General features: G+C 41.4%; 1 long non-coding RNA gene across 2 annotated transcripts; it reads left to right on the top strand.

Annotated features, from left to right (window-relative positions):
• The first annotated feature begins 9,962 nt into the window (after positions 1-9,962).
• On the top strand, positions 9,963-29,490 carry LOC311583034. Of its 2 annotated transcripts, none has more exons than XR_014774366.1 (3): positions 9,963-10,016; positions 25,511-25,639; positions 29,412-29,490. It is a non-coding gene; the product is annotated as an uncharacterized lncRNA (long non-coding RNA). The 2 variants fall into 2 exon arrangements; XR_014774367.1 differs by lacking the exon at positions 9,963-10,016 and adding an exon at positions 24,333-24,477.
• Positions 29,491-72,089: the final 42,599 nt, after the last annotated feature.

The raw sequence follows: 72,089 nt of genomic DNA on the forward strand, positions 1-72,089 counted from the left end.
CCGACGTTGAATCTGCGGCTCCACCTGTCTCCACAAGTGTACAGACCCCTCCGCTTGGCTTCCTCGTTCATCTCCCACTGTGCACTCTACCTTTCCAATCTCTCCGTCACATATTGGTCCATCACAGTGGCGCCCACCGATGGCAGGCAGCTGCTTGGTGTCTTCCTCCTGGCCTCCCTGGCCGCCCGAGTGTCTTTGGGCTGTCCAGGCAGCCGCTTGTCTGTCTTCTCAATTTAATTTCAGTAGACCATATGTGCTTAGAGTGGAAAGACGGTGCTACCTTCAAAAGAGGAGCCGTACTGGAAGAAGCGGGCCATTGTCCCCAGGCCTTCATGGCTTATAGCTGAGTTCCACTTTCTGGCTCCCTTCTCTTCTTCGAGTGTGGGCTCAGCATGACTAGCCATCTTCCTGCTTCTGTGACAACCTGCTCTATGCCACACTGCCTCTTCCTGCTGCCCTTCCACCCATGGAGGCCATTCCCCCAGGAACTGTGAGTCAAAACAAACCCTTTCCTATTAATTTGCTTATGACAAGATTTTTTTTAAATTTTACTTATTATGTATACAGTATGCATCAGATCACATTATAGATGGTTGTGAGCCACCATGTGGTTGCTGGGAATCGAACTCAGGACCTCTGCAAGAGCAGTCAGTGCTCTTAACCACTGAGCCATCTCTCCAGCCTCCATGTCAAGATTTTTTTTTATCACACTGAGAAAAGAGGAGCTAATACTCATTTCACATTCAAATCACAACACACACTTAGTTAAAAGTTAAAATAAAGTAGCCTTTAAAATCCCACAATATTCAGATTTTATAATAATTTTGAATTACTATATTATACTGTATTAATTGTATATTACATTACATTATTGTGTGAGGCAGAACTGGACTTGAATAAAATTTAAATTTTTGCCACATAATTATTTGCTTAGACTTAGTACAATTTATTTCTACACAGGATGTTTAGAATATGCGGAATATAAACTGTTTGTAAGTACTTTCAACAACTTTAAGTACTTCACAAGTAGAGAATTTAAATACAATTGATATACTAATTATGATTAATTTATGAATAATTATTATCTATCCATTAAATTATTCCTCTAAGGGCTTGTATTCATTAGTATGTTGTTTGTTAGCTATAAGAGTTTAAGTTGCTCAAGTCTTAAATGATCAAGCTGAAATTATGAACTATTTTCTGCCTTTTATCTTTGTCAGATGAAGTAGGGCATCTTTCTTTTTCCCTCTCAGTGACTGGTAGAGTTTGGATCTAGAGTACCTCTTAAAGGTCCGTGGTCTCTGGTGACTCATATTTGACCACGTCCCCTGGATGGGGAGACTGGGTGGCACTCAGAGGAAGGATAGCAGGTTACCAAGAAGAGACTTGATACCCTATAAGCATATAAAGGGGGAGGAAGTCCCCCTTAGTCACAGTCATAGGAGAGGGGAGTAAGGGGAGAATGGGAGGGAGGGAAGAATGGGAGGATACAAGGGAGGGGATAACCATTGAGATGTAATATGAATAAATTAATTTTAAAAAAGGAGCATAAAAAAAAAGGTCCGTGCTTTGGAAGCCTGACCTCCAGAGTGCCACTAGTGGGAGGTGGCTGAAATCTTAGAAGGAAGGGTCTCCTGAAAGAAGTTCAGTCACTGTGGGTGTGCCCTTTGTGGGACAAGAGGACAGGTTCCTTTCTTTCTCCTCTCCTTTTTAGCCATGAGTAAAATATTTTCGTATCACCGCATGATCCTTAACATTGCAGCAGAATCAAGCAACCACACATCAAAGCAAGCATTGCCTCTAGGTAATTCATTTGCTTTGGGTACTTTATCAGAGTAAGAGAAATTTGAATCACTCAGTGACTACCTTAACCTATTCAGTTAACCTCCTCCTCCTCCACTCAATGCCACTAAGTGTGCTGATAACATCTATCTACAAATATAAGGACTAAGTCTTGAATTGCTCCCCAAAGCATAGTTTTTCTCTGTATCACCTTCCCCCATACATTCCCAGATCCAAAGAACTGACACATATTTTTCCCCCTCTAGCAACAGCTTAGAACTGTTTCCTTACAAAGGAAATATATGGCGGCCCTGCTTTGTTGATATCCCAAGCACACATTTAGCTTAATTACTGCTTAGGCCAGCACTAGCTATGATAGTGACAAACTCAATGAGCCTTTTCCATACAATGTCCTGGACCCACCAGCAGAGCCCTGAGAGCCAGCATGTGCCTGTAAGGCCAGATGGCTGCATCTGTGGACAGAGGTTTGTGTTGAGGATGGCTTTTGTTTGTTTGTTTGTTTTTAACTAGCCCACTCCCAGCAATCTATAGTGTCTCTGAATATGAACCACTTGCTTCTGGTCACACAGTTTCTCTCAGAAAATGTTCATGTATATCACAGTGCTCTGATGTTTGAAAATGTCATGCCCTTGTTATATGGAAATGACAGTACTGAGCTGCGCTTCGTGTTGTTTATTTAGAAGCAATGAAAGGTCAGAGAGCCAGTCAGCTTTCTTTTCAGTGTCTCTTAGGAAAGGTAGCAGATGCCCTTTGAGAAGGATGACTCAAAAACGGCGTCTATCTAGTGAGTGCTGCCTAAGGGTAGAAGGCCTGTGCTGCAAGGTCAGGAGAGACAGAGTGGAATCTCTGAACTGGGAGCCTCTGGAAAGCTGTAGAGTGGCATGGCATCATCGGAATGTTGAGGTAAACAATAAGAGAAGAATCAGTACTGGGCCTGCAGGCTCAGATCCATGGGATCAACCCTGCCTTCTTGTGTCTGTCTCCTGCATCTTTACACTTTGCCCTCAAGTTCAGTCCCTTATCTATTTACATGAATAAAAATAAATTAATGAGACTGCCCACAGTTTATGTGTGTTCGTGCGCATGCACGTGTGTGTGTGTGTGTATGTGTGTGTGTGTGTGTGTGTGTGTGTGTGTGTGTGTGCCTTGCTCACATACACATACAAGGAGACCAGAGGAGGAGGATGTTGGGTGTCCTGTCTTGTCACTACCTCCCTTGTCTTTCTTAGACAGGACTTCTCCCTGGTCCTGGAGCTTGCTGATTTTTCAGCGAGGCTGCCTGGCCATGGAGTCCTGGTATCTGTCCTCCAGTGCTAGATGTGAGAAAGCATGGCGTGTTTTAGGTGAGTAACAGGGAGCTGAATTCAGGTCATGCTTGCACTGTTGATGCTCATTTTTAAACTCTATTTTATTTAGGGTATTGAAGCCTCAACTTTCCTTCCGCCAGCCACTTCACCCTGAGTATGAGAAAGAATGGTAGTGGGGAGATGGGGCACAGACCCCTTTACTTCTTCTGGCTATATATAGCCAATTGGTTCTTTCAGGAAAACACCAATCTCTGCCAACAGCAAATGCAGCAAGCAGTCTCCTCCAAGCCCCTGTGTTGAAGTGTTTCTCTCCTTCTGCCATACTTTTTGTCTCTGGTCTCTCCAAACATGTCATATGCCGCATGCCACCACTGCACACCACATTTTCTCTCTTCAGGCTCTCCTATTTATTTTCCTCAGAGTCCTAGACCACCCCCTCTCTGTGCTAGAGGAAGCAGGCAGCTCATTACCACCTGACAAAGACCATGCCCCTCAGCAGGCAATTATCAGCTGTGGACATACTAAAGCTCAAACTAAAATCCCACACGTGGGATTAAAACAAAAACGTGTTTATATAAGAACTGAGTTTACAGAGAACTAAAACTTCCATTACATTTCACTGCAAGCATTGTTGCTCACAGAGGCACCTCTCCTGCACCCTGTCCTCACATCCTTAAGGATGATTATGAAGAGGTATCCTGAGCAATGTTAAACATCTGCCATCTCTTTTTCTCCCTTTGTCTCCCTGATTATATGCCCTCTCCTCTCTCTGTTGAACAAAACACATTTTCTCACGTTTCTCTTGCAAATCATTTTAGTGAGACATGGCTTTTTGGGAGCCTTTAGAATCAACTCCAAGAACTAATTCTTTGAAATAACACCCCACCTTGTTTTTCTCATGAGGAGCTCTCATGGTACCATCCCCTTCCACTACAGGGATATTACAGACAATCTTTTCTTCTTTTTAGTTTTATTCACCTTTATTTTATTGGTGCATTGGTGTTCTGCCTGAATGCATGTCTATGTGAGAGTGTCAGAGAGTCGTGAGCTGCCAGACGCATGTTAAAATTTGAACCCAGGTCCTCTGGAAGTGCAGTCAGTGCCGTTAACTGTTGAGCCATCAGTTCAGCCCCAAGCTTTTTTTCTTTAAATAGTGTTTTCTTTCTTTCCTGGTATGAGGAAAATGTTGGTCTTGATAACCCAATGAAGCTTTTTCCTGCTGCTCAGAGAAGCCCTGCCCTCTCATCTCTATCAGGACCAAACCCAGCCACACTTCCATTAGTAGTCTTTCTCCCTACACTTGGACAATTGTGTGCCACTAGAGGAAAGTTTCCCAGCCTTTTGGCTCATGCACCAGAGCATCATATTTCCAAACCTCCAACTAGACAATAGCATCTACACTAATAGCTGCTCTTATTGACCCTTTGATCTATACCGAGACCACTACCCTAAACCTGCTTACATATTAGCAACACATGCACTCCCATGCACACTGTTTTGAGTAAAAAAATCAGAACCATAAAATAAATCTTTCTCAGCTAGCAGATCTCATGCTGATCAATACACACAAACATTTTGCATTCCTTTGTTCTAATCTTGAGGATGAAGAACGTATGTTTCAGGTCCTTTATGATGTGCCATCTATGCTATTTTCTCACTCCATCAATAACCCTCTCCCTCAGGTAGGGTGGTGGTGGCACATACCTTCAATCCCAGCACTAGGGAGGCAGAGGCAGGCGGATCACTGTGAGATCAAGGCCAGCCTGGTCTACAAAAGTGAATCCAAGACAGCCAAGATAACACAAAGAAACTCTGTCTCGAAAAACAAAAACAAAAAACAAAAACAAAAAAAAAAAAAAAGAAAGAAAGAAAGAAAAGAAAAAAAAAACCCAAACAACAACAACAACAACAAAAAGCAAATTAAAAATTGGCTGGGCGTAGTGGTGCATGCCTTTAATCCCAGCACTCGGGAGGCAGAGGCAGGTGGATTGCTGTGAGTTTGAGGCCAGGCCGGTCTACAGAGCGACTCCAGGAAAGCCAAGGATACACAGAGAAACCCTGTCTCAAAAAATCTAAAAAAAAATAAAAGTTAAAAAAACCCTCCCCCCCAACACACACACACACACACACACACACACACACACACACACACACACTGCCCATTGTTGAGGGGCATTATCACCTCTTCATTTAATCGCTATAGTGACTTTTGGATTGTTATAGTTACCATTGTCCAAACTAACTCCACATTCCACCCTATGTAAAATATAGCTCTCTTCATGGAATAAATCCTTTGGAATCCTTTGATGACTCTCCCCGTCCCCCGACACCGCCGTTAGATGAAGTCTGGTCTTGTTAGCATGGGATGATAATGTCATAGTGCTAAACCTCATTCCCAGGTATTCCCACTTTACGGTTCACATAAAACACCAATACCAGCACCTGCCACACCATTTCTTGCTTTAATGCCCCTATTTAACATCTTCCCAGCTTTCCCATGCTCACCCATGCCACTTTATGCCATAGTACCCTTCACCTAATTAGTGTCTGCCTACTTCAATGGAGTCAGTGCATCACTACTACACAAAAGTCTTTCCCTTTATATTGTAGTAGTGTCCCTTGGCTTTCCATCACCCATTCTCATCTGTGGTATTCTAATTACCCCCTTAAGTCTGTTTTTCATGTACTTCACCAACACACACTTTGTAGTACCTTGAGGCCAGAAACTGCTGCACTCACCGTGATAAGCCAGTCTCTTTACTTGTACTGTAATGCTGAAATATGTTTAATCAAGTTACACATAGCAACAATTCATCATCCCCTCTGGATACTTTATCTTTAAATCTGATGATGCATTGGAAAAAAAGATTCTTATCTTCCTCACCCGCACGCCCTGTGTTTGCTTCTTGCGTTCTGGTAACAAGGTACTTATAGGAATATTCAATTCAAAAAAATTAAAATGCAAATTATGGAATTTTTAATTATAAAGTTTATCTCACCATAAGCAAAACTTTGAACTTCTTATTGTGAAAGATTTCATAGACACAGCATGTATTTCAAATACATAAATAGTTTCAAAATATTAATTAACGTGCATCAATTGGGCGAAGAAATGATGGCCAAGATCCTGTGGGAGTCTCTCATGGCACTAAGGCTCACCACAGTCTGGGCATCTGGCCTAATTGGAATGGGGACAAGGCCATTGTGCCACAGTGATGATGGCCACAGGGATCAGTCCCCTCTTCCTCTCTTTCTCCCTCTCTCCCCACCCAACATTATTGTCTTCAATTTGTAACTCTCAAACCGAACACGTTCTCATGGGTCAGGGTCTACTTTCTTATCATCTAACCCCCAATCCAGCTTCACTGGCTTGAAAAGGAAAACATAACCTTAACTAGTAAATCAAACAAATTGACTATGGTAAAAAAAAAAAAAAAAAAAAAAAAAGATCCGAGAGAGTTGCTGTCTGTGAGTGATTGGTTACCTTTACTGTACAACGCCACCTCTCTGAGACATATCATCCTAGTGCCACATGGCTTTGAGAGCCAATAGCATCAACTCTAAGAAGTAATGCTTTCAAATAACACTGCACTTCTCAGGGGGGTGCTGGTAGACACTGTTCCCTTCCTCTATAACAATATCACAGAGGAGTTTAAAAAATAGTATTTTTTTTCCGTCAAAGAATAACTAGTATCCGATTCTTTTGCACACATTGAGATTGAAAAACTCAAACAGTGGGGACTTGGCAAAATGTGAAGAAACAGTGTTTTCATATATATGACAAATGATGCAGAAGCAAAAGCGGGGGGGGGGTGATGCGTCAAACCCTAGGAGCCCTTTAGCCTCACATCTGAAGGCATTTGGGGGACTATCATGAGGAGAGACTTAGGCAGAACAGAAACAGGATGGCAGAGTCCAGATTCGAGTGAAACTAAAGCACTTAAGTATGAAACACTGAGGACTTGAAGGGGAAGGAAGTAGAAAGGAGCTCCAGACATCAGCAAGAGTGACCTTGGATTGATTTTATTGGTGCCCAGTAAGCTGTTCCTGTACAGGAGGAAACATTATAAAGCCAGTAGATAGGAACAATTACAGAGACCCCCCAGCAAGACATTATACACAGAGAGATCTTGGACAACACAGCTCTAAGTGGGATATTGTCATCAAATATCTCTCCTTGGAGCTCAGGGAACTTTGAAGAAGAGAAGGTGGAAAGACTACAAGAGCCCAAGGGGATGGAGGACACCAGGAAAACAAGGCCTGCAGTCCGTCAATCAATCAATCAATCAAAGCTCATCTGAACTCAAGAAACTCAAGAGAACAGAAATTGAAGCACCAAACTCAGGGCCAACATTGGTCAGCACCATTGTACTGGCTGGTTTTAATGTGCCAACTTGACACAGCTGGAGTCATCAGAGAGGAAAGAGCCTCACTTGAGGAAGTGCCTCCGTGAGATCCAGCTGTAAGGCATTGTCTCAGTTAGTGATCAATGCAGGAGGGCCCATTGGTGAGCCCATCCCAGGGCTGTTGGTCCTGGGGTCTCTAAGAAAGCAGGCTGAGCAAGCCCTGTGTAGCAAGCCAGTAGGCAACGTCCTCGCCATGGCCTCTGCATCAGTTCCTGCTTCCAGGTCCCAGCCCTGCTTGAGTTCCTGTCCTGACTTCCTTTGGCAATGAACAGCATGTGGGAGTGTAAGCCAAATAAACCCTTTCCTCCCCAACTTGACTTTGGTTATGGTGTTTCATCAGAGGAATTGAAACTCTAACTAAGACAACCAGGCTTTCTGCATATGTAACTTTCAGCTTAGTGTTTTTATGGGACTCGTAAGTTTGTGAACAAGTGGGCCTCTGATTCTTAGGCTCTTTTTTCTTGTTAGTTTGCTTTGTCCAACATCGATTTGGTGGTTTTTGTTTTATCTTATTGTCTTAGAGTTCCCATTGCTGTGAAAAAGACACCATGACCAAGGCAACTCTTTTATAAAGGACACTATTTAATTCGGTCTGACTTACAGTTTCAGAGGTTTACTCCATTATCATCATGGTGGGAAGTATGGCAGCGTCTAGGCAGACAAGCTGAGAGGTCTGTATCTTGACCTGAATGCAGCCAGGAGCAGACTCCATTTATTTATATGAGACTTCAAAGCCCCGCCTCCACAGTGACATACTCTCTCCAGCAAGGCCACACCTACTCCAACAAGGCCATACTTCCTAATAGCACCACTCCCTATGGGCCAAGCATTTACAGACATGAGTCTATGGAGGCCAGCCATACTTATTCAAACCACCACACATACTTTGGGTTTTTTGTTTTGTTTTGTTTTGTTTTTGTTTTTGGTGTGTGTGTGTGTGGCTGCTCTTTTCTAATGAGAAACAGAAACGAAATGGACCCAGATGGGATGGAAGTAGGGAGAAACTGGGAGGAGTTGAGGGAGGAGACCTATAGTCAAGATATCGTGTATGAGGCAAGAATCTATTATCAATAAAAAGGAGGGGGGGCATGACCAGTAAAAGTGACTGAGGAGGTGTCATCTGGGGCACTCCATTGCCACATAAGGCTGGGAGAGACTGGGATCCCTGCAAGGCAGAGATTGACAGGCAATGCCCATCTCCAAGGGTATTTAGTAGAGACACATGAAAGGCCAAATATGAGCTATGAGCCTGAATTAGTGCTAAGATTCTTCACCGTCATCCCTAACCAAGCTATAAAAAGAATCTTGAAAGATTCAAACTCATCCAAAAAGACCTGAAATGTCTGCCAAACAAATGTCAACGTTCTCTAAAATCAAGAGAGCGGGCGGTGTGGCTCATGGCAGAGCAAGTGCTTAGCATAGATGGGGCCCTTGACTGATGCCTCAGCACTGAGAAAAGAGGCGGGAAGAGGGATGGAAGAGGAGAGAGAGAGGAAAGAGAGAAAGAGAGAGAGAGAGAGAGAGAGAGAGAGAGAGAGAGAGAGAGGAGTACAACCCTAGAAACAATATAAAAATTGTCATGCCCAGAACTCAGGATAAAAGTGAAGGATATTCAAACAAGCAGAAAATGAGATTCGTATCAGAGAGATATCAACAATATAATTATACACATCAACCATAGAGATGTTGGCGATTGTTTTATTTTTGAAGCAGGGTCTTATATTCCAAACTGGCCTCAAACTCATTGTGGAGCCAAGGATGACCATGAGCTTCCGATTCTCTTGCCTCCATGTTTCCAGTATTGACATTATAGGCTTAGACCCCCCTAGAGCCAGGTATATGCAGCTGAATCAAGGATTCTGTGAAAGCCAGGCAAGCACTCTCCTAACTGAGCTATCCTCCAAGCCAGAGATGATGGAGCTTAGCAGATGTTTTAGATATTATAATATGCTCAAAAATTTAAAAGAAAAGCATAAAGATAATGAAGAGTAAAAAACCGTGAGACTGGGAATAGAAAACACGCAGCATTATTAGAGGGATGGAGATGTAGTGCAGTGGGAGGGCTTTTGCCTAGAATGCATGAAGCCTTGGATTTGAGACCTGCCATGGTGAAAAAAAAAAAAAAGAAAGATAACTTTTTATACTATATTATTACATTAAATCAAATGTACAGTTGGCTTTGCTTTTTTAAAAATAGCATGGAACTTCCAGCGGTTGGAAAGACACCTCTGAATTTTGAAAGTTGCTAGAAGGGCTAATTGGACTGTAGAAGGGTTAAAAATAATGTGGAAGATGGTCTGGAGAGATGACTCAGTCTGAGAGTAGGCGGGACTGAGTCTGGGTATTCAGCACCTGTGTAAATGCCACCCAAGGCTGTGTGCGCCTGTGACCCCAGCACTGGGGGAAGGAAACAGACATAGCCCGAGTCAGGGTTAACCAGCAGAACCAACTATGCTGCCCGCTAGAAACATCCCTTAAATACGACAGAAGTAGAAGAAAGGTAAGCCGCTGTTTGAAATGGCAGCCAAATGAGAATGCCTTGTTTATTTGTTTATTTTGTGACACAGGATTCAGTTCAGGGGCCTTGCACACTCTTGACAGGTGCTCTACCATGTAGCATGCCTCTAGACATTGAAATGATAGTGCTACCTTAAAAAAAATCTATTTTATTTTTCAAGATAAATGAAACTCTATAAAGCACCAACAGTAAAAAGTCACAGTTCAATTACCTTCTCATTTGTAAGCAAATTATTACTCAGAAAAATGAGAATTTTTTCCCATTTTTCGAGAATTAAAGTGATAGTAAATATTCCCATATGTCACTGTTAATTTTAATAATACAAGATGCAGTTATGACCCTTCCTTTGACTGTTAAAATACACAGGTCTATTTTTAACCTGCAATTTTCAAGAGATGTGTTTGCCTGGTATCCTAATCTTCAATTCATTGTTATTCAATGTCTTTCAAAGCTCTGGCCGGAGGAAGGGTGTTTTAAAGAATTGACAGAAAGCAATCTCATCTATTTCCTTGCATGCTGTAAAATCTATCCTTGTTCTGTGACATGTAAGGGCACACATCTAACAACCATATTGTGTTGACCTTCCATTGTACTGTTGTGGGTACACTGGTGCACCGGTGGGTTATTCATAGAGTGACTATACACACTGGTTTGTCTGGCACAGTTCTAACTCCCAGACAAATGCAATTGTCCTTAGTGTTCTCTCTCTCAATTATATGCCTAAATTATCTGGCCAACCTAGTTATAAATGAGCTCTCTCTTTCCTACATGGCTTTCTTCTTTCCTACATTGTCAACTCTTTCTTGTGTTAACCTGTTGAGGTTTTTGTGTTAAAATACCACAGGTTCAATCTCTTAGGAACAGCAGACATCCACGTTTCACAGTCTAGAGGCTGGAAGACCAAGCTGCTGCTCTCAGTGTGTGAGGACTTGCCTCCAAGTTCACAAACATTGACCTCCAATTGTGTCTTCACATGGAAGCAAGAGTGTAGGCACTTAGACATTTCCACTGAAGAGCACCTTATTCTCTACTGGAATGTTCCTACTGGGAAGGAGATGGGGAATCCTAAAATTCAGGAAAGAAGCAAAGTATCAGATGTTTGGCAAAGGAGAAACCTGGAAGGTTCTCCAGGGCTCTTTCCCAGATTCAGCAGAGGAAACAGCTGGTTGGGAGAACACCGACCATCCAACTGGCAGAAAGGAGATCTTGGGACCCATGGTTCTGTCTACAAGCCATGGAGAGTACTCCAGGGTTGTAGCCTTCATCAGTCCTAGCCCTTGTTGAGGTGGACCTTTCAGTTATACAGCTAATTTTGAGCCATCGGTGTTCCTGTAGGTCCTCATTTATACTCCTGTAAGTCATGCCCATAAAACTCATTGTTTTACCAAGTTGTACTTTGGCTTGGCATGGATTCTCTCTCTCTCTCCTCGCTCTCTCTCTCTCTCTCTCTCTCTCTCTCTCTCTCTCTCTCTCTCTCTCTCTGTGTGTGTGTGTGTGTCCATGTGTGTCCAGGAAAGGTCTCTCTCACCCAAAGTTTCTAAAGGTAATAATCTGATTCAGAAAGGCTTCACATGTGTGACTTTCTTCCTTGCCACAAGCCAACACTTTGACTACTATCATGATGGGCATTAAGAGCAACACAGAAATCCAAGAGGGATGTATTCAATAGAGTGTGTTCACTACTTATAAGTCAGAAAAAGTTGCTATAAATGTTACTTTAAAAAAGAAAACAGAAACTTTCATCCCATCTGCACAGCCTTGCAAAATATCAAACTTCCTACATAATGTACTAAACTTTTTAGCAAAAACTACTAGATAATTTGAAATGATTTTAAGAGTAGGAAGACTCTTTGGCAGTCTACTTTGTCTTAAAGGCAAAAACCTGAGACCAAAGGTTCATATGCTTAACCATAGTCATTCTGCTTAAAAGGGACAGCAGAGGGATTTTCAGTTCAGAGCTATGCTATCTTATAGGTTACCTATTAGTCATATGTCAGTAAGTTTAAGGTGAATATTATCACTTGCAGTATATGTGCAGCCTGACCATTGCCCAGGACTGAATGGCCATAGGTAACTAGAGGCTGCCTTTATGCAAGCCTCATACAGTTCTTCAACTGTAATGGTTAAAGCAGTCCAGTTTCTAAGCACTGGCCAACAGTAGCATTGAAGGAGATATGTGTGTATATGATCCTCATCTTGCAGGAGATGAAAGTCTGGCTGCAAAAGTCAGTCAGTCTAGCATTGGGACTGTGGGGGGGCACACGAGGTAGGAAAGCACACTTAAGCCCCACAACAGAGAACTTGTTAGTTCATAGAAACAAGACATCTGAGGGGACAGGTCAGTTTAGGCCCATGATGTAGCACATTCTGTGGTTTTTTTTTTCCTGTATCCATACCTTTGGTGGTGTGACCTTACAGTGCCTTCTTTCAGGACTCCAAGTCCATTTCATTCTCACTTGTATCTAGGTTTTCGTGGTGATTGCTTTGCTTGCCTGTGCATTCCTGAGACCATTGCTGACACCCTACCATTGTCATGGAAACAGGTATAATCCAGTCAGCTAGACAGAGACAGACCACAGGTCAAACAGGAGGAATGCTAGATGACATTAGAACAGACTCCAAGTGCAGTATCCGGGAAGACATCACGGCTGCAGAGGCTCTTCAACGTATTCTCACTTTGCCTGTCTGGGTGGAGTCCTCTCAGTGATTTTTTATACTGATGTTGGCACACTGATCAGTTTTAACGTCATATACTCATCCTCTAAAAAAAAATCAGGGTGGCTGAGGCATACCATGTGCTTCCACAGTGGGCAGGAACAGTGTGAGGTTCTGATCACATGTGTCAGTGCACAGAGTGAAACTCTGCATTAGTTGCTGTGCAGAAGAACAACAGTGCTGATGAAAGTTAACAGCCACAATACCTCAAGAATTAAAGTTATTTTCACAACGAGATGCTTTATTCATAATTACTATGTGTTTCCAAATGTGCCATTTACTTTAAAGCTTGCTGTGTGTTATGAGGCAGACTCTAATTTGCACATGATGGAAGATACCCACTATTTTGCCAATAGAAAGGGTATACATTGGCTAACGAACTAGAGGCACATAGGAAAGGTTGGGGAGACATGGATGCAAAAATGTAAATCTGTTGTGGGGGGCGGGGCATCAGTTATTGTTTACCTGCCAGCCCTTTTCTCCTCTGTTTTGGCCTTGGTCAGTTCTGAGGTACAGTGCCTTAATTCAGCAACTCTAGACAAAAGGACTCTCTCCTTCTCCACAAGCTCCAAGAAGAACCCAGGATATGATTCTGATCTGGCCAACCTTGCACCACATTGCCGCTCTTGAGCTAATTGCTGGTAGGGAGGAGCTGCAATGGCCTGCCCAGCAACAAGTGACAGGCATACCCAGTTATTACTTCTGGAAGAAAAAGGAACTCGAATCAAGAAATGAAACAAAGAATGGATTCCATTGGTCTAACCTAGCTTCTCTATTCATCTTAATGATAGATATTGGAGAATCCACAGTAGGCCTGCATTTGTTATTGAGAGAAATATGAAGGAACACAGACAGACCTCATGCAGTACACAGGCAGCCTGATAGCATCCAAGAGGGGTGAATGTCCTGACAGTCAAGGTGAGGGGCCCCTAACACAGCAACAAAGGAGACTTCCGAATACCTCTGTGCATTTGCAAGTGGGGAAAAAAGAGAAAAAGAAAACAAAGCGCCATTATCTCCGTCTGATCTCTCAGATTTATCACTTTGCCCTTTGAAGTCCAAATCTGAATTACTTGATATTTACATTGAATAGTTCCTTAGCAACCGTCTCAGGTATATAGAGAATGGTACAAAACTGATTTAATAGAGCTGGAAATTAAATATCTCAGCCATTTCAAAATATTATCATATAAACATATTCCAAGAGAGGTTTTTTTTTTTTGGTACACTTTGTTACATGTACGATTATCAAACATCCTTCAGATGACCAGCAATGCTTCAGTGACTGCATGTGTTCTAAAATAAAGAATTCCAACCCTCTCAGCAAATCTCAACATATTGATGTGTAGTGACTCCGTGGCAATGGCCAACTCTACCAGCAGAGCTGGGAAGGACGCTTCAGCTGGGATCAATGGTCAGACAAGGTGTTAGGCATACAGGAAGCTCAATAAAGCTAGAAAACTAATGATTTGGAAGGTTCATTCATGGCTACGTCCAGAAACTGAAATGTGACAGTACTTGGAGACTACAAGGGTAGGGGCTTTTGAACAACTCTTTGGCAAGTAGTTCTGCCAATGGCCCCTTTAGCTTTTTAGAGGAGATGGAAAACTGTTAGCTTGCAGAAAGCCAGCAAGCCAGAGCTGTGGCCTGCAGAGTGCTAGGGTCAGATAAAACTAGAAAGCCTATAGGAGGATTTCAGGGACTCCTTAAGTTAGCATCTAATGAGATGCTGCAATAAAAACACATAGTCACATTACAGAGGAATGAAATTCTGATGTGTGATACAATGTGGGGAATTTTGGAAACATTAGACTAAATGAAATCCTAAACCACAAAATCATATATTGTGTAATTTTACTTATATGGGTATTCTGAATAAGCCAAGTGATTAAAAAAGAAAAAAAAATAACAATAGCAATTATCACAGACTAGCAGAACAAAATGGAAAGCTATTTTTAAAAGATAAAGAGTTCAGTTTTATTTATTTTTATTTTTCTTCTTCTCAAGCACATGTGTGCATGTGTGTGCATGTGCAGTGTGTGTGTATGTGTGTGCGTGTTGTGCGTACATGTGCACACGTAGTTAGTGGCAGAATCTTTTGTGATCATCATTCCATCTTTTCTTTTAGATAGTCTCTCAATCAAACTCAACTTGGTCTGGGGACTTCCCACTTTTTATTTGTAGGCTGGAATAACAGGCAGGACTGCACTCACCCAACATTTATGTGAGTTCTAGGGATCTGAACTTCAGTTCTCTTGCTTGCACAGAAAACACTTGTAGTGTAAGCATGTGTAGGAGGGGCTTCAGGACCTCAGTGTAGTCAGGAAAAAGGAGGGAGACAAAGAGTCATTAAGGACCCACCTCCAATGACTACTCCCAGTAGGTACCAATTCCTGAAGTTTCCAGAATATCCCAGACTCACAGCTGGGGCCAAGCACTTAACATTCCAACTTATGGGAGATATTTCATATTTGAACTGTAACAAATAGGGAGATGCCTCGTTAACATTAAGAAAAAAAAACTGTATGAATTTTAGTTTCCAAGGCTTAGTGTTGTTATATATTATGGCTATGGTACACTTTAAAACCATTTATTAAATATTTATTTATTTTTATTTTATGTATACAAGTGTTTCACCTAAATGGACGTATATACACACCAAGTAAGTCCTGGTGCCCATAGAGGTCAGAGGAGGGCCTCAGATCCTCTGCACTACAGAGACAGACAGTTGTGAGCAGCCATGTGGGTGCCTGGAGTAGAACCCAGGTTCATTAGAAGAGTAACAAATGCTCCTAATTGGTGAACCATTGCTTCATTCCTACTGAAGTGCAAACTTTAAACATCCTATTTGAAAGAATATAATCAAGAGGAATGTTTTTAAGCCTAATTTTTAAAAAAATTATGTTTCTTTTTTAACATATACATTTATATTATTACACATAAATAAAATAAACTATGTGCAGCAGGAAGAACCCTGAGACAATCAGGAATTATATAAATGTTACATTCATAATGATTTGGCTACTTGTATTTGACAAACTTGAAACAAACATCTTTCTTATCTTGTTGGGTCTAAATTTCTGAATAAAGATCATTATCTATCACATCTCATCTCTATTAACTTAAAACATCTATCTTGATCTAAAAACTTCTTAACCCCAAATCAACTAAGCTTAATTGTAAAACTAAACTATCTGGTCTTCAACTCCATCGGAGACTTGAGAAGGAATAAAGTTTAAATACCTGAGTGAACCAGAAGTGCAGATTAGCAGCTTCCAAAATGAAAAAATGACTGAGACAGTTTACTGCCTGAACAGTTACCCAACAGTCTCTATAACATTGGAACATCATCTTTGGCCTTCTAGCCCAATATATCTGACAGACATATCCTCAAGGCAGGGATTATTAAGGACTTGCTTACTCTGTCTTGGCCGAGTCCAGACATTGACTCTGCCTACATCTAAGCTTGTCTACTTTTAGGCAGAATTCTGTCTGTGGCAAAAAATTAAGACCTTTTGCCCACTGGCAGGTTTGCCACATTTGAAACCATCTCCATAAGGAGGTTCTTTGATGTTCATCATCTTCTTGAGGCAGGCTGGGTGTTGCCAGGAGCTAACGTGACTTGTTGTCAATGAATCTTTAGAATAATAAAAATATCTTTAAATGCCATATTCTGTAGGTCTCTGAGGCTTTTGAAGACCTTATTTAACTATTTTACCTTATTTATTTATAGAATCATATCTATCTATTAGTCCTATGATATATATTCTTGGGATAAAATTAGACTAGTAATTGACATGACCATGATTTGCATCATTATACAAAATTCAATACCAATGAATTAAAAGTAACCTTATTTGTGAATAATAATTAAGGCTTTGAGTTGAGGAGTAGATTCAATAATCTACCTTTTGTTCTATCCTCTCTCTTTATTTCTATATCCCTCTTTCTTTTCAGCTATCTCCTTACCTACAAAAGAAAGATAAAGGAAAAGAGAGACATCCCTGAGTCCAACCTGGTTTTCTCTCTGTAAAAAAAACCAATAATAACTTATAACCAACTCCTGATGAAGATAAGCATCTGTAGACCGAGAGAGCAAACAGAAACCTACCCAACCCCCCTTAGAGGAAATGAGACGTCATTCTCTTAAGGTTTCTTCAGGCTGATTTAGGGTGAATAATACCTTTGAAGGGGCCCGGCCAAAATTGGGGAAAATGGTTAAATAAGTCAGGGATAGCATTTGCGGTCCACTTTCTAAATGTTGCAAAATTCCAGGCTTAATAGGAATCCTGTGTGGGAGAGTCTGAAGTACTGGGCCAATTGGGATCAGAAGCTTTCTACAATGTTGTCCTGGAAGCTGTCCTGTTGTGATGTGTAACAGCAACTGAGGAGCCTGGGGCTGGAACATGGAGGATGCAGGATGTCAGTGTCCGGCATGCTGAGAGGAATGAATCCTGTCAGGTCTGATCCAGCATCATTATCTGGTTCTTTGGTTCTGAAAACATTATTTCTCACAAGCATTATACAGTTCTAACATGATGATTGTATGAGGTGTGCAGGATGCACAGAGCAATTAACGCTGGTTCTCTGCTCATTGTATGAGCAGAAGTAGGACATCTGCAAATCTTCCTTCGTGCCATACTGAGAATGGCCTCATTATAAGTCACAGAGAATCTGTGACCAACATGAAGCCTTGTCTATGCATAGACCTTCGTATCTCAGCCAGTCTCAGAGCTATTCCCATGTAGTGGGATTAGCAATATAAGTTACCTGCTTGTTCTGCAGTTTGAATTCTTTATATCTGGATTGCAGCCTCTTCCTTCATCACCTCCCACTCCCACCTGCTCCCTCATCACCTCCTGATGCCATCCCCTCCTTCATCCCCTTTCCCTCCCTCCTCTAGTCCTTAGAAAGGGGAGCCCTCCTCCCCCTGACATCTGACCTCAGCTTATCCAGTGTTCTCTGTGTTACCTGTAACCTCTTCCTCTATAGCCTGGCAAGGCCACCCAGCCGGGGGGGGGGCAGTGAACAACATTAGGAGGCCCGAGTCCATGCCAGAAGTAGTCCCTACTCCCAATATTGTGGGACCTGCAAGGAGACTATGCTTCCTATCTACTACTATCTGAGATCTACTGCTGCCTATTACTACTATCTGAGCAGAAGGTCTAGGTCAACATCCTACATGGACCTTGGTTGGCACATCAGTCTCTGTATTGTAATGTGGTTAACCTGAATTAAGTGACTAACATCCACTTATGAATGAGAATATGCCATATGTGTCTTTCTGGGTCTGAGTTACCTCACTCAGGATAATTGTCTCTAGTTCCATCAATTTGCTTGCACATTTCTAATTTTCTATGTTTTTGATAGCTGAGTAGTATTCCATTGTGTAAATGAACCATAGTTTCCTTATCCATTTTTCAGTGGAGGGACATCTAGGTTGTTTCCAGATTCTGGCTAATATGAAGAAAGCTGCTATGAACATAGTTGAGCAAATGTCCTTGTTGTATGGTGGAGCATCTTTCGGGTATATTCCCAGAAATGGTATGGCAGGGTCTTGAGGTAGACTTAGTCCCAATTTCCTAAGATAGCACCAGATTCATTTCCAAAGTGGTTGCACAAGTTTGCATTCCCATCAGCAATGGAAGAGTGTTCCCCTTTCTCCACATCCTCCCCAGCAGGTGCTGTCGCTTGAGTTTTTGATCTTAGCCATTTGGATAGGTGTAAGGTAGAATCTCAGAGCTGTTTTGATTTGCATTTCTCTGCTGACTAGGGATATTGAGCATTTTTTAAAGTATTTCTCAGCCATTCGATATTGCTCTGTTGAGAATTCTCTATTTAGCTCTGAACCCCATTTTTAATTAGGATATTTGGCTTGGTGGTATTTAATTTCTTGAGTTTTTTAAATATATTTTGGATGTTAACCCCTTGTCAGATGTAGGGTTGGTGAAGATCTTTTCCTAGTCTGTAGGCTGTCACTTTGTTCTTTTGACAGTGTCCTTTGCCTTACAGAAGCTTCTCGGTTTCATGAGGTCCTATTTATTAATTGTTAATCTTAGAGCCTGGGCTATTGGTGTTCTGTTCAGGAAGTTGTCTCCTGTGCCAATGAGTTCAAGGCTCTTCCCCAACTTTTCTTCTAACAGATTCAGGGTGTCTAACTTTAAATTGAGGTTTTTAATCCATTTGGACTTTAGTTTTGTGCATGGTGATAAATATGAGTTTATTTGAATTTTTTCTACATATAGCCGTCCAGTTAGACCAGCACTATTTGTTGAAGATGCTATCTTTTTTTTCCGTTGTACGGATTTGGCTTCGTTGTCAAAAATCAAATGCCCATAGATGTATGGGTTTATTTCTGGGTCTTCTATTGGATTCTGCTGGTCAACCAGCCTATTTCTATGCCAGTACCATGTTGTTTTTATTACTGTTGCTCTATAGTACAACTTGAGATCTGGGATGGAGATTCCTCCAGAAGATCTTTAATTGTACAGGATTGTTTTAGCTATCCTATTTTTTGTTTTGTTTTGTTTTGTTTTGTTTTTCCATATAAAGTTGAGAATTGATTTTTCAAGGTCTGTAAAGAATTGTATTAGAATTTTGATGGGAGTTGCATTGAATCTATAAATTGCCTTTGGCAAGATGGACATTTTTACTATGTTGATTCTCCTGATCCATGAACACCAGAGGACATTCCATCTTCTGATATCTTCTTCTATTTCTTTCTTTAGAGACTTGAAGTTTTTTTCATAGAAGTCTTTCACCTGCTTGGTTAGAGTTACACTAAGATACTTTGTGGCTATCGTGAAGGATGTAGTTTCCCTAATTTCTTTCTCAGCCCATTTGTCATTTGTATAGAGCAGGGCTACTAATTTTTTTGAGTTGACTTTGTATCCATCCTCTTTGCTGAGGTGCTTTTCAGCTGCAGAAGTTCTTGGTGGATTTTCGTAGGATGACTTATGTATACTATCACGTCTTCCTCAAATAGTGATAGTTTGACTTCTTCCTTTCCTATTTTTAAAAAGGTTTATTTATTATGTATACAATGTTCTGCTGCAGGTACACTGCATGCCAGAAGAGGGAACCAGGTTTCATTATAGATGTTTATGAGCCACCATGTGGTTGCTGAGAATTGAACTCAGAACCTCTGGAAGAGCAGACAATGCTCCTAACCTGTGAGTCATTGCTCCAGCTCCTTCCTTTCCTATTTGTATCCTCTTGATCTCCTTTAGTTGTCCTATTGCTCTGGCTAGAACTTGAAGTACTGTGTTGAAGAGATATAGAGAGTGTGGACAGCCTTGTCTTGCTCTGGATTTCAGTGTAATTGATTTAAGTTTCTCTCCATTTAGTTTTATGTTGGCAATAGGCTTACTGTATATTGCCTTTATTATGTTGAAGTATGTGCCTTGTATTCCTGCTCTCTCCAAGACTTTAAACATGAATGGGTATTAGATTTTGTCAAATCCTTTTTCAGCATCCAAGGAGATGATCATGTGGGTTTTTTCTTTCAGTTTACTTATATGATGGATTACATTGATGGATTTCTGTATATTGAACCACCCCTGCATGCCTGGTGTGAAACATACTTGGTCATGGTGAATAATATTTTTGATGTGTTCTTAGATTTTGCTTGTGAGTATTTTATTGAGTATTTTTGTGTCAATGTTCACAAGAGAAATTGGTCTGAAATGCTCTTTCTTTGTAGAGTCTTTCTATGGTTTAGGTATCAAGGTGACTGTGGTCTCATAGAACAAGTTTGGTAATATTCCTTCTGTTTCTATTTTATGGAAAAATTAAAAGAGAATTGATATTGGCTTTGAAGATCTTATAAAATTTTGCGCTAAATCCATCTGGCTGTGGGCTTCTTTTGGTTTGGAGACTTTTGATGACTTCTTCAATTTCCTTAGGAGATATAGGACTACTTAATATGTTTATCTGATCTTCGTTCAATTTTGGTAGTTGGTATCTATCCAGAAAATTTTCCATTTCATTTAGGTTTTCAAATTTTGTGGCATATGGGCTTTTGAAATGATTCTTTGGATTTCTGCATTGTCTGTTGCTATTTCTCCCTTTGCATTTCTGATTTTGTTAATTTGATTACTCTCCTTTTGCCTTTTAGTTAGTTTGGCTAAGGATTTGTCTCTCTTGTTGAATTTCTCAGGAAAAAAAACCAGCTCTTGGTTTTATTGATTCTTTGAATAGTTCTCTTTATTTTTGTTTTATTGATTTCATTCCTGAGTTCGATGATTTCCAGCCATCTACTCCTCTTAGGTGGATCTGCTTCTATTTGTTCTAGAACTTTCAGGTGTGTTGTTAAGTTGGTAATATGAGATCTCTCCAATTTCTTAATAAAGTCACTTAGTGCTATGAATTTTCCTCTTAGCACTGCTTTCATTGTGTCCCATGAGTTTGGGTATGTTGTGCCTTCAGATTCATTGAATTCTAGAAAGTTTTTTTTTAATTTCTTTTTTTATTTTATTCCTTACCCAGATATCATTGAGTAGGGAGTCGTTCAGTTTCCATGTATTTGTAGGCATTCTATTGTTTTTGCTGTTATTGAGATCCAACTTTAATCCATGGTGGTCTGATAGGATGCAAGGAATTATTTCGATCTTTTTGTATCTGTTGAGGCTTGCTTTGTGACTAATTTTATCATCGATTTTGGAGAAGGTTCCATGAGGTTCTGAGAAAAAGGTGAATTCTTTCACATTTGGATGAAATGTTCTGTATATATCAGTTAGGTCCATTTGGTTCATGACATCTATTAGTTTCATTGTTTCTCCATTTACTTTCTGCTGTGATGATCTATCTATTGGTGAAAGTGGGGTGTTGAAGTCTTTCATTATTAAAGTGTGGAGTTTAATGTGTGATTTAAGCTTTAGTAATGTTTCTTTTATGAATGTGGGTACTCCTGTATTTGGGGCATAGATGTTCAGAATTGAGACATCATTTTGCTGTATTTTTTCCTTTGATGACTATGAAGTGTCCTTCCCCATCTCTTTTGATTGGTTGTTTTTTTTTTTTTTTTGAAAGTCTATTTTATTAGATACTAGAATGGCTACTCCAGCTTGTTTCTTTGGTCCGTTAGCTTGGGATATCTTTTCCCAGCACTTTACTCTAAGTTAATATTTATCTTTATTGCTGTGGTGTGTTTCTTGTATGCAGCAGATTGATGAGTCCTGTTTTCCCATTCATTGCTAGCCTCTCTCTCTTCATTGAGGAGTTGAGCCCATTGATGCTGACTGATATTAATGATCAATGGTTAATGGTTCTATTATTTTGATGTTGGTAGTGGTAATAGAGTGTGTGTGTGATGTGTGTGTGTGTGTGTGTGTGTGTGTGTGTGTGTGTGTGTGCTTCCTTTCTTTTGTTTTTGTGGGTGTGGGGTTATTCATTTCCTTTGTTTTCCTGAGTAAAATTATCCTCCTTGTGTTGAGTTTTCCTTCTAGTATGTTCTGCAGAGCTGGGTTTGTGGTTGGGTACTGTTTGAACTTGGTTTTGTCATGGAATATTCTGTTTTCTCCATCTATGGTGATCAAGAGCTTTGCTGGGTATAGCAGTCTGTGTTAGTATCTGTTGTCTCTTAGTGTCTGCATGACTTCCATCCAGGCCCTTCTTGCTTTCATAGTCTCTGTTGAGAAGTCAGGTGTAATTCTGATAGGTTGTCCTTTATACACGACTTGGCCTTTTTCTCTTGCAGCTTTTAATATTCTTTTTTTCTGTACATTTAATGTTTTGACTATTATGTGGTGGGAGGATTTTCTTTTTTTTGTCCATTCTATTTGAAGTTCTGTAGGCTTCTTGCATATTTATGGAAATTTCTTTCTTTAGGTTAGGGAAGTTTTCTTCCATGATTTTGTTGAAAATATTTACAATTGGCAGTCTTCTTTTTCCTATGAAACTTAGGTTTGGTCTTTTCATTGTGTCCATGATTTCTTGGATATTCTGTGTCAAGACATTTTTAGATTTAGCACTTTCTTTGACTGCTGTATCCTTTTCTTCAGTCATATCTTCTATCTCTGATTTTTTTTTGTTGCATTTCTTGAATTCTGTTGGTCATACTTGTGTCTGTAGATCCTGTCTTCTTCTCTTGGGTTTCCATTTCCTGGATTATCTCAGTTTGTATTTTCTTCATAGCTTGGATCTCCTTTTTAGGTCATGAAACATTTTATTCATTTCTTTCTCCTTTTTGACTGTAGTTTCTTCAAGTGATATGTTCAGTTCTTTCTTTATGTATTCCAATTCTAGTTTGAGGGGTTTGTTTTCCTCCTTTAAGGCCTCTATCATTTTCACAACCCTAGGTTTGAAATCCTTTTCATGTGCGTTAGCTGAGACAGTATTGCCAGGGCTTGTTGTGGTGGTGGGACTGCTGGTTGCTGTTTCTTGTGGTATCAAATGGTCCTGGGAATTGCTTTGGGGGTTCTTACGCTCTGACCTTTTACCACTGTGATGTCTCTGGTTGGAGTGTATGCCCAGTGCCTGCTTGGACCTCGGAACTTTCTGTGGTTTTTCTGAGAGACCTGAGATCAGATCCTCTTGTGATCCTTCTTGTGGGGTCTGCTCGGTGTCTAGAACCCATCCACACTGGTGGTTTTGCAGACTTAAGCTAGTTCTAAGCACTAAGGGGTGCAAGAGCAGCCTGCCAGCCAATTCATTTTTTGTCCAGCAGGTGCGTGGCGGCTGTGAGGGGACCCAGGAGATCTCTCTGTGGCTTTTCTGGGTGACCTGAGATCAGACTTGCTTGTGATCTCGAATGTGGGATTTGCTCGGTGTAAGAACCCACAGACACTGGTGATTTTTGCAGACTCCAGCTAGAACTGTGCAATAAGAGTTTCGATAGCTGTCCGCCAGCTGAGCGTGTGGCAGGCTCTCAGGCACGGTGGCTGTTAGGGGACCCAGGAGCTCTTTCTGTGGCTTTTCTGGGTGACCTGACATCAGATCCGCTTGTGATTCCAACTGCGGGGTCTGATCAATGCTAGGACCCCATAGATGCTGGTGGTTTGGCGGTCCCCAGGGAGTTCTGTGCACTAGGGAGTGCACAGAGCTGTTCACCTGCTGAGTGTGTGGCGCTACACTTGGAAGGCCGTGAAACTGTTTCTGTGGGAACTGGGCACTTGGCGGTTTTTGCCCGGTGGCCAGAGGCTAGTTACAACCATGTTCCACAAAATTTGGATCCCTCTTGCCCATGGGTCACCAGAGCTGATGTTTTGTGGTTCTCAGATCAGCTCTTGGGTTGTTGAATAGTCACTGCTGTCCTGCTGATTAGACAAGGTGTGTGTTAGGCACCGCCATCTCGGATCTCCCTTAAGCCTAATTATTTATTTATTTATTTATTTTCTAATTTTTAAAATTAAAAAAAATCTACTTGAAACTACAGAGATGATATTTTTGTCTACACTGGTATTCTAAAATTTACAGAGTAGTTTTTTACGTACATATCACTTTTGAAATAAAAAGCACCACGCTTGTTTCCCTAGTATTGTAATATGTCATAATTGGTCCTTCAGTTCTAATGACTTCTGCAATCCGTCATGATACTTTACTTGTCCTGGCACATAGCTCTGATACTGTTCTTGCTTGTCCAAAACCCATCAGCGGCTCTTCTGTGCTCAGAATAATACCCGACATCTTTGGCTTTGATGTCAAGTACCTCTATAGTTTACCCTTTCCTCACCTCTTTTCATTTCTTTAGCCTTACTTCGATTATCTGGTGAACTCGATCTTCCAGAGGGTGAGCTATTGCGTCCTTTAACAAGCTACTGTTTCCATCTTTTGATGTCTCTGTCAACTGTGTCTTTTCTCCTGCAATTAATTACTTCAAAATTTTCATTTTTGAACATAGGAGCTTTTAAATTTTTGTTTGTTTTGTTTTGTTAAGACCTACCTTAATAAATATAGTTGCAACCCAATACATAGACACATGTATTTTTAAAAAATGTTCAAATAAGAAAGCACACTTTCTCTTATTTTGGGAGATAGATATGCATATCTTCTTTTTATTAGGTATTCTATTCTCTAATATTTCTCTCATTACAACAAGAATGAATATCTCTATCCCATTAAATTGTCTCTTGGTGCAATTGTGACTTGCTAGTCTCTATGCTTAAACATTGCTGCAGTGCTTGCCCAAAGGCCACCTGCTGTAACAGATTTAATCCTGCATCTCCCACCTCTAACTCCCTATACAGGCTGGGCTTCTTACTTCTGTTGTGCTTAATGCAGTACTTTATTTGACTGTGATTTGTAGGCACTTTAGAGTCTTCATAGACTGTAAGCTCTTTGAGGGGGAACATTAAAGCTTTATTTTAAGCACTCTTACATCTAGAACCTATTAGAGTCTTATAAGAAGTTAGTAAAATGGGGCTGCTGCTCTTCCAGACATCCTGAGTTCAATTCCCAGCAACAATATGGTGGCACACAACCATCTATAATGTGATCTGATGTCCTCTTCTGGCCTGCAGGTGTACATCCAGGCAGAAAACTGTATAATAATAAATAAATCTTCTTTAAAAAGTTAGTAAAATGAAAGAAACTTGGTATTATACATCCTGAGTTGTCACATATATACTGACCCAATGTATCCTAAGACATTCTCCCATTCTTCTTGAGCTATATATGGTTTCAGGATACAATGTTGATTAGATCTTTCACTGGGGGGCATTCCATTATCTATAATCAATTAAGTAATTCCTGAGTCATTCTCCAGTTCCTAGAAACTTCCTTAGTGTGGATACCTTTGTCTCTTCCCCATACCCTTACTTTAGAGTAACAAAAACAACCTGTGAAGACAACACACCTCCTGGCCGAGAGAATAGAATGACCAGATTTGGTGGAGACCTAAAATTCCAGTTGGGCTAGGTCAACTGCCCGGTCAAGGAACCATTCCTAAGAAGGTAAGAGGGAGAGATGGGATACCTTTTTTCTCTTTAGTCCGGTACTGTACTTTTTCTCTCCATTGCCCGGTCGCCCCCACCCCCACCCCCGCATCGTCCCAGTGAACCACCATACAGTTCAGCTGTATCTTCCTGCCTTGCTGAGATCTGAGTCGGAAAGGCACACATTTCTCTTGCTTTTCCTGTCTCTTCTTTTGGATGCTGGCCAGAGCCTAAGCAGATGCTTTCTTTGCTTCTTCCGTGTGCTGGCTAGTTTTATGTCAGCTTGACACAAGTTAAAGTCGCCGGAGAGAAGAGAGTGTCAATTGAGAAAATGCCTCAATAAGATTGGGAAGAATGTCGGGCATTTTCTTAATTATTAATTGGCATCCCAGAGCTGATGGTCCTGGGTTCCAGAAGAATTGCAGCCGAGGCAGCCAGTAAGCTGTACTCTTCCACGGCCTCTGCATCAGGTTTGTGCCCTGTGTAGTTTGCGTTGGCTTTTGTCAAAGGACTGTGATTCAAGATACGTAAACCAAGTAAACCCTTTCCTCCCCAAGTTGCCTTGGCCATGGTGTTTTATCACAGCAATAGTAACCCTAACCAGCCTCCCCATCCCCCACCCCGGGAGTCACTGCTCTTTCTCTAACCACTTCCTCCCCACCCTGGAGCTGCTTATCTGCCACGTGTTGACTTCTATGATGGCTTTAAAGACATGGCTTTTTTTTTTTTTTTTGTTTGTTTGTTTGTTTGTTTCCCTTTTCCTCCTCTAGGCAGCTGATGAGCTTTACAGCTTTACCGGCCTGGGAGGTTTTCTTTTAAACTCTAATGAAAATTTTTCATGAGCTTCTGTCCTGAGTCCATCATCAAATTCTTATGTTAATGAGACTAAGAACCCCAAGAAGGGGCTCCAATTTCCCTGCATCACCCTGGCCTTGGGCATACCAAGGTATGTGCTCTACCACCACACCACATCCTTAGCCCCTTCTTGTTGGTATTTTGAGACAGGATTCACAAGGATTCTCTGGGTGCTCTTCAACTGGCTTGGTAGCCCACATTGGTGTTTACCTTGCGATCCTCCCGCATCAGGCTCCTGGATATCTGAGTTTATAGGTCTATACCACTGGATCTGTCTTTATTTCTATATTGGTTTCTTAGGAGTTAGTAATTTTATAGTACTTATGAATCTGACGTGATATATAAGAAGGGGCTGCGGAACTCAATCGTGGCTTCATGGTATCTAGGAGAATTCCTCGCACAGTAGTCTCATCAGAACAAAATAATCAAAGTCAGAGTAATAAAGAGGGGACAAAGGAAAGCAAGCTGCTCTAAGAGAATGAACATTTCCCCAGAAAATCAGCCTTCCATAACATGAAAACATCCAAGGGAGGGGATCCTTTAAATATTGTTTTTTTTTTTTTAACTTCAAAGAGGATACCCAAGACATGCAACTGTTTTTTAACATGAAAATCTTCAAAGAATACATTTCCTGTGCAATACTTAAAATTCTCAAAGGGGGCTCCTTCGGGAGGCAAACTCTTTGAAGGTGAGATCTCTTCAATCATGTGAGTTTTTTCAAAGAGAAAACCTTTTTAAAATTTTCCCTAAGCCAGGGACATTTTTAAAAGGAATTATTTCAGAAATGAGAAAGAGAAACCTCATCTTTTTAGTGGTATATACTTTATTGTACTTCTCCAAATAGAACCCTAGAAACAATGAAAAGAAATTATTGCCAATAATTAGAATATATTTGGGTTTGGAAACAAAACAGAAAATGTTTGCCAGCCCTTACCCTCAACAAACTTCATCTTAAGATTGTAAAAACATGTAAATGCTTTAAGGTTGTTAGATATTTGTTTTTTTAAAATATGGGAAGCAACATTTTTCATCTTTCCAGGATCCTCTTTTTGCTTGAAAAAGAAAGCAGGGATGAACTTATTGTGTATGATTCATCTTAACTTTTAGATATTTTATTTAACCTCTGGTGAAATTACACTGGCAATGTCTTGTCAACACTCATTACTAAAGTTAATTCTGTCAGGTTACTATGACTCTAAAAAGAAAATTTGCTGGGCATGTTGAGTCAGAGCGGATGTGCTCGGAGCCTAGATTTCTTGTGGGTACCAGATGTACTTCCGTGGCCTGGCTACCCAGTCACTTACTTAAATGGTCTCTTAACAAATGTCTATTACCATTACTTAACGCCAAGTACTGTACCCCATGTCATCCCTCATGACATCAATATAAAAATAATGAGTATTGGCCACGAAATAATTATTTCCTTTCTGGTCTCAATGCTACTACTACTATCAGGAATAAAACAGTCCAAACCAGAGTTGTTTTGCCCAGACTCTTTATTTTGTATTTGGCCCTCTCTCTATTGAGGGGGATCTTAATGGGTCTTTGGGTATCCAGAAGACACTTTCAGTCATCTGATAAACAAAGGAAATATCAAGATTCTCAAATGAATCCAAATGAAACCAAAACCTGGCATACGTTTTTATTTTTATTTTTAAAATGTGTTTGTTCATTTATGTGTGTGTGTGTGTGTGTGTGTGTGTGTGTGTGTGTGTGTGTGTGAGAGAGAGAGAGAGAGAGAGAGAGAGAGAGAGAGAGAGAGAGAGAGAAGAGAGAAGAGAGAAGTACCTGTGGAGGACAGGAGAGGGTGTTGGGTTCGCTGGAGCTAGAGTTACAGAGAGCTGTGAACCTCCCAATGTGGGTAGTCTTAAGTACTGAGCCATCTCTCTAGTCCAAGATTTTATTCTTTATGTAGTAAGTCTTACAAAAGTCTAGGTATGTCCCTTAGTAGATCAGAGTAAAGGACTGTTTTTTAATGTTCTTGCATTTTTGAAAATAATCATAATGACTTGAAATAATGTCTTCTGTTTTATTAACCAATTTCCAACGCTTGTTTATTGTAATTTTTATGTTTTGACGCAGAGCACTCATCCAGGTGTCCTTTCAAATATGGTTTTCATGTTGGTATTAATAAAACAACTCGTGAAACATATCTGATGTACATAAAAAGAAAAAATGTTATGTTAGAGAAACAGCATATATGAAAAGTGGATGGCAGTGTAATGAAGGCTAGTCAGGAGGAGACTGCAAAAATTCATGCACATAATTTTACCCTTGAGGTCTGCTTAAGCATAAGAAATACCATTTTTGATAAAAAAAAGTTTGACAAATTTAATTCCCTTTTACCTCTCCTAAAAGAGAGTAGTATTTTTTTTTAAAAATAAGATCTTTTAACACAAAGTGTGCTGCATTTTACAAAATCAAGCATGACTTACCATCAAGACACATTTTAGATGTGCAAAAAAAAAAAAAATAATCCTTAGCTTCGGTGACATGATGATAACTTTGAATTCAATTGATTTGCCTTTGACAAATTGAATTCATTCTTAGAAATATTTCAGAAGCAGGAACTACATGGGCCAACAGATAAGTAGGCCATGTTTCTCTTGGCATTTTCTCCTTTCTCTTCTCAGCTCCTCTCTTTATCTCCAACTGGGGGCCCAGCCTCATATGGACACCTAGTTGAGGTTACTTTGACATCACCTTGCTTTGCCGCCTCTCTAGTTCCAATATAAATTCTAAGATGTTGAATTAAATTCTGTCTCTCTTTCCCCCTCCATCCCTCCTTCCTCTTTATGTCTGTATAAATGTACATATATAGATATATTTTTATATATCCTACCATTAATACTAGCGTGTGCATCTATACTAGTTATTATGAGATGATCCTCGAATTCTAGACTTCCTCTTGAGTCAACTTATTTGTGATCTTCAGGGATGGTTGGAGAACAGACACTAAGATGAGATGAAAAATGCAAGGGATTTATTGGGGCAAATGTCTGTGGAAGGCAAAGGAGAAAGAGCCTAAGGAACTAAAAACAATCTTCAGAGACTGTGTGGTATTGACCTGGTACCTAAGAGGAAGAAGAGGAAGAAGGGGTAAGAAGGAAGACTGCAGACTGAAGCTCAGTTGGTTTGGTTCCGAGCAACAGTATCCTTGAGCAAAAGCCATTCATTTAAACAGTGGCCTGCCTTATGGCACAAGCTCATCCCCCTTCACCTGCAGCACATTTCTATGATTACACCAGCAAAACTCCTTTGTAGACCATCTCGAAGGCTGCAGGAAATGCTGCTTCATGATGTCCCCATTTAAGATGCCTTGCACCAACCCTAATTTAAATGTAGTCCTGACTTGTGCATTAATGACAAACCAATAATCTAAAAGACCAGTGGTAGTGGGAAATGAAATGATTGTCCACAAAATACATCAGTATAAGTTCATATTGCCTTGGCTACGTGAATTTGAGGACACTCATGGGTACTTGAGACTTATCTCAAAAAACAAAGGAAAACAAAACCAACCCTAAAGCACTAAAAGATTTAATCCTAAAAGACTATGGCCTTTGGGCAATTGTGGTGTGCAATACAGGCTCATTAATTAAAACAAATGTACCACTCTGGTGAGGCAGGATAAAAAAGGGAGATTATACATATGTGGGTAGATGATATACATAGGGGTCTCTGTACCATCTCTCAATTTTGTTGTGAATCTAAGACTCTTAAAAAGCAAAGTCTTAAAAGCAAAGTAAATAAAACGAAACCATTTTCACTTTTAGTAGGGGTAAACGGAAAGATTAATTGCTATGTGATAATTTGGAAGGGGTTGCATATTGTAGTCTCTGTATTTGGAGTTTTCAAATATACACTAAGAAAATTTGAAAATTATTGTTACTTTTGAAGTGATTGCTAGACTATTTTTTATTAAATGCACCACTTCTGAAAAAAGATATATTTTATTTTTAATTGGGTGTGTACGTGTGTGTGTCTGTGTGTCTGTATGTGTATGTGTGAACACAGCGCCTCTGGAGGTAAGGATTCTGATCACTGAGAGATGGAAGCTTTGTCACGGTGGTTGTGAGAATAAAATTGCTGTTCCATAGAACAATATGGGTATTTCCTATATGCTTATACATACTAATACTGAATATTCCATTCCCAGAATTAATATAATGAACACATAAATGTATGTGATAAAAGATGAATAAATGGTACTTTTCACAAGAGCAATTTATTACACAAGCCTTTTCAATGTCTGCTTACAGTGAGATGATAAATTATAGCTTGGCTTTAAAGTGCCCTATTAACTCACTGTTATTGGCAGCTCAACTTCTAAGTCTGTTAGAGCAGTGTGTGTGTGTGTGTGTGTGTGTGTGTGTGTGTGTGTGTGTGTGATGTGTACACACACACATACTCTTGAGATACAAATACAGGTAAACTCTGTGGGAGGAATAGTATTTTCTTTTCTTAAAATATATTTTATTAATTTATTCATATTACATCTCAATTGTTATCCCATCCCTTGTATCTTCCCATTCTTCCCTCCCTCCCATTTTCCCTTACTCCCCTCCCCTATGACTGTGACTGAAGGGACCTCCTCCCCCTGTGTTTGCTCATAGGGTATCAAGTCCCTTCTTGGTAGCCTGCTATCCTTCCTCTGAGTGCCACCAGGCCTCCCCATCCAGGGGACGTGGTCAAATATCGAGCAATAATACTTTCTTAAAGTGGAGTTTTGAATGAAATAAGTATTGGTGAGTGGTCAATGGAAAGAAATAATCTAACATACACATGAATGAAGTAGTTTTATTTGTTATTCAGCAAATGTCTCTTCTCCTCCCTTGGCTCCATGGAAAGAACATATTTTCATTTGTGCTGCAAACAGACCCAAACCTCAGGAAGCAGTGCATGTTTTTACTCATCCTTTCTAATAATGTCAATCTTTGGGATGAGATGAACATTTTCAGGTAGTTGCTTCTCCAATTAGCTTGTGACTGACTGGGCACAGATCTGAGCCACTGCAGGAGAACCAAATACTGAAGAAGCTGTCCTAGACATCCTTTTGATTTTCATGCAAAATAGTAGTAATGATAGCTAAGCTCGCCGCTAACACTAAGATATTTTAGCTATTGAAATAAATAAGCATTTTAAACACATTTATTCTCTCACTTACATATCTTTGCTTATCTGACATTGTTTACTCTTCAGTTCAATTAAGAAATGGTCATTATTGTGAAATTAATGTCATATAACTTATTATTTTCACAATATCTGCTTTTAATTTGTAATAACACATTATGTTTGAGCCATATGACTTGAGGACTCATTAATTTCTCCATTTAGTATTTTAGTCAGGGTATCACCAGGGTACCCAGAAATTTAGCAATTTTATAGGACTATTCATTTATGTATTGTACAATTTGTTGTTCTAGAAGTTACCATTATATCTCTTAATAATGTTGTACACCAGATGTTCTTAAATTTAGATGATATTAATGGAAACAATTGAAAGTGACCCCAATTATATTTCCACCCTATTCTTCCTTCCTTTTCTTCTCCTTTTCCATTTGTATATTAATAATTCTATTGGTCATTGTTGTAATTAGGTTTCTATTGCTGTGACTTCTTCCTCGGTAACTCTAGCTTGTATCAACCTGACAAAAGGTCAACCAGAACAGATACAATCTTAAATATTCATATTATTTTTCTTGATGTATCATACGTATCATGTACATCATGTACATATCATGATGTATTTTTAAAAATTTTGTAATTATATTTATACGCAGAAAAGTAACAACATTTATGTTTTCACAACGTAACAGCATTTAACATCTAACCCAGTTTAGCGGTGAGTTTTTTTGCCTTTGCTTTTTCCAGCTTGGCAATGGAAGCCACAGATATAGGACCCAGGACGTGGCCTCCCCAGTGGCGATGATCTTACTGTATCTGTCATTGTAATTTGTTCCTAATAGCTTCCACCAGCTTAGCCAGAGCACCCTTGTCTTCCAAGTTAACCTGTGTGAAGGCAACAGTGGTGCAAGTCTTCCTGTGGACCGGCCACCCCAGCCTGGCCTTTCCCTTGAGGATGCAGTAGGGACCCTCATCTTTCAACACAAGGCAGGTAGGAAGACCACCAGCTCAATGGGGTCTACATCATGGGCCTTCTTGTTCTCCACCAAGGTGGTGATCATAGTGACCCTTGCTGGAAGGACAGGTGGTCTCTTAGTTGGGACGCCCCCATTCCCAGCAGCTTTCTTCCCATCACTGGCCAGTAGCCTTTGCTTCTTCTCCTGCTTTGTCTCTGGCCTGTACTTGTGGGCAAGCTTAAGCAATTAAGTAGCTGTTTGCCAGTCTAGGGCCTCAATGAATTGATTAATGGCAGGAGGCACTTTGAGCTGCTTACAGAGGATGGCCCTTTGCTGCTGCAGCCTGATGCAGCAGTGAGTGAGATCTCTTTTGGGCTGGATATCCTGCCTGATGCTGAAGTCCTTGAGCCTTTTCTCAAACAAAGAATTGACCACCTTTTTGGCCTCCTGTTTCTTCATGGGCAGGGGCCGGGACCACTTTCTTCCCTTTGGCCTTCTTTCTCTTGGGCATCTTGCTGGGCTGGAGGAGAGAGAAATGTATCATATTTCAATAGAATATTTTGAGTTACTTTTATACAATGTGAAAAAATAAAGTTCCTTTATTTGTCCTCCCAGCTTCTCCTAACGATGTCTCTCAAATTCCATCATTCTGATATTATCTATTGCAAGAATTTATTTATTTTGAACAATTTTATAAATAAAATCAGGGTTTTTGTGATTTTGGCAATGTGATTAAAGCTACATTCCTCAAAATATAATGTTCTAACATTATATCAACTGGATTCACAAAGACTATGAATTACAGAAAATCATACCCCCTCCTTCTAGTTTAAAATAATGTCTTTTCTGTAGAGATTTTTGTGTTTTCTTGAGTTCATCATTGATTTCTCTTCTCACTATTGATAAAATAGACTGTCATTCCAGAATCATATTTTTATTGAAGTGATAGTGCTATTTAATCATGTGCATGTGCGTGTGTGTGTGTGTGTGTGTGTGTGTGTGTGTGTGTGTGTCTGAGTGAGTTCAAGCATGCACATGCCACAGAATAGGTACGCAGGCCAGAGGACAACTTCTGGGATTTGATTCTTATCTTCTACAGTGGGACCCCGGGATCAAGCTCAGAGTGTCAAGCACACAGAGCAAGCGCTTTTATGTGTTGAGCCATCTAGTTTACCTAGATGCTTCTTTTTAAAAATGGGATGTTTGTCAGGCATGATGTCACTGACTTTTAATCCGATGGTGGTGATTATTCCATTGAGGTTTCATTAGCCAGGTGTCTCTAGATTTGTGTCAAGTTGATAGCTAACTGGGATGCCCTGTCCTAGATCAATTTCTCATATATAAGTATAAACCACATCTCAAACATTGTTTGCGTTACTGTTGTTATATATTTTCTAGAGTTGCTTTTATCATTATCTTTAGATCGGTCTTTGGCTTTACGTCATGTCTCTTTTATTCTTTAAGTACAGTTGTATTCTGGAAATTTCAAGAATATTTTAGATTTCCAAGGACTTTTTGTTTTCTGATATTTCATCTTTCAAAACAGCTTGATTATATGAATTGTTATGAAGGTAACAGCCCCTTGAATCTTTTTAAGGGATATTATTAGACATCTACTAAATAATTTTCCTGACTTATTTTGCTTCCCATAGTGTTAATTGTTCTGTTTGATTATGTTAGCTGCTCTACTTGGTGTTTCATATCCACTTCAAGTGTCTTGTTTTTCTTCCTTCTCATTCCATTAATGAACGAAAAGACAAATTAACATAAAGGAATCTGCATGGATTTCTTCAACTAAGACATTGATGGTAAAGAGTACAGAGCATGGAACAAGGCTTTCCAGATTAATATCGTTGCTAAGTTACTTGAGATATATGAGAGCATGGGCTGAACCTTGTCTGTAACATACCTACCTCATAGATTAGTCCCAAGGAGGAGATGAACTAACATTTAAAGACAAGTACTATGCAGTGGTTAACACCAAACGCTTGAGCAATCTGTTTCCAAATAGTTTTCTTCCTTGCATTTCACAGACATCGGTAGTTTTCTGTACATAATTTAGATGAATGAGAATGGAAGAAAACAGAGTAGAAGGACACTTGCTGGAAGGAACGTGCTGATTCCTCTAGTGCCTGCGAACCTTCCTAATGCTGCAGTACTTCAACACCGTTCCTCATGCTGTGCTGACCCCCAAACATGAAGTTGCTTTCATTTCTACTTCACAACTGTAATTTTGCTACTATTGTGAATTATAGGCTTCTGATGGTCTTAGGCCACCTCTGTGAAAGGGTCATTAACCCTCAAAGGGATCTCGACCCATAGGTTGAGACATTTTTTTGAGCAGCGTTGCCTTTCTCATCTCTTCTCTTCCTTAGGCCTCATGTCTCTGCGTCCATTCTCTGTACTCTTGAGCTTTATGACACAAAGTCTGGACATTTTCAGGAGGACTCTAACTGGGTAACTGTGTTATTTTAGTTTTGGAGTAAAAATGCAAATTTTTCTGTATGGGCCACAGAAAGGTGTGTGTGTGTGTGTGTGTGTGTGTGTGTGTGTGTGTGTGTGTGTGTGTGTGTCCCTTATTTGAAGTACTGTATAGACACTCCTTTGTAAATAGCTTTGCTTCCCCTTATGGCTTCACCATTCCATATGATAACTCCAAATTTGGAAACTTGCAGGGTGATTTAAATTCCATGCAATGTATATTATTCTCTGTGTTCATCCATGTTGTGGCATCCTAGACATTGTCCTCAGGGTATAATATAAATTAACTCTATATAACATGTTAGATACTGCTGAAGATACAAAGATTAAAAGACTAAGTTCTTATCATTATTAAGCTAAGACTATAGTAAGAGGGACAGATAATAAAAAGATAATGAAGGGTAAAGCATATAATTCAATGATAGAATGCTTGCCTTCTCGGGAGGACACCAAGGGCAAGACCCTAGCAACACACACACACACACACACACACACACACACACACACACACACACACAGGCTGTGGGGTTACAAATAAAATGAGACTTCTGGTAAGACCATAGCAACACACACATGACACATGCACACTGGAATAGAACACAAATAAGTCTCCAGTAACATTTTAGATATCCACAAGGGCACTGAGGAAAATTAAGCATAAAACATGGTGGGATCTTAGAAAAAGAAAAGGGAATATTTTCAAGTCTTTTTTAAAAAAGCCTGTTAATCAACTATTTATTACCACATAGAACTTAAATGGAGGAAGAACTGAGACAGAAAGGAGAGTTAGGAGGCCATTTCAGGAATCCTAATGAAACATGATAGAACATTCTAGAGCCACAAGAATGCCAACTCCCTGAGAATAGGATCTTTAGTCACTGCTGATTCTCTATCTACAAGACAAATTGCCTTGTACTAGGTGCTCATCAAACATATGTACTATGAACGTATGGAGGTATAGGGTAATACACTGATCAATATACTGCTCAAAATGTTTGTATCTGCCTTCCAAAAGTTCATATTGTGGGACCTACATCTTAAGGAGTAGGATCTTTGGAACTAAGTAGGTCATGAAGGCTTTGAATAGAATTTGTGCCTTAATTTTAAACAACAACAACAACAACACCTGAAGAATCTGTGTACCCCATCTATTATGTAAAGATCCAGAGAAGAGGCACCACAAGAAGCCAGCCCTCATAACACAGACTTGAATATAAGCCATCCCATTCATGACAATTTTTTTTAACAAACCAGTCCAATGGATCATGACACTGTCCTAAGGGAGGAACAGACTGGGTGTTTCAGAGAAAGAACCATAAGGAAGGTGGTATTAGAAGGAGAGGGGAAAAAAGAGGTATGGACAGTGTAGTAGTGTAGGAAGTTAGAGTGTCTTAGATAAGCTCAGAGAGCTAGAGTCTGACCAGGCAGGTCTGTGGGGGCTTATTCCTCAGTACAGGTTTTATTCTGATTGTAATGGGAAAGTGTTGAGGGGGGGAAGGCAGAATGAGCCAAGTAGAGCAACAGTCTGATTCATATTTAAGAGATTATTCTGCTGTGTGGCAACTGGGCTGGGTGGGGTTCAAGAATAAAAGTAGAGGAGGGTATGAAAAAAATTGTAAGAGATCTGATGAGGAACAATGGTAGCTTTCATGAGTTAGAGACAGGGCATAAGAATAACATGAATCAGATTGTGGTGATTTTATAGAGCTTGACTTGGGGCTATAGGAGGAGATGGGAGAGAATTGCAATTGGGTTGGAGGTTTGAGGGATGGATAGATATGACGTATAGTTACAATAATTGGCATGAGGTTCCAACCCCAAAGGAAGAATTAGATGTGTATGCATATAGGGGAATCGTTTTTGTTGTGTTAACTTTGAAAGGATACTTTTCTATGAAGTAGAAGGTAGGCAAGCTGCGTATCATCAGGAGTTAAAGAAGATAAGTGCAGTTGAAAGTGAAATGTGGCTGTTGATATTAGGGTGCTATGAAAGAGCTGAGAATTACCCAGGCAGTGGGGTAGACAGATGAGAAGTCAAGAAATCACTGTTGAAGTTTCATCTATATTAGAGAGGTAGAATATACTCTCTTCAGATTTTTGCCTAGTTACCCAAAGACGCTATATGGAAAGTACCTTGAGCCTTCGCTCACCCACCACCTATAATGAGATTGAATGCTTTATTCTTAAATTTCATCAAAACTTCCCATCTTAACTGGCTCCTTTGCTCACTATGAGTTCTTTGAATTTGAACCTTTACTTTATACTTCGGAAAGAAAGGATATACAAGTGTGGATATTTAATAATTTGAAAAATCAGTTTTACTCTAGGATCTCTCACGTTTTGAGTAGGGAAAAAAAAGACTATACTCCATGTACAAAGTAAGTATAACAGCCTTGAAATTTGTTTCTGACATTTGACTGCTCAGTGGGTATGGAGTTGCTATCTCTACATTAGACTCAGGTTTGCTTATCTGCATGAATGGCTGCTGAAAGCTTCCAAGAAATAGCTAGTTAATAGAGAGATTGAATACACCTAATACAGGTATTATCCCAAGAAACAGGAATGATGAAGTTATAATCTCTAGGTATGCTTAACCACAAGTACTGCTGTCACCACTGCCACCATTACCACCACCATCACCACCACCACCATCACCGTCACCACCATCACCACCACCACCATCACCGTCACCACCATCACCACCACCACCACCATCACCATCACCGTCACCACCACCACCACTGCCAACACCACCACCTCCACCGCTGACACTATATAAGTGAATAACAGGAGGACACCATGAAGATACTGTGCAACATGCAACATTGAAAAAGGCAGATATTTATCAAAATTGTTTTGTGGAGATCACCTGAGCATTCTATGCATCTTCTTAGAAAGTTATCATCACTTAAAACTATTTAGTAGAGTGTTACTATTTTAAAAAGACAAGCAAGATATTCTACCTGTAATGGGTTTACATATATCCCTCAAATTGTGCCCCCAGCTTATGTTGCTATCTGAGGAAGGTGGAAACAATAAAAAAAAAATGAGTCCTATTGGTAGGTGTTGCCTTTGGATTGTAATGCACCAAACCCTTGAGGTGTGATCAGGCATAGGGTGAACAGGTGCTGAATAGGATGAAGAGGCATGGGCTAGGGCAGTGTCTCCCCTGAGCTACCTGCTGTTGTGCTGTGCTGGGCTTCCCTAAACTAGTTGTCATACTGTGGAGTTACACTTCACCCTTTGAAGTGAATTCTTCATAGAAGCATAGCTTGAAAAGCCACCCCCACCCTCCGACGCCTAGCACAAAGCGGCATCAGAATCCCCAGTCTATCCACCTTGCAATCTGGCCTTGGTCTCCAGTTCCACTTCTAATTCCTCTAATCAGTTATCTTGGTGGCAGCAGACAGCGCCGGCGTCAGTGACATACTGTAGAAGCAGAAGCAGTAATACCCAGGGTACAGGCAAAATTTGCAGATTATTATTAGTAAAGCACTGTGAGAACAGCAGATGATCGGCAGGGTGAGTTCAAATAAGCCTGTTATTAGGAGGATGTTGATATATATAGGCATATATAGGCATATATATATGTCTGTGCATATACATGCACAAGAGATTTGACAGGAAAAGGAAATAGATTCTGTGAGGATAAATTCTATACTTTGGGGGAATCTGACACTGTCACTCTTTGCTGATACATACTGAAAATATTTAAGTGGTTGGACATTTGTTTCTTTAGCCACTGACAAGTTAGGAGAATTAATACACAATACGTGCACGATGGCTTGTTATTGCTTTCAGCTTAGCAGAACAAACAGAAGAAAATTTGAGGTTGTCATTGTGACATTCAGAGTCCCCCCCTCTCCCCAGATTCCTTTATAGTGTTGCCCTTTTCTCCATAGATGCTGTTTTATTCATTTGTGTTTTAAATTAAAATTTGCCTCTATGTGGACCCTGAGGAGCCTACTTATAGAACTGTAAAGCATCATGGATGGTGTCAGTATGTCGTTAGGAGTATTCACAGCCCAAGCCAACTGTGGCAGTCACTTTCCTTACTCACACTGAACTTCTTGTATATGATTTTTGGTTTTTAATGGGAAAGTACTAAGGCTATCATTTGAACAATGGTTGGAAAATTAGGGGCACTGAGTGCTTTAAGAAAAGGATGCTTCTCCCCTTGGTTTTGGAAAGCAAAGCTACAACCATTATTTTAGATTCCAATATTGGTATAGAGAATGAAACACTAAAATATTCACATTGAAAATGTATTGCTTATAAAGTCAGCCTTGAAACTTCAGTACAAAGTTCTGAGTGTCCCAGATTGTTACACACACACACACACACACACACACACACACACACACACACATACACACACACACAAATATATTAATTAGACCTCATAAGATCCTTTTAAGAAAAATATTATGTTAATATACATTTTATGATGGAATAAGAAAAAGATTAAAAAACAAGTTAGTGACACAACAGCAGAACAGGATTAGAATTCTCATTCATAGTTATTTAAAAATATGGATTCCCATAGACAACACAAGTTCTAAGAGCCATTTAGAAGTTAACTTAGCTAGAGTCTTTTCCAACTTTCCAATTCATCATCAAATTAGACCCTGATATCATGGTGGGATTCTAGTTAGTCTGAATTAGGTGTCGGTCTTAGTTACTTATCCATTGCTGTGAAGAGATCCTACCACGGACACTTATACAAGAATGAGTTTATTAAGGGCTTACAGTTTCAGAGGGTGCATGGCAGCAGGCAGCTAGGGACAGCACTGGTGTCTAGCTGAGGGCTAACATCTGAGCCATAAGCATGAGACATACAAAGAGATACAGAGATGCAGAGAGCGGGGAAGGGGAGGGAGAGAGGCAGAGAGGCAGAGAGGCAGAGACAGTGAGACAGAGCCAGCTGATGTGGAATCTTGAATATACACAATGGATCTTAAACCACAGGGAGCCCTGTGGAAATTCCCAGTGGCAACATCATGCCCTGGTTATCTTCTTGGAAAGGGAAAAACAATTTAATAAACCTATTGTTGTATGTCCCTCCACCCCCTTGGGGAGACATGAAGAAATGTCTCTTCACTCCAGACTGGGCATCAAAGACAGGCTGCAAACATGGTATGTTACTGGGGAAACTAAGGTTGCCTCATTTGGCTTCTTAGTATGGCAGCAGGCATGGTGGCGCACTCCTTTAATCCCAGCACTCGGGAGGCAGACGCAGGCAGATCTCTGTTGAGTTTGAGGCTAGCTTGGTCTGCAAAGTGAGTCCAGGACAGCCCAAGGCTACACAGAGAAACCCTGTCTTGAAAAACCAAACCAAATCAAACCAACCAAACCAAACCAAACCAACCAAAGAAAGAATTTAGGAATGCATCCTGAAGGAAGGTTGGAGACGAGTTTATTAGCATTTGTGAGGAAAGCAACAAGGGAGGCAAACTGAATCTCAGAAGTGCCAGGAGAAGGAGACACAGGCAGGGAGAGAGGATGCCAGGCCATCTGAGGGAGAGGGCAAGAAGCAGGCAGATCTAGTTGTGGACGTTAGCAGGAAGCCACATGGAAATGTGTGGGGTGGAGGCCTCAGAGATGGAGTGGGAAAGCCCTGGATGTCAGGGAACTCACACCTAGGATTTGGCCTGTGCCCAAAAGATAAAGAAAGAACAGATGAAAAAGAGAAGGCGTACTTTTCTGAGTGTCTTTGAAAGGAGTAGGCTTATTGAAATGATAGGCCAGAGGCTCCATATTCACTGTGTTCTAGGGGGGAAAAAGGGGGGGGGGAGTCTTTCTCTAAATGGAGACAACCCTTGTCTCCTCCTCTAAATCAGTCTGGCAGGTCGAGGACCCAGCTATGAGACCAGTTGTAGAAAGGCAGGTCCACTTTAAGATAATTCTTTCTCAGTATTCTTATCTCTAGTGCAGTCCCTACCAGCTGCCATGTGGTTTGGCTGGGCCTGCCCACTTTTCTGAGTCAGTAATATTCCTTTTTCTTCTGTCTTTTTCTTTCAAATATTACCAGAGCCTGGATATGTCTTTTCTGGTATTTTGTGCTTCCTTACTCTTTCTCTAAAGTTCTTTGTCTTCACTACTGGGTTATCTCAAATAATGTGTTTCCTTTTTCCTTCTCTTTTGCATTTTTCTCCCTTGGGCAGCTGCAAGATTCATGGCTTGCCTGCCTTGGTGTTTTAATTTAAACTTCTGATCAATTGTCCTTGAACTTCCATTTTACTCTCTCTCTCTCCCTCTCTCTCTCTCTCTCTCTCTCTCTCTCTCTCTCTCTCTCTCTCATTCTTCCTATCTGGCCTACTTCCCATCCATAATTCCATAAACACTTGTGGGTGCTTTCCATCTGCGCTGCTTCTCTCCCCTCATGCTGATCCTCAGAGCAGGCACCTCCTGGCCATGTTCTCTCAACACTAACCCCTGGTGACTGTCTTTCCTCTTCTTCTCTTTCCAACTCCCATCTCCTCTTCCCATGATCCTACTGTCAATCAAGCCCACAAACCTTGCCTCTAGATAACTCTCATCTGCCCTGCCTAGGTGTAGGCATTTATTAGCCAACCAGGGATAATTTGGAGGTAAGATTACATATCATCACTTTGATATATGTGAGAGCTTGATCATAGAACAGCAAGAATCTCAGGGGGCAAGCAATTACTTAAATATAAAGCATCAGACCATGCTGGGGTTTGTTTTTGTTTTGTGTGTGTGTGTGTGTGCACGCGTGCACGCGTGCACGCGTGCACGCGTGCGCGCGCTCGTGCATGTGTATGGTATGTATGTCTGTTTAAGAAGAGTAAGATTTCTGGAACCTCAATTTTCTCAGTATCGTATGGTGTATGGTGCCTCTGCCTGGACTCTCTGAGATTTCTAGTAACATTGCTTTCCTGTCTTTTAGTTCACTAGACATCAAAGAAAACAACTTTTGACCCATTGAGGGCATCACTTATATTAGAGAAGGGATTCTGAAGAGGATATGTATGGTAATCTCACTGAAGAAATATCTATTCCTCCCATCTCCTTAGCATGGCTTTTCTTGAGTCAGTCTTCCTGAGGCATAGCCTATTGGCTAGGTGATTGACAGAAACAGCTAGATGAACAATTTAAGGGAGGAGAAAGTAGTATATTGATGTTCCAATCTTGGGAGCAGACTGGAATATCATGTCTCCACCCGGGACCAGAAGTAACCAGAAATCGGGATCCAAATCAACCCCGAGTGAGCAGTTCATCCTCTCTGTCCTCTAAGGTTACTCTAACAATTACACCCAAGTTTATTTTAGAGAATCACTATAATTATTGAGACTGTACAGGAATATGAATGAGGGGTTATTTACAGGTGTACTCGTGACTCAAAGGCAGCCCAATGGGGATACTGACTCACAAAACTTACATCCCTGTAGTTCCTGGCATGACTTGCAGCCTGCTGTGTCTATCAGAGTCCCTTCTCAACAGCCATATGTTGCTTTTATACTCTTGTGAATTTTGCTGCTTTCTAAGAAGTTTCATTAGCTTCCTGAGTGTTTTTTATAAAGATTTATTTATTTATTATGTATACAGTGTTCTGTCTGCTTGTCAGAAGAGGGCATCAGATCACATTATACATGGTTGTGAGCCTCCATGTGGTTGCTGGGAATTCAACTCAGGACCTTTGGAAGAGCAGCCAGTGATTTCAACCACTGAGCCATCTCTCCAGGCTAGCTTCCCGAGTCTTTTAAGATGTATTAAGCTTCATTTACTTCCTGAGTTTTATGAAGCTCCTTCCTTCATTGAGTAGTGAGTACTTCCATTCAGGAAAAATACCATAAATACCATGAACTTACTTATTTAAAAATCTTCAGCATTTAATGTTTCACTTCTTCTCACCTATCTCAGATTTACCCTTTTAAAGGACATCCTGTGCCCTCTGCATGTAAGACAGTGTAAGGGAACAGACTTTGGCTAATCTAGAGGTTTTATATATATATATATATATATATATATATATATATATATATATATATGTCTGTAGTATATGTATATATACACATATATGTATACACATATATGTACACACACACACACACACACACACACACACACACACACACACACACATATATATATCTTAAGTTTTCAAAGCAGAGTGCTTCAGGTAAAAACCAAGTAATTACTAGTCAGGATTTGAATTCAAACAGCACAAAAGAAATCTTAAAATTTTACTTAAGTAGTACCTTAAGCAATTCGGCTTCTGTGTAGATAGCTGGGTGTTATATCACACTGGCATCATTCCTGGGAATTATGAACAAGCATCTATCCACCTAAGGTATGAAAAGTAAGGATAAAACCAATGTCCAAAACTAGTCAGTCAACTTGGGAAACCAGTTACAGGGGTGTGAGTGAGGGGTTGCTTACAGAAGCAGAAAGAAGGCAAAGACAGCTGTTATCACCAGGAGCCAATGCCAGCATGGGTGACAAACAGCTCAGGAAAACTGGGATCCTGGACCTCACAGCACAAATTGCAGGCGGATTGGCAGGTTGGATAGTGTCTCTTCTAGGCAGCTCAGTTGATTGGAGTGAATGAACTCAACAGGTCTTCCTGCTTCCATATAATTGGAGAAGGAGGAGTCTAGGGAATCTGGTCAGTTTCAGGGGCTTCCTGAAGCTATTGAGTTGTTTACTTCCAGAGCTCCAGTGAGCTCCCTTAAAGGGTGGAGTGTTGCAACTTCCTATAGAACATCTTGCATCTTAAGGAGTTTCCCTCTAAATTGAAATGCTTTTTCTAGGAGCAAATTTCATGTAGTTCTGTGAAATAAACGGAATTATCCATCAAGCCTCAGGTTCTGAAATAAAGAAAAGGATCATTCATTTATTCATTTACATACTTTTCTTTTGGGTCACAAGGACTCACAGCATGCTTTGTGCATGCTAGATAAGAGCTCTGTAGCCAAGAGAATATCCTTGCACCTTCATCTCTCTACCCCCTGTTCTTTTGTTAAAGTCTATTTTGAGATAGGATCTCACTAAATATCCTGGGCTGGCCCTGAACATGTGATCTCTCTGTGTCAGCCTCCAAGCAGACGGTATTCCAGTTGTGTCTCACCCTATCCGGCAGTGAATTACTCTTTGGGAGAGAAGAAATCAGCTGTGCAGCTGCCAAAAAAAAAAAAAAATATATATATATATATATATATATCAGAAAACAGAAACAAACGCTGAAGATGAAGGCCTATTTTATCCACTCATTCTGAAACGTTTGCTGGACACTAACCATGTGCCGGGTACCACAGTTGATGCTGGCAGAAGAATGCAGAGTCTATCCATAGTCTCTTTAGCACAGACTACAGAGAAGAGAAAAGTAGTCACAAACACTGGTACATCTCCAGTGCAGATGAGTAATTCAAGTGAATTAATGAACTTAAAATGTGACCATCCTACTGTGATAAAATGTTAAATACTATTCATGAAATCTCTTCTAAATGTATTAATTATGAGCAATATTATAAGCTTGCAACATACTTATAATTGAGGAATCATGGTATATGGATAAATATTAAAAATGGATTTTGAAGTGCTTTTGAAAGTGAAAGCTATAATGTACCATTAAGATGTTAGACACATAAACCTTAAATGGAAATAACAATTTTTGCTACTATTTCAGGATTGCATAATAAGTGTATGGTAAATTATATGTGTATTTTCATGCATGAGGATATAAGCTGAGACAAAAGAGAACCAGACATTCAAATGGGGTGTTTCTGTCCCACTTTAATTTTTAAAAACATAAAACTAAAATGAATAACTTAAAGGTATTTCTCTTCTTAAACTAAAACCTCTAATATTTTAACATTTTGCTTTTACTTGCAAAAACATACTGCTCTTTTGAAAATATGTGTGTATTTGCTCAAAGCAATATGGGGAAATTGAGTTTTGGTGTGTGTATGTATGTGTGTATGTGTGTGTGTGTGTGTGTGTGTGTGTGTATGTGTGTATGTGTGTGTGTGTGTGTGTGTGTGTGTGTATGTGTGTGTATGTGTGTGTGTGTAGAAAAGGAACAATGGAAGGAGGGAGGATAAAAATCAAAGTTTGGAGTATAAAATAGGAGTGAGGTAAGCAAAGCACTTTTGACTCAGGGTCATGTTTTTTCTTTTTTAGCAGGAGTAGCCTTGAACCCATTATGTAGCTAAGGATGACCTAGAACTTCCCGTCCTCCTTCCTCTACCTCCTAAGTGCTGCGATCACAGCTGTGCACCCCCATTCCTGGTTTATGTGGTGCTGGGCATGGAACCCAGGGCTTTGTGCAAACTAGATGAATACTCTACCACCTGAGCTCCATCCCCAGCTGGACACCCACTAGTGTCTGGACAAAGCACACTGTTGGCACATTTCTTCCGGATACAGTTTAAAGTCTATTGCCTGTTTTGAATTCCTTAGAGGAAAAAAAAAAAAAAGGAAAAGATATTTTTGTCCATGGTTGAATGTTCTTATGTAGTATAATGCAATCAATAATTCTTCTCTTTTAAAAAATATTACATATGTGTTTTTCTGGAGGCACTGAAACATCTGGATGTTTTTCTCTCCCTGCAGCATCCTCATCAACACCCTGGGAAGAGGAGACTGAATGCTCACTGACTCTGATTTTGAGCAACAAGCACTTATGGTGGTTGTTAACTTATTGTCTTGATATCTGATTCAGTTTCTTCCCTTCTCTTCTTCATTTCTAGTATTTCCTTTGCTGTTGTTGCCTCCCCGTCATTCGCTCCTATCCCCTTTGCATACTTCTAGCCCTGCAGTATGATCTTTAAGAAATTATTCTGCAAAATGTTTACCACTTGAGAACTACTTGTAGTGCCTTAGGGACCCTCATCAAATCCAATATAAAATGTAACAGATACACACTGCCTTATATGCACAGCAGTGTATACAACCCATGAATATAATTCCCTTAAATTGATCCAGACTTCAAGAGAAGAGGTGATATATTTGTAAAATGCATTTTGTTTATTTTAAAGGGTAGAAAATTAGAATACCTGGCATCCCAGCTGTGGTTGCCGACTGGCTTGTCCAGAAGACACAATTGTAATCAGAAATGATAGCAATTTAGATTTGGGGGTAGAGAATGTCTCAGAAGAGCAACACCGTGAGAAGATGGCGCATTAGTCTTCTGCCTTCTTTCTTCCTCAACATAGATGTGATGCACAGGTGATACAGAAGTGATTGTGCAAATGGAAGAAAAAATCCTTATGTTAAGTACACACACAGCAAAAAGATGGAATGGGCCCAGGTCTTTGACGGCATTTTAAAGACACAGCAGACTCTGAACTTATTGTGATGTACTAAGAATAGGCTCCTGATTCTGACGTAGAATTAACTAGGCAGATGATGGCTTCTGTTGCTCTGCTTTCATGGGGAGGGTCCTCAGAGCACAAAGGCCAGGCTGCTGTGAGATGAGACACATGGAGCACAAAGGAGATAAAACACTGACATGTTTGTTCTTGGAAAGGAAATGGGTTTTACTTCATGTCTTCAAGCCCAAGAATTATTCTGTGTGCATGTTCTAGCATTTGAGAGAACTAAGCATAGATCTGAAAGTAAATAGTAGACAAGAAAGATTGTATGTAGCTCTGGAAAGGAACAAAGTGGTGGTCACACATGATGAGGTAAACAGAGCAAGAAAATTGAGGAATTCTATATGAGAAAAGTTGCAACAGAAATCCTTAGGAAAGCTGCACTAAGGTTCTTCACATCCCCAGGCATTGTGAAGGATATCCAGTGTAATCTAAAGCTTGGAAAATTGTAACTTTTATATACATGTTGTATAATACCTATTTTGTTTATGGATGCTTTCTTAGTAGCCTGCTGGTCTTAAGGATGCTACAAAGCCAGCAGGTCAGAGTCTGACTGTTCTATATTTCATATATTTCAAGTAATGAGAAGAGCAGCTCCCAAGATGTTATGGAAAACTTCCAGACCATGGGTGGTAAAGTTCTCCTCATAGAGATTATTAAGGCAAAATAAAAGAAAACCACGTAGGCTTCCAGATCCAAGTTCCCTCTCTCTGGGAATATGCTTTCTACACATCTAAATCTAGAATCATCATCTGGAAGCATCTGTGAGCAATTCAAAGGCAATCAAGACATAAAAAAGTCTAAAGGGGGACAGAATGACCAAAATTTATCAAGTTCAACATATGGAAGTCAGAATCTAGTATAATGGAACCATTTTTTCCTTGTTCATTAAACTTTGGCCTATTATGCTAAAATAAACTGACACTTGGTAGTTTAAGGTCCATATTCTGGTCCATAGCTTACTTGAATTTACAGTGGTGTCTATGAGAGAGTTCACTGTACAAATCCAATGGGTCGTGTGTATAAGATAAATATAGCTTCTTCTATGTATACTCAACAGTCAAGCAAAATGATTATGTCCTTGATATTGTCCAGAAGGTAATAAGAAAGGGGATTGGACACAGATTGCAAAGAACATCTTCATTTTAGGGAGTAGGGCATTTGAGAACAAAGATTAGAAAGTACAGGAAGGTCTAGGGAAAGCCTGGGTGGTAGCGAACTAGAAAGGAGAGTCCTGTGGTTTGCATGTTAAATGTCCTTTACAGTCATATATTCAGGAACATCTGAATTCTAGCTGGTGGAGCTGTGTTTGAGGAGGAACTGGAACCTTTAGGAGATGGATCTTTTCTGGAGGAAGTAGGTCACAGGAGGTAGCCTTGAGATTTTAAAGCTGGCCTTCACTCCTTATCCATTCTTCTGACTACAGAGGCAAGGTGAGCAGAGGATGCTCAGCACTCAAACTGTGGTGACTGTAACCCCTTTGAACTGTAAGCAAAAATAACCCCCTTTCCCTTAAGATGTGTCTCCCCAACAAGGAGAAAACCAACTAGTTTTTTCCTGCAGAGAAGCTGGCAGCCTCATTTTGATTCCTAGGCATATGTGCTTTGTAGTTGTGAAGTGCTTTAGGTTTTCAAAGTTTTCTGACATGACTTCATGACTCAGATGCATATCTGAGATAAAACAATGCAGCCATGTTACGTCCTTTTCCCACCACAGTGACAAAAATACCTGACCAAAGTAATTTAAGGAAGGGAGGAAGGTCTTATTTTGGCTCATATTTCAAGGATATTGTCCATTGGTGTGGGGAAGTCATAGTGTCAGGAGCTTGAGGCAGCTTGTCCCATTGTATCCACAGTCAAGAAGCCGATTAAGGTGAATGCTGTTCCTCAGCCCAGCTCCCCTTTCCTTTATTAGGCCCAGGATCCCACCTCGTAATGGCACCCATACTCAGGGTGGGTCTTCTCACCTCAATTAACCCAGTTTTGGAAGTCCCTATGGACATGTCCTTAGATTTCTTTCCATGGTGATTCTAAGTCTCATCAAGTTGACAACCAAAGCCAAGCATTGGGATGACTGTGTTGGGGCACTCAAACACAAATGCTTCAGCTTTGTCACGTTCAGTGGGGCAGTGGAGACTGACGCCTGTTTCCACGCAGGCTTTTTGTCTGTCCTCCCAGCAAGAATGGAGCTGGCAGAAAGCAAAGGGAAAAATGAAGGTAGCTTTGATTTTGTCGGGAGTGTAAAGACCCTTGTGCCCACAGATCACTAGGGAAACTGGGGATGATCATGCAGGGTTGTCACTTCCAAGAAAGAAATGCCTGGTTTCTACAGAGAATACTGGGAGCAGATCCTAATGGCCCAATGACATTTGCTCTGTGTGGAGCCACACGACACCCAAATCCCCTAGAATGTTTTTACCGGACTCTCCCTCCCTAGATCTTTATCCTTATCTTTGTTTCTCACTCACTAGAATCCATTCTTAAGGGAGAGGTCACGTGTCATTTATTGCCCAGATGATTTCTATGCTATCTGTATGACTGAGACCACTTCCATTTAGCTCTCAGGACCATCCATTGAAGGTGGTACTGTTATTGTCCCATTGTACTGAGTCTCAGAAAGATCTAGAAACACATTTTGGGGGCATATAGTAGCAGAGAGGTCTGTACCAAATCTGGTGTGAGGCCTTTGAGCTAATACCTGTTGCTTACCTCTAGAACCCAATTTCTTAGAAGGAATGACATGTACTTTCAGTCGAGTTCTGGCATAATTATGCCTTCTTGTGTACCAGGGATTATATTACACCAGGAAATGTTTCCCCCACCCCAAATTATTCAATATGCTTCCAATAAACCATCTGGAGTCAGGCCTTGCAAAAGTTTGACTCGGCACCAACTGATCCAGCATGAATGGAGTTTTCCTACTGGCTGCTCACATTCATTTTCTTGCCTGCTGTCCTATTGTGCCACTTGAAGGACACCCTTTACCCCTCAACCCCCCCCCCCAACACATGATTTGTCATGTGAGAGTAGCAATTTGTAAAGAACTAAGAACCCTGAGACCCGAGGTGGTAACAGGATGTCACCCAGTTTTAATCCCTCAGTGGGCCTTGGGGTGCTTAGCCCAGAAGATGCAAGTGTTACATTATTGCTCTGTGATCTTAAGGAACTTCAAGGGTCTAGTTGAGAACAGACCCTTGCATAGGAACCCTGCAAGTCACACCACAGGTGACTGACAGAACCTACTAGCAGGAGGTCTCCTGCCACAAGCAGGCCTCAAAGCCTGAACTCCCTGGTCTCTGGAGGCTGAACAGAGAACCAGCCCCTCTGCTTGCTTCCATTAGCTGAATCCTGGAGGCTGGTTCAAAACCTTAGCCATGGGAAGCCTTGGACGAGCCCCTCTCAACTGAACTTCCTCCAGGTCAGAGTGAGTCCCTGTGGAGTGCCAGCCAGGCCATGATTGGCTACCTGTGAACATGGAAACAAGGTTAGAAACGGGGGGGTGGGGGGGGGTGGGGTGGTCAGTAAAGAATTGTCACAAGTTAGCATTACTTTGGGCTGCTATGGTGACAGCCCAGTCCTGCTTGTAATTCAGGCTGTCACCTGAGGCAGCTTTCTTGATATCTGTTCTTCAGTTTCCTACCAGAGAGCTCCAGAGAGGACCATGTGTCAGGAAGTTCCTTTTGGGGGAAGAAGCTCCATATCAGGGTCATGCTGATTTCTTTCAACAAGATCGTTCTTTTTTTTTTTTTTCTAAACAAGATCGTTTTTATCTCCCCTAATAAGGATTTATTATTTAGTAAAGGATTTAGTAAAGCAAGCTGCCATGCCATCCAGTGCAGTGTAGGAAGAAGGGACACTGAACATTCCTGGCACCAATAGCCCTTATGGAAGGTACAGAGATCTGATTCCCATCATAGTTCCGGCAGCATTTTCTGTGGCTTTTTTTTCTCACTTCTTTGCTTATTTACTCATCAATCTTTGCATTCCTTGGTCATTGAAATGTCTTCTGTGGGCCAGACATAATTCTGAACAGTAATATCTTATTCTATTTAACAGAGCTGTAAATCCTAAGAACACCTGGTTTTCTTTTGATCTTCTCAAATAAAAAATCTGAAACGCATGAGAGCTAATGATCTAAGATCTCAAAATTAGAAAATAGAAGAATCAAGATTTAAATCTAGATGTCATTCAATTTAAAATGCCAATTCGGCCCATTAGGGGAAAAAGTGTTTTTCCTTTCCAGAATCCAAAACTCAGATCAGGTTCATTTTTGAAAATCTTTTTAAAGATTTATTTATTTATTTTATGTATCTGAGTGCTCTGTCTTTGTGCACACCAGAAGAGGGATTCAGAGTCCATTACAGATGGTTGTGAGTCACCATCTCAGGTCTTCTGGAAGAGTAGCCCATGCTGTTAACTGCTGAGCCATCTCTTCAGCCCCTAGACCATGTTCATTTAAAGTGACTGTGAAACATTGTGTAGTGTTACAAAACCTGTACACAGGGGATTGGAAGGACAGAAAAGCAAAGGAAAAGTTAAGAAAGCAATAATTGATCGATCTAAAGGTGTGGCTAACTAAAGGACGTCGTGTACCTGCTCCAAAGGTCCAAGGACACCTGGGATCTTCTCCTCCTCCTCTTCTTCCTCCTCCTCCTTTTCTTCTTCTTCTTCTTCTTCTTCTTCTTCTTCTTCTTCTTCTTCTTCTTCTTCTTCTTCTGCTGCTGCTTCTTTCTTATGACAGATTATAATCAATGAGAGATAGCCCTATTCAAAATAGATTTACTGGCCAGTAACTCAGATTTGAATGTGAATTGGTAAAGGCTTGAATAACATACTCACATGTCTTCTGATTTGCTATTCCCACAATGTGACATCATACAATCCAGAAAATGAACAACCAACCTCCTGTGGGGATCTGAATGAGAATGGTGCCCATAGGCTCAGATATTTGAACGCTTGGTTCCCAGTTGGTGGTGCTGTTTTGAAGGGATTGGGTGGTGTGGTCTTGTTGAAGGAGGCAGGTGTGAGGTTTCAGAGGACTTTTGACATTGATCAAGACACGTGCTCACAGAGGTTCCTGCGACCATCCCTTTGCTTCATCACCATAGACTCTAACTCTCTAGAACCACAGGCCTAAGTGAATGCTTTCTTTTATAAGCTGCCTTGCTCATGGCATTTTATCACAGCAATAGAAAAGTAACTTACATACCTTACACTTACCGGCAGCAGCATGATGCCTCCTTGAAGGAGCTCATTGCCTTCATGCTCCTTCATCAAACAATGTACTGTTTTATCCTAAACAAATTTGTGATGAAAAGCCACGAGGAAGGGAAAATAATCAAACTGCTTATCGTTCAAGTATGTGGACCTGAGTTAGGATCCCCAGCATGCTCACAAAAACTGGGGTACAAAAACCACATTTATGATTCCAGCTTTGGGAAGAGAGACATAGGAAGATACCCAAGGTTTGTTGGCCTGGAAGTCTAGCTGAATCAACAGGTTCCAGGTTCAGTGAGAAGCCTTGTCTCAAAACATCATAAGGTAGAGAGTGATCGATGAAGACACCCAATGTCAGCCTCTGGCCTCAACACTCACATGCATACACACCTGCACCCACATGTGTGTACTCACTCACAACGATGCATGTGCACACACACACACACACACACACACACACACACACACACACACACATGCACGCACACACCAAACACAATAACCATTTTTAAAGCCATATGGAAAAACTATGGGAAGAATAAATAAAAGTTTCACAACAATTATCTCTTGTGTCATGGGGGAGACCAAATGGCATAGGAAAGGGAAACATGGGTAGATCCCACATCATTGGTTAAAAGCCTTAAGTTAGAAGGTCAGCTTGTAACTGCTCAAATGTGTGCCTCATAAATGATTTGTGTTAAATAAATCCTTACAGATGTGTCAGATATTAACCAGTAACAGGGTGGCAACGAAACCCCATTGATTACCACTCTCCCTTTTAAACTACCTAGGGTATTCCAAATTACTAGTAATAAATATTTCTCTTTCTCTAGGAGCTTGCCAATCATGGTGTCTCAGTGGAAGATTTTATTTTGAGCCTTATAATTAATATGGATGAGAATATGAGAAATAATTTTGGATGTCAACTATAAGGGAGGAAACTGTAAGGTTACATGCTGCGATGTGTGCATGTATGTGTGTGTTTGGGTGCATCTGTGTGTGGTGTGTGTGGTGTGTGTGTATGTGTGTGTATGCTCTCTCTCTCTCTCTCTCTCTCTCTCTCTCTCTCTCTCTGTGTATTCTCTCTCTCTCTCTCTCTCTCTCTCTCTCTCTCTCTCTCTGTGTGTGTGGTATATATGTGTGTGCTTTACCACATGTCCTTCCTTCAGAGGAAGCAAAATTAATAAAAACTATGTTGAATTATTTGTAATCTTTCACATTAGGGCAGACTAAGGAAGGAAAGAATTTTGGAAGTGAACTGGTTTAACGGTAATCTTGACAGCAGATAGTCTAATAAGAAGCACATAACCAGGGAGGGGAAGACGGCCTTCCTATCATATCCACAGCATTTCAGCTGGAGCAAGAGTTACGATACAGCATTAGTGGAGGGTATACCTTCCATGTAAACTATGATGTACCATTTAGAACCATTGTGGCTCAAACAGCGGAGCCCAACTTCAGAGTTAGTTACTTTTGATCACAGTGGAATGTTTTTCTCAGAAGCTAGTATCCCGCATAATTACCGTGGACTCTTGCCTGCACTGAAATCTGACTCCAGTCTTTTGCATGAAAAATCCATTGTGCAATCAATTCAGATCACAAAACCATTTTGATATTTTGTTTTTTTTGGAGTATCTGCCAAGAAAGTAGGACCGACTGGAGTAATGTATTTTCCATGTTGGAATCTCCATTATTTAAGCTGCACACAACTTCTGAGATGATAATGACCCAGGGATGAGAAAACACAGCACCAGCCTTTCTTTATACGCTCTGGAAGGCGCTGAACGAGAGTCTTGCAGGCTAAGCATCGTAGCGCCTTTCCCTTGCCTCGAGCAAGTCTTTGGGACGCTACACATCACAACACAGCTTTTCTTCATTCATTTTAATGGGTAGCAAGGAGTTTGGAATTTCTTAGGTTCAGAAACTGATACAGTCTGATGCTGACCTTTTTCAGTGTGTTAAATGCCCTCCAGCCCTCTGCACTGGAGTGTGGCGAGCAGAGCTGAATTCTCATCAATCTCACGGAGGAAGGCAATACATCTGATCTACTGAATAGTTTCAAGCCACTGCTTCAATAATTCAAAATATGTAGTTGCAGTCCATTTGCTGCAAGAGCGGCTGCATCAGTGTCTAGAATCTGGGGCGCTGAATATTCATTCAAGATCTGATCCTTGTCTTCCACACCACCAATATCCAATTTCCTTATGCCCTTGCCTTAATCTTTAATTTACAAGAAGGATGGAGAATTTTAGCAAATGTTCTTCTGCAGGACAAAAAAAAAAGTTATCTAGTGAGATTGTGACCTTTGTTTCTACTTCAACTTTACAGGAGTTTAACTCTTAGTTGTCACTGGGAGTATTTGAAACCCTGAGCAGAGACATATTTCCAATATGCTAAGGCATATGTACAAAATTTCATCTACAGGGTAACAATTGTAGCATTTCCCAGTGCAAAATTTCCAAGGGCTTTAAAAATACTTTTTTTTTTTGAAGAGAGTAATAAAGATATAATACTCAACTTCATAAGTTTTGAGTTCAAAGATACAGTTTTGGTGTGTGTGTGTGTGTGTGTGTGTGTGTGTGTGTGTGTGTGTGTGTATGTGTGAACATGTATCAGAGTGCACGAACAGGTGTGAAGAAAGCATCACTAGGCTCCACAGGAGCTGGAGTTACAGGTGGCTATGAGCTGGCCGATGTGGGTGCTGGGAAGAAAATTTGGGTCATTTGTTATAGTGGCAAGGGCTCTTAAGTGCTGAGCCATCCCCCCCCACCCACCCCATGGATTTTGTTTTTAAAAGATAAAGATCAGAACGTCAAATTCCAAAGAGTTTAATTATTAACATAAATTGTTACAAAAAAAAAAAAAAAGAGCTATGCTCATAGGGTATCAAGTCTCTTCTTGGTAGCCTGCTTTCTATCCTCTGAGTGCCACCAGGCCTCCCCATCCAGGGGACGTGGTCAAATCACAGTCATAGGAGAGAGAAGTAAGGGGAAAATGGGAGGGAGGGAGGAATTTGAGGATACAAGGGATGGGATAACAATTGAGATGTAATATGAATAAATTAATAAAATATATTTTTTAAAAACCCACAATGTCAAACTACTATCCCAAAAGCAACTGGCTTCAATTCCTCTAATGTAAATAAATAGCCTGTTCCTTTGAAAAAATAAAAAAAACCCAGCTAATCAGAACCAAAATTATGATCTTTGGCTTTAACTTCACTAAATGAACCTCAGTTTCTAGTGCGTGTGTCTACTGTTTGGAGTTTAATCTCCAGCAAAGCTTCCACTATTAACTTCAAATCTTCTTACTCTGTCCTTTTGTTTCCAAAGCAATTTTCAGGCCCTAATTCCCCCCATGAGTTATTTTTATCCTGTTATGTTTAAAAATCATTGTTTCTAGAAAACATCGAGTGCAATGGGCTGTGAGTGTTTGCTAAATCAAATCAGCAACTGCCCAGTTGTTTTCAGAACAGTTGTGCCGTTTTGGTTCTCCAATTGGGGGGGGGGGCGTGGTTCAAGAGAGCTAGCTCTGTCAGAGACATCACTTAGAGATTTGAATTCTTCACAGATCTGTTGTGTTACAGATTTCACTATTAGTCTCTGAGTTTAGTTTTCTACTTAGAATCAGTGTGGCTATGAATACAGACATGAGCTTGCTAAATGTAAAAGTAAATTCACACTCTAGTCAGATCATACATGTGTGTGTGTCTACTCCGTATGCATGCATATATATATATATATATTCATGTGTGCATATGTATGTTCATATATATATATTTGTGTGTGCTGGTAGAGGTTGGGTGTCCTTCTTAGTCAATATTCATTTTAATATATATGTAATTTTTTTTGAGACAGACTCTTACTTTGTTTCCCTGGCTGGCCTGGGTCTAGATACATAGACCAAGTCTGGCTTCATACTCACAGAAACCCCTATGCCTCTGCTTTACCAAGTGCTGGGGTCAAAAGCACATGCCACCACACCCAGTTACATTTGATTTTACATTTATTTAGTGTGTACGCACTCTCTTCCTCCTCCTTCCTTTCCACCACTTGTTTATCACTCAAAAACTAAAGCCCACGCTTGTTATTAGCACTGTGGTGAGCGGCGAGCTGTGCTGTTTTGAGACTGTAAACTGAATGTCTACATGTGATTCCTGTAACGCAGCATTTTCTGTTTGAGATGTCCACTGACAGAGCCCAGGTGTTGTCATCCTCAAAAGATGTCCAGGTGGCTAACTGCCACAAAGTCCTGCCATTTGAGGTGGGGAGTGGGGGATGATGTGAGCTAGGAGAAAGGCTTGCCAATTTTTGGTCTCTTTTGATGATCCAGAAGCATCATCTTCAGGATGCTGTTGTATTTTCTTCAACAAATTGGTTATCCTTGTGTATCTGTTACTGACATCACAGATAATTAGTGTTGTGTCGAAGAGTATGCTACAGTATTACTATAAAATATCCATGCTTTCTACTTAGTCAAATTAATAAGTCTCTAAATTGAGGGTAGAAACTGCTCAAAATGTTTACTGATGAATGCAAACTCATGTGAAAAGGGTTAGGCAAAATCCCAAAGTCAAAAGTATCAAGAACATGCCTGGAGCTTCTTTCTACACTTAGACAACATCATGGTCACAACATGAGAAGTCAAAACACTCAAACTACAAGAAGAGAAAATAGATGTTCTAAAATGCAGCACTTTACTATCTTAAATAAGAAACCAATTTCATGGAAAACACATGTAATTAACAATATCATAATCATGTACTTATTTATATCTCTTTATCAAGAACTTTCGTTAGCCGGGTGTGGTGGTGCACGCCCTTAATCTCAGCACCTGGGAGGCACAGGCAGGTGGATCTCTTTGAGTTTGAGGCCAGCCTCATCTACAAAGTGAGTCTGGGATAGCCAAACAGCCAAGGCTACACAGAGAAACACTGTCTTGAAAAACAAACAAACAAAAAGAGAACTTTCATTAAAACTAACCATTGAACAAGTGTGACTTAAAACATTGTATAGACCTTTGGAATATTTAGGGATTCTTCTTCTTTTCTTTCTCTTATGTGTGTGTCTACATGTATGTGTCTGTATGAGTGCATGCAAAATAGTGTGTGAAGGTGTCCTTGGGGACTGAAGAGGGTATTGCATACCCTGGAGCTAGAGTTACAGGTGGTTGTATGCTACCCAGTGTGAGTGGTGGAGCCAGACTCACTTCCTCTGGAAAGGCAGCGAGCACTCTCTGAGCCATCTCTCCAGTCCCACATTTAAGGATTTCTCAATTAACATGGCTAGTTAAAACCTTTAAAATAAAATACAAATTATATGAGAATGTATTTGAAATTTTTTTCAAAGAACAACACAGGACATTTAGAAACATTTGAAACATTTGTATGATATATAGTGGCAATTTTATAGTAAAACATTAAATCAAGTTGGCTATTTTGTGACGAAAGCCATAGGTAGGACTGTGATGAATGAAACAACTTTTTTAGATACTAATATTAGTAATAATCATTCCTATGGTACTTGGTAGGAAGAGTACGCCTTCCCATGGGGCACTCACACTTCTGAAATAAACTATCATAGCAACATTGCTATAGATAAGCACCTTATATCTATCAGTGTTACAGTCATATATTTAATCCCTGTGTGAACGGCAACATCACCCCGTTCAATATTCTCACACACTCATTAAAAACTTAGGGCTCAAAGATTGTTTTATTTTACTATCGTTGGTCCTCATTCAAACACCAGTATAAGAGGAATTATCATCTTTTGAGCTTACATGGACTGGCGTGACTACTTATATTTGTGGTAATCTGAGAAGCTGTCATCCCACTCAGCTCCTTAATATGATGAAACTGGGATGGCTTCTTACCTGACAAGATTCAAGAACAAGAGATTGCTGCCAAGCCTGACGACCTGAGTTCAATCCCTGGAGCCCACCTGATGGAAGGAAAGAATTGAGCTCTGATCTACACACACACACACATACACACACACACACACACACACACACACACACACACACTGACACATTGTATGGGCAAACAAAACTTTAGAGCATCAAGAAATGGATATGAAAACATTTTTCAGTGTTTGTAAAATCGGTGCTCTTTTGTGACAAAGCATGGTCATTTGCATTTTCTGTACTTAATATGTAAGTGTGTGCACCTCTTACCTTGGGTCTAGAGGGAATTCTTGCTAGTTAAGAAAAAGTAAAACATTTCTCTGTATAATGTGCATGACCCAGAATCCACTGCTGCCCAAGGCTGGTATTTAATTTACATAACAGACACTCAGACAGTCTCTCAACATTTTCAGGGGAGAATTTCACAGAAAACACGCAAGCTTCCCACTCAGAGCACTTGGTATGCATTGTATAGCTGCTATTGTCTGAACTGACTATAAAAAATAAACAAAATAAAACCAATCCTTATGATTTATAGTCTGTTAAAAACACATACACAAGAGACACTGTTTGGTGATTGTGCAGTGAATTCTAAGATACCTGAAGGACAGTACTTGGATGTAGATGGGACTGAGCTAAGAGGAGATCTTTATTCTGATTCGAGTGCTATACTGTGCCACTGTGAAATATGGCACTAGAAAAATTGATTCCTATTAATTCTCATTAAAAAGCAATTGATGGGGAGAAGGCTTATGTTATGGCTCAGGAGGTGATTTGAGATAATTCATGGATTTCAATCATCCCATACGCTCTCTGCTATTATAGAAAATTATCTCTAACATTATCTACATGTACATTATATTTGTTTCTTTGACAGTTAATTTAACCAATAGCAGAGGTGTTTTAACATATTATCCCTATTATAGTGAAGGATGTGAGAGAAAAGGAAGGGAGAGGGAGGGAAGGGAGCTGATGGTTACCAAACACTAACTATAACAGAGAACTTTCCACCTCATAAATCAGGCCACCCTCACAAGAGCCTAAAGGGATCATTTTTTTAAATCAAGAATCTTTACATAAAGAAACCCAAAGTCCTAAAGATCCTATGGTGCAGAACTGGCATGTTCCCTAGAGACTCGCATGTCAAAGGCTAGGTACTATCGGGGAAACTGTGGGGCCTTTCGATGGCCAGGCTTAGAGAAACACGTAGGTTTTTAGGTGGGGGCCCTAGCAGGGAACTGTGGGACCCTGGTCTCTTCCTCTTTCTTTCATGTTCTGCTTTGAGGTAAAGTTCCTTCTCACAGACTTCCCCCGTGATGTTCTATACAACGACAAACACAAAGCAATGATTCCTCCAATGTGTGAACCAGACAAAAAAAACTTTTCTTTTTTTAAAAAAAAATGGAAATTATTTAAGGTGTTTATAATAGTAAAGGAAAGATGACTAACATTCAGGATGCCATGGCTGGGCTCTCTTCAGTTCTTCAGGACCCTTCCCTTAGAGGAGCCCCCCCCCCATATTGCGTAATATGCTCTGTGCCATGTTGAAACCTTACTAATTATTTTAGTTTTATGAATACTGGTGCTTTTCCTGAATGTTTGTCTGTATAGTGCCTGAAGGCTTCTTATTTCCAGGAATAAGGGTTACATATCATTCATTGTGAGTCACCATGTGGATACTGGGAATTGAACCCAAGTCTAAATTAAAAATTGAATGGAGGTTTGTGCTTCTAAAGTTTAAGACCAGAAATAAACACCTACTTTGTTTTTCTTCATCTACAATGCCAAACTGAAATTCTTTCCTTATATGACACAGAGGCCAAGAGACTGGGGGACTGAGGGGCAGAGCGAGGAAGAGAAGAAAGATCCATCATAGCTGTACACAGCTTTTCTTCTTTGGGTATCAAACCCACATAACCTTGTTGAAATCAGAGTCCTGCTTCTTACAGATCCTGTTTTCTGAGCGAGCTGGGAATTTCAGAGCTACTTTGTTCTTCCTTCAAGCCCTCCATCACATGTTAAAGATTTCTTCTAAACCTTCTATAGTAGTTTTCCAGAGAGGATTCTGGGAGGGGGGAAATCCAAACAATATCCCCCATTTCTTTACCTTTCTACTCATGTCTGAATGTCCCAATATTCTAGAGTCCCAGGGCATCTGTACTGCTGGCCTAGCTTTTCATCACTCTCTGTGAAAGCTCATGCCCTTTCCATTATAAAAGGCTGCATCTCCCAATCAAAGGTTATCTTTAAGTCTCTAGGTAAAGAGTCAGGACTTGCTCAGATAGATCTTTGCCTCCAGGCTTTTCAAATCATGCCTTAAGTCTTTTAGGCCACAGGCTACAAACATGAAATAAAATGCTAGTCAAAGCCTCACCTGATCTTTCCTTACTCAGGCCGTCAGCACAAGAACAGTAAGTGTGTGGCATCTATACATGTCCTTTCCTTGGTTCGCCCTTTTTCCTTTCTCTTGCAGATACTCATCAAGTACCAACTATGTGACAGGCACTGAGTATGTAAGAAAAGGAATGAGACAGGTTGACTGGAGACAAGAGGAGAGACAGGTTATGGGTCAAATGCTGTGTGGAACTGTGGAGGAAAGGAGGATCAAATGCAGCCAGTGGGAAGCACGGGTTCTATGAGCAGGTTGGAGCAGGTATTAAAGGCCTAAGCAGAACATGCCAAACCGCAGGAGGCATTGTCAATGCCATGCCCTTCCTGTGGGTAGGAGTTTGCTGTATTGTCTGCAGCCATTCCTTTGGGATCTTCAGAGAGAGTGATAAGTTTGTATTTTGATGGGTCTGATTAGCTTGAATTGGTTTTGCAATTGATGTCTTTGGTCACAGTGCCAGGCACTCAGTCAGATTTTTTTTGGGATTAGTCACATGACCAGAATTGCTATGACTATCTACCACTGTGTCCAGAATCTGAAAAACAATCTGATTGTAGCTCTACACTATCTCCATAAACAAGGTAAAGCTGCACATGCTAGCACACACTTGTAATCCCAGCATGAGGGAAGCAAACACAGGAGGTTTGCAAGCTTGAAGCCAAGCTATATAGCTAGACCCTCTCTCAACTTCTTTCTTATCAAGAGCAACCAAGCCAAACCCCAAAGATAGATAGGAATACCTTTATAATGAAAGCTACTAGTACATGTTTCTAGCCAGATCCATAGAGCTGTCTGAAGATTCATGCATCAGAGATAAAGGACATGGTCAGGCACTGCATAGAAACCAGCATGATAAACATATTCTAACTGATCTACTTCTGTTTCACCCTGAGAGAGCCATGATGATGGTATGTACAAAGTGGGATTGTGGAGCTCAGGCAAATCAAATCCTTTCACTACGATGGATGCCAACCTGCCAGCCCTTCTCCTGTTCAGGGTTATCTTTATTACAATGGATAGTTGAGGAAACATGGTCTTTGTCTTGTAGGGAGACACAATTAGTTCCAATGCTTTTTACCATATAGAAATGCCTAAAATAATAGTCTAGAACAATGCCAGGTACAGTATGTCCTGGTGTTCTGAATCACCACATTGTTCTTCTTAAGAAAACAGAAATGGTCTTCCTAAGAAAATAACTAGGATAGATTCCAAGATGGCGGCACCGAACACGCATTGATCTACAGAAAGGTGACTAGGGACCCAACTGGGAGCCACAGACCACAAGACCTGGAGAAGAGTAGATGAGAGAGGTCTGCACAGTGCAAGACCACACTGGGTGGGTCTGGCCCTGGGTCATGTAAAAGCCCATGGAGGACAGGGGCCCAGTTCTCAGAATCTGGACTGGAACCTGCCTACAAACTGCAGCTGTGCTCTATAGCATGAACTTGGTAAATGGGACTGTACTCTGGCCACTGAAGCACCAGAGCTCCTGGCCTGGAGAACTCTCAGGAAAACAGATGTATCTGTCTTTAGATGCTCCCCACCCACCCCATGCCAGTCCACAGAAAGCTCCAGGTATCACACAGGAGCACACACAACTGTGAACATGCTATCCAGCCACAGCTGCACAGTCTAAAAGGGAGTGAGCAGAAACCTAGCAATCTGCACCAGCAGACTGGTCCTGCACAATTGGGCAGAACTGACTCAATCTAGCCAGGCTCCACAGTCAAGCAGGGCCTCCCACATTCTCAGGAGAGGAGAGGCAGCCCTGAGGGCAGCCGCCCCAACACAGCAGGACTGAGCTGCCACAGTTCTGCGGTCTGAATGGGACTGGGCAGAAACCTAGCTACCAGCCTCAGCGGACTTCCTGAGCAAATAGGCAGAACTGATATGGCCTAGCAAAGAAAGAGAATTTCAGACCAATTTCTTTATGAATATTGACGCAAAAATACTCAACAAAATACTTGCGAACCAAATCAAGAACGTACCAAATATATCATTCACCATGACCAGGTAGGCTTCATTCCAGGCATGCAGGGATGGTTTAATATATGGAAATCCATCAATGTAATCCACCATATAAACAATCTGAAAGAAAAAAAAACCCCACACGATAATCTCCTTAGATGCAGAAAAAACTGACAAACTCCAACACTCATTCATGTTTAAAGTTTTGGAGAGATCAGGGATACAAGGCACATACTTAAACATAATAAAGGCTATATACAGCAAGCCAACATCCAACATCAAATTAAATGGAGAGATACACAAGGAAATTCCTCTAAAATCGGGGACCAGGCAAGTCTGTCTACTTTCTCCATATCTCTTCAATATGGTTCTTGAAGTTCTAGCTAGAACAGTAAAACAGCAAAAGGAGATCAAGGGGATCCAAATGGGAAATGAGGATATCAAAATATCCCTATTCACAGATGATATGATAGTGGACATAAGTGACCCCCAAAATTCTACCAGAGAACTCCTACAGCTGATAAACACCTTCAGCAAAATGGCTGATATAAAATTAACTCAAAAAAGTCAGTAGCCCTCCTATATATAAATGAAAATTGTGCAGAGGAAGAAATTAGTGGAACTACACCCTTCATGATAGCCACAAGCAAGATAAGGTATTTAGGAGTAATTCTAGTGAAGCAAGTGAAAGATTAGATTGAAAATACTTCTAATCTCTGAAGAAGGAGATTGAAGATGACATCAGAAGATGGAAAGATCTCCCTTGTTAGTGGATCAGGAGATTTAACATAGTAAAAATAGCCATCTTATGAATGCAATCCCTATCAAAATATCTACACAAATTTTAAAGACATTGAAAGATGTATTCTCAACTTCATATGGAAAAACAAAAAACCCAGAATAGCTAAAAACAATTCTGTACAATAAAAGATCCTCCGAAGGAATCCATACCAATCTCAAGCTGTACTATAGAGCAACAGCAATTAAAACAGCATGGTACTAGCATAGCAATAGGATGGTTGATCAATGGAATGGAATCGAAGACTCAGCAATAAATCCACACACATACGGACACTTGAAGCCAAGTCTATTCAATGGAAAAAGGATAGCATCTTCAACAAATGGTGCTGGTCTAACTGGTTGTCCACATGTAGAAAAATGCTAGTAGACCCATATTTATCACCATGCACAAAACTCAAGTCCAAATAGATTAAAGAGCTCAACATAAAACCAGGGACAGTAAATCCATTAGAAGAAAAAGTAGGGAAGAGCGTTGAATTCGTTGGCACAAGAGACAACTTCCTGAACAGAACTCTAGCAGATCAGGCCTTAAGGTTAATGATTAATAAATGGGACCTCATGAGGCTGAGAAGCTTCTGTAAGGCAGAAGACACTGTCAACAGAACAAAGTGAAAGCCTACAGACTGGGAAAACATCTTCACTAACCCTACATCTGACGAAGGGCTAATATCCAAAATACATAAAGAGCTCAAGAAATTAAATACCACCAAATCAAATAACCCAATTAAGAAATGGGGCTCTGAATTAAACAGAGAATTCTCAACAGAGGAATATTGAATGGCTGAGAAACCCTTAAAGAAATGTCCAACATCCTTAGTTATCAGATAAATGCAAATAAAAACAACTCAGATTCCATCTCACACCCATCAGAATGGCTAAGATCAAAAATTCAAGTGACACCACATGCTGGTAGGATGTGAAGAAAGGAGAACACTCCTCCATTGCTGGTGGGAGTGCAAACTAGTACAACCACTTTGGAAATCAATCTGGAGTTTTCTCAGAAAACTGGGAATAAGGCTACCTCAAGACCCAGCTATTCCACTCCTTGGAATATACCCAGAAGATGTTCCACCACACAACAAGGACATATGCTCAGTCATGTTCATAGCAGCCTTATTCATAATAGCCAGAACCTGGAAACAGCCTAAATGTCCCTCAGTTGAAGAATGGATAAAGAAACTGTGGTACATTTACACTATGGAATACTACACAGCTATTAAAAAAAAAGAAATCCTGAAATTTGTGGGGAAGTGGATGGAGCTAGAAATGATCATTCTGAGTGAGTTAACCCTGACACGGATAGATGTACATGATATATACTCACTTATAATTGGACACTAGCCAAGAAAAGTGATGTCTTACAAAAGTCTTCATTTATCAGGAGTTTGGGATAGATGTAGGGACTTCCTATTGGGACTCTAGGTGAAAGAAGTATGGGAGAATGGGAAAATAGAAGGATCCAGAGCGACCTGCAAACCTACAAGAAGAACATCATGACATGTTCTCGACCCAGTGGGGAGGGGGTCTGCTCAAACTACTGTACCAACCAAGGACAATACATGCAGTAAGCATTGAACCCCTATTCTGATCTAGCCAATGGACAGGACATTTTCCACAGTTGTGTGGAAAGTGGGAACTGACTCTGGTGCTCCCTATTTGACCACTTCCCCTTGGTGGGGAGGCCTGGTGGCACTCAAAGAAAGAATAAGAAGACTACCGGTATGAGACTTGATAGGCTGTGACCATATTGTATGGGAGGAGGTCTCCTTCTGTCACAGACCTATGGGAAGGGAATAGGGTGAAAGAGGGTGGGAGGGAGGAATGGGAGGGTACAAGTGAGGGAAAAACAGTTGTGATGTAATGTGAATAAATCAATTAAATAAAAAGTTTTAAATGTATTAAAAATAAAATTGTTCATGTGCAAAAAGCTATATATATATCTTAAAGAGTTGGCTATTATTCTATTTTTATTTTGAAAATTAAGTTAAAACCTGATAGGAATCTCAGCACCATAAGTAAGGATTGGATGCTAGTCTCCACCCTGACTGAGAAACTATTTATAGTTGATAGATGCTGAGAAAGAGAAAAATAAGTTTCTCCAAGGCCATGCCCATGTCCAGGAGTATTTGAACAGCACAAAACAAATTTCATTCAATTCTTTCTTTCTTTCTTTCTTTCTTTCTTTCTTTCTTCCTTCCTTCCTTTCTTCCTTTCTTCCTTCCTTCCTTCCTTCCTTCCTTTCTTTCTTTTTTTTTTTTTTTTTGGCTTATTGGGTTTGGGTTGTTGGGTTGTTTGTTGAGAAAGAAAGAGCATGAAGTTGAGTCAGTCAAGAAGTGGGGAAGGATCTGGGAGGAGCTGGGGAAGAGAAAAACAATCAAAACATACAGTATGAAAAATTTTAATAATATAATACAGACTAAAACTTTTCCTATTACTAGTAGAAAGTATACAATGCCAGGGGGTGTGCCATGATATGTGTGTGAAGACATCTTTTGTGTGGTCTTGGTTTCTCCTTCCATTTTGATGTGGTTTTGGGGGATCAAACTCAGGTTGCCAAGCACCTTTACTTGCTGGGCCATCTTATTGGCCCTGGGACTATGTTTAATTTTGTTATCTTCCCTCAGGATTTTTATTTAAAAACTAACATGTAGGCCTAGAAAGGGGACTGCTCAGGTAATAGCATCTGGTATTCTGCAATATGATCTTGGTTCCATTACTTGGATCTATGTCCTGTGCCTCACTACTACCTAGAACTCCAGTTCCAGGGGATGTGACATCCTGTACTGGCCTTCATGAGCACAGCATGCAGCTAGTTCTCAAGTAATCAGGCCAAAGGGCAAAGTCCACCATTCTATACTGTTTTCTTCTGTCAGGTCCACACATATGGTGTTCTTGTCTGTACTTTATAGGCATACCCAGAAATAATATGGGTGCAGGTACCCTGTGTTCCAGTCAAGTGGACTTGCAGAATTATCCATCACAAGGATATGCCAAAAACCAAAATATTTTTAATTAGACTTTCCATTATGACCATTAAGAAACGATTGTGAATTTTCACAAAACCCTGGTGGGTGTGCGTGTGCGCACATGCATGGATAAGCTGATTCTAAATTTTAATTTGAAATGCAAATTGCCAATAGCAATGATAATTATGAAAAAGAGCAAAGTTAATGACCTTACACTACCAGATATAAAGATTTATTATAAAGTTATACCAATTAAAAACAGCACAGGATTGGTTCAAGAATAGAACAGACAGATGGAGCAGCATGTAGAAGTCAGCAAAAGACTTGTGTATATATAGCCACTTTTGTTCTCCTGTAGTAAAAATGCCTCTATAGCACACTGAGGAAAAGGTAATGGTTTTGGTAGAAGGGGCTGAGCTAATTTATATTCATATAGATGAAAATAAATCCAAACCTCTATCTTATGTCACATGTAAATTTCAGATGGATCCTAGGCTGAAGCTGAAGGAATAAAGAATTAAAACCTGTGCCTGAGAGATGGCTCAGCAGGTAAGAACTTGTTCTTCTATGAGCTCTGAGTTGGCTTAGTAGCATTCATGTCAGGTGGCTCAAAACTGCCTTTCACTTCAGCTCTAGAGGTTTCAACACCCTCTTTTGGCTTCTTTGAGTACTCCCGTCTCTCTCTGTCTCTCTCTGTCTCTGTCTCTCTCTCTCTCTCTCTCTCTCTCTCTCTCTCTCTCTCTCTGTGTGTGTGTGTGTGTGTGTGTGTGTCTCTGTCTCTGTCTCTGTGTCTCTGTGTCTCTGTGTCTATCTCTCTGTCTCTGTTTCTGTCTGTCTGTCTGTCTGTCTGTCTGTCTGTCTCTCTCTCTCTCTCTCTCTCTCTCTCTCTTTCTCTCTCTCTCACATACACACACAACTTTGTTAAAACAGAAATTAAATCTCATGGAAGATTGGAGGAATGGCTTCATCCTTTCCCTGAAAATTATGGCTTATTTAAAGAAAGCAGAAAAAAAAAAAAAAAAGGACTGATCATAAAAGAGATTGACTGCTGATACTGAAATCTTCTACCTACTAAGACAACCTAAATGAATAGAAAATCAATGGTGGGATGATACTTTTAGTATGTGCATCTGAAGAAAAAAGTGATCCACACCGAGAACAGATAATGAATTCCTACAATTCAAACGTTGCAAGACAGAAGACTCAACTATACAACATGGATGATGTATGTGAACAAGCATTTTACAAAACAGGTAGTACAAATAGGCCACAAGTGTATGTATACACTATACTCCAAGCCAGTTGTTATTGGGGAGGGGGGCTGGGATTAGATGTACCCTGTAGCTCCACACACAAGTAAGATGTTTAAAAACAATGGAACCCCAAGAATATATAATCTCACACCCATAAAAATAGATAAACTAAAAATGGTTGACACAGTATTAAATATTGGTGTTAATATAGGACAACTGAAACTCTCAGACTGTGCTAGTGGGAGAGTAAATCAACTGAGCAACTTGTAAAAACCAACACTTTCTACTACAATTAAACACACATCTACCAAGCAACATGGCAATTTTTATACCAGATATATACCTGGTAGAAATAAGTTCAAATATCTACCTACAATGCTCCAAGAACATTCATACTGCTTTATTAACAATGAGTAAACTTGTGAAAAAAAATCCAAATTCTCATGCTAGATAAATGGTGATATATTCAAAGAAACACTGTAGCAAGAAAAATTACTATACTGTAGGTATAATAATATGGATCAGTGTAGTTGATATTTGGGTGAACATAAAAGTAAGATACAAAAGAATTTCTATGCAGTTCATGATTAGACGGACTATATATACCATAGAAACCTGACGTGGGAGGGAGAGGGAGTTTGCAGGGAATATTGGCTGGGCAAGCCAGCAATGGGCTGCTCTTTGATCTAGGTAAGGGCTATCCAAATGCACACTGATTTTCCAATTCAACCTCAGTGGTTTATTTCAGCTGCTTTGAACTTGTAATTTGGAGAAGGAAGAGTGACCAGATGGGGAGATAAAGAGGAGCAGGAGGTGGAGGAAGAAGGGAAAGAGAAGGAGTACATAGAAGCAGGGGAGGGGTGGAGAGTATGTGAGAAGCAGGGGAGGGGAGGAGAGTATGCAGAGAAGCAGGGGAGGGGTGGAGAGTATGTGAGAAGCAGGGGAGGGGTGGAGAGTATGTGAGAAGCAGGGGAGGAGTGGAGACTATGTGAGAAGCAGGGGAGGGGAGGAGACGATGTGAGAAGCAGGGGAGGGGTGGAGAGTATGTGAGAAGCAGGGGAGGAGTGGAGAGTATGCAGAGAAGCAGGGGAGGGGGTGGAGAGTATGTGAGAAGCAGGGGAGGAGTGGAGAGTATGCAGAGAAGCAGGGGAGGGGAGGAGAGTATGTGAGAAGCAGGGGAGGGGTGGAGACTATGTGAGAAGCAGGGGAGGGGTGGAGAGTATGTGAGAAGCAGGGGAGGAGTGGAGAGTATGCAGAGAAGCAGGGGAGGGGAGGAGAGTATGTAAGAAGCAGGGGAGGGGTGGAGAGTATGTGAGAAGCAGGGGAGGGGTGGAGAGTATGCAGAGAAGCAGGGGAGGGGTGGAGAGTATGTAAGAAGCAGGGGAGGGGTGGAGAGTATGTGAGAAGCAGGGGAGGGGTGGAGAGTATGTGAGAAGCAGGGGAGGAGTGGAGAGTATGTGAGAAGCAGGGGAGGGGTGGAGAGTATGTGAGAAGCAGGGGAGGAGTGGAGAGTATGTGAGAAGCAGGGGAGGGGTGGAGAGTATGTGAGAAGCAGGGGAGGGGTGGAGAGTATGTGAGAAGCAGGGGAGGAGTGGAGAGTATGCAGAGAAGCAGGGGAGGGGAGGAGAGTATGCAGAGAAGCAGGGGAGGGGTGGAGAGTATGTGAGAAGCAGGGGAGGGGTGGAGAGTATGTGAGAAGCAGGGGAGGGGTGGAGAGTATGTGAGAAGCAGGGGAGGAGTGGAGAGTATGCAGAGAAGCAGGGGAGGGGAGGAGAGTATGTAGAGAAGCAGGGGAGGGGAGGAGAGTATGCAGAGAAGCAGGGGAGGGGTGGAGAGTATGTGAGAAGCAGGGGAGGGGTGGAGAGTATGTGAGAAGCAGGGGAGGAGTGGAGAATATGTGAGAAGCAGGGGAGGGGTGGAGAGTATGTGAGAAGCAGGGGAGGGGTGGAGAGTATGTGAGAAGCAGGGGAGGGGTGGAGAGTATGCAGAGAAGCAGGGGAGGGGAGGAGAGTATGTGAGAAGCAGGGGAGGAGTGGAGAATATGTGAGAAGCAGGGGAGGGGTGGAGAGTATGCAGAGAAGCAGGGGAGGGGTGGAGAGTATGTGAGAAGCAGGGGAGGGGTGGAGAGTATGCAGAGAAGCAGGGGAGGAGTGGAGAGTATGTGAGAAGCAGGGGAGGAGTGGAGAGTATGTGAGAAGCAGGGGAGGAGTGGAGAATATGTGAGAAGCAGGGGAGGGGTGGAGAGTATGTGAGAAGCAGGGGAGGGGTGGAGAGTATGCAGAGAAGCAGGGGAGGGGTGGAGACTATGTGAGAAGCAGGGGAGGGGAGGAGAGTATGTGAGAAGCAGGGGAGGGGTGGAGAGTATGTGAGAAGCAGGGGAGGAGTGGAGAGTATGTGAGAAGCAGGGGAGGGGAGGAGAGTATGTGAGAAGCAGGGGAGGGGTGGAGAGTATGTGAGAAGCAGGGGAGGGGAGGAGAGTATGTGAGAAGCAGGGGAGGGGTGGAGAATGCAGAGAAGCAGGGGAGGGGTGGAGAGTATGTGAGAAGCAGGGGAGGGGTGGAGAATGCAGAGAAGCAGGGGAGGGGTGGAGAGTATGTGAGAAGCAGGGGAGGGGTGGAGAGTATGTGAGAAGCAGGGGAGGGGTGGAGAGTATGTGAGAAGCAGGGGAGGGGTGGAGAGTATGTGAGAAGCAGGGGAGGGGAGGAGAGTATGTGAGAAGCAGGGGAGGGGTGGAGAGTATGTGAGAAGCAGGGGAGGGGAGGAGAGTATGTGAGAAGCAGGGGAGGGGTGGAGAATGCAGAGAAGCAGGGGAGGGGTGGAGAATATGTGAGAAGCAGGGGAGGGGTGGAGAGTATGCAGAGAAGCAGGGGAGGGGAGGAGAGTATGCAGAGAAGCAGGGGAGGGGAGGAGAGTATGTGAGAAGCAGGGGAGGAGTGGAGAGTATGCAGAGAAGCAGGGGAGGGGTGGAGAGTATGTGAGAAGCAGGGGAGGAGTGGAGAGTATGTGAGAAGCAGGGGAGGGGTGGAGAGTATGTGAGAAGCAGGGGAGGAGTGGAGAGTATGCAGAGAAGCAGGGGAGGGGTGGAGAGTATGTGAGAAGCAGGGGAGGGGAGGAGAGTATGTGAGAAGCAGGGGAGGGGTGGAGAATGCAGAGAAGCAGGGGAGGGGTGGAGAATATGTGAGAAGCAGGGGAGGGGTGGAGAGTATGCAGAGAAGCAGGGGAGGGGAGGAGAGTATGTAGAGAAGCAGGGGAGGAGTGGAGAGTATGCAGAGAAGCAGGGGAGGGGAGGAGAGTATGTGAGAAGCAGGGGAGGAGTGGAGAGTATGCAGAGAAGCAGGGGAGGGGTGGAGAGTATGTGAGAAGCAGGGGAGGGGTGGAGAGTATGTGAGAAGCAGGGGAGGGGAGGAGAGTATCTGAGAAGCAGGGGAGGGGTGGAGAGTATGTGAGAAGCAGGGGAGGGGAGGAGAGTATGTGAGAAGCAGGGGAGGGGTGGAGAATGCAGAGAAGCAGGGGAGGGGTGGAGAGTATGTGAGAAGCAGGGGAGGGGTGGAGAATGCAGAGAAGCAGGGGAGGGGTGGAGAATATGTGAGAAGCAGGGGAGGGGTGGAGAGTATGCAGAGAAGCAGGGGAGGGGAGGAGAGTATGTAGAGAAGCAGGGGAGGAGTGGAGAGTATGCAGAGAAGCAGGGGAGGGGAGGAGAGTATGTGAGAAGCAGGGGAGGAGTGGAGAGTATGCAGAGAAGCAGGGGAGGGGTGGAGAGTATGTGAGAAGCAGGGGAGGGGAGGAGAGTATGTGAGAAGCAGGGGAGGGGTGGAGAGTATGCAGAGAAGCAGGGGAGGGGTGGAGAGTATGTAGAGAAGCAGGGGAGGGGTGGAGAGTATGTGAGAAGCAGGGGAGGGGTGGAGAGTATGCAGAGAAGCAGGGGAGGGGAGGAGAGTATGTGAGAAGCAGGGGAGGGGTGGAGAGTATGCAGAGAAGCAGGGGAGGGGTGGAGAGTATGCAGAGAAGCAGGGGAGGGGTGGAGAGTATGTGAGAAGCAGGGGAGGAGTGGAGAGTGTGCAGAGAAGCAGGGGAGGGGAGGAGAGTATGCAGAGAAGCAGGGGAGGGGTGGAGAGTATGCAGAGAAGCAGGGGAGGGGTGGAGAGTATGTGAGAAGCAGGGGAGGAGTGGAGAGTATGTAGAGAAGCAGGGGAGGGGTGGAGAGTATGCAGAGAAGCAGGGGAGGGGTGGAGAGTATGTGAGAAGCAGGGGAGGAGTGGAGAGTATGTAGAGAAGCAGGGGAGGGGTAGAGAGTATGCAGAGAAGCAGGGGAGGGGAGGAGAGTATGTGAGAAGCAGGGGAGGGGTGGAGAGTATGCAGAGAAGCAGGGGAGGGGTGGAGACTATGTGAGAAGCAGGGGAGGGGAGGAGAGTATGTGAGAAGCAGGGGAGGGGCGGAGAGTATGTGAGAAGCAGGGGAGGGGTGGAGAGTATGTGAGAAGCAGGGGAGGGGTGGAGAGTATGTGAGAAGCAGGGGAGGGGTGGAGAGTATGTGAGAAGCAGGGGAGGGGTGGAGAGTATGTGAGAAGCAGGGGAGGGGAGGAGAGTATGTGAGAAGCAGGGGAGGGGTGGAGAGTATGTGAGAAGCAGGGGAGGGGAGGAGAGTATGTGAGAAGCAGGGGAGGGGTGGAGAATGCAGAGAAGCAGGGGAGGGGTGGAGAGTATGTGAGAAGCAGGGGAGGGGTGGAGAATGCAGAGAAGCAGGGGAGGGGTGGAGAATATGTGAGAAGCAGGGGAGGGGTGGAGAGTATGCAGAGAAGCAGGGGAGGGGAGGAGAGTATGTAGAGAAGCAGGGGAGGAGTGGAGAGTATGCAGAGAAGCAGGGGAGGGGAGGAGAGTATGTGAGAAGCAGGGGAGGAGTGGAGAGTATGCAGAGAAGCAGGGGAGGGGTGGAGAGTATGTGAGAAGCAGGGGAGGGGTGGAGAGTATGTGAGAAGCAGGGGAGGGGAGGAGAGTATGTGAGAAGCAGGGGAGGGGTGGAGAGTATGTGAGAAGCAGGGGAGGGGAGGAGAGTATGTGAGAAGCAGGGGAGGGGTGGAGAATGCAGAGAAGCAGGGGAGGGGTGGAGAGTATGTGAGAAGCAGGGGAGGGGTGGAGAATGCAGAGAAGCAGGGGAGGGGTGGAGAATATGTGAGAAGCAGGGGAGGGGTGGAGAGTATGCAGAGAAGCAGGGGAG

This window comes from Acomys minous (genome assembly GCF_964271855.1).
Source record: "Acomys minous genome assembly, chromosome: 14".
NCBI lineage: Eukaryota > Metazoa > Chordata > Mammalia > Rodentia > Muridae > Acomys > Acomys minous.